Source organism: Podarcis liolepis, assembly GCF_965112155.1.
Source record: "Podarcis liolepis genome assembly, chromosome: 1".
Classification (NCBI taxonomy): domain Eukaryota; kingdom Metazoa; phylum Chordata; class Lepidosauria; order Squamata; family Lacertidae; genus Podarcis; species Podarcis liolepis.
In genome coordinates, this window is record NC_139554.1 from 118,611,198 (window position 1) to 118,683,286 (window position 72,089).

At 44.2% G+C, this 72,089-nt stretch overlaps 1 protein-coding gene across 3 annotated transcripts; it reads right to left on the bottom strand.

The window, feature by feature from the left end:
* Nucleotides 1-2,758: 2,758 nt before the first annotated feature.
* Nucleotides 2,759-46,343, bottom strand: TFPI (tissue factor pathway inhibitor). 3 transcript variants are annotated; one of them, XM_083470248.1, is made up of 9 exons: nt 45,841-46,333; nt 25,605-25,733; nt 17,829-18,029; nt 14,999-15,037; nt 14,508-14,684; nt 12,558-12,635; nt 8,307-8,489; nt 4,902-5,084; nt 2,759-4,107 (listed from the first exon to the last, which is right to left on the bottom strand). In XM_083470248.1, the coding sequence occupies exons 2-9, from the start codon at nt 25,717-25,719 to the stop codon at nt 4,022-4,024; spliced, it is 1,062 nt and encodes a 353-aa protein (XP_083326374.1). In that variant the 5' UTR covers nt 25,720-25,733; nt 45,841-46,333; the 3' UTR covers nt 2,759-4,021. The 3 variants fall into 3 exon arrangements, with proteins under 3 accessions (XP_083326374.1, XP_083326373.1, XP_083326375.1); XM_083470247.1 differs by having other exon boundaries at nt 45,852-46,331; XM_083470249.1 differs by lacking the exon at nt 4,902-5,084 and having other exon boundaries at nt 45,852-46,343.
* Nucleotides 46,344-72,089: the final 25,746 nt, after the last annotated feature.

Sequence of the window (72,089 nt, forward strand, 5' to 3'; positions counted from 1 at the left end):
AACAATAGGATTCAGAATGCAGCAGTCTGATTGGTCCTAGAACAATGCAGCAGTATGATTGGTCCGTAGGAGCCACCCAATCCAGCTCCAGGTGGAAGTGAATCCACAACCTGATTGGCCTACAGGAGAATCCCGGAATTAGCCAATCACGTGCAGCCCATTGTGTGAATAATGTATATAAAGCAGATATTGTGGGGGAACTTCCATTCTTCCTCACCACTATGAACTGAATAGAGAGCATGAAATCCACTCTCAACTCTGAGTATATTTCAGTTGCAAAATGTTACGTTAACACCGTGCCTGGATCCTATCCATACATATCTGGAAATCATGCTTATTGGATTCACTGAGACTTACTGGGAAGGAAAAATGCTTAGAATCAGATTGCCTCTGTGTCTATGCCATCCCAACAGCAAGGTGGGTCTGTAGCTGTGGTTGTGTCTGTGGGCCAGATGATTTTTATATTATAATTATGCCTTGTGCTCAAAACATATGAAAGGGCAGTAGCTCAGTTGGGGAGCATGTGCTTTTCATGCATAAAGTCCCTTGTTCAGTCCTCGAGATCTCCCGATAGGGCTGGGAGAAACTGCTACCAGTCAATGTATACAACATTGAATTAGATGTACCAGGCTCTGACTCAGTAGGAGGCAGATTCCTATATTTTCATATACATGTTTGTCTTGCGCAGAACTGATTACTATCATTAAAATGAGCAAGTATCAGCCTTGAATTCTGATGAGCACAAATGCCCACCAGAGGGCAGCATCACCCTATCAAATAATGTAGAAACAAACTTATTTGGAAAATACAGACAACTTTTCATTTACAGTGGTGCCTCGCAAGACGAAATTAATTCATTCTGCAAGTTTTTTCGTCTAGCGAATTTTTCGTCTTGCGAAGCACGGTGTCGGAAAAGTTTTGGAAAATCTTCAAAAATCACCAAAAACCTCAAAAAAGGCTACCACACCGCGTTCTATGAGTTGCTCCTCGAAGTCAAGTCGCAATTGTATTAACGGTGTTAAGAAAAAGGAAACAAACTTGCAAGACGTTTTTGTCTTGCGAAGCAAGCCCATAGGGAAATTCGTCTTGCAAAGCAGCTCAAAAACTGCAAAACCCTTTCGTCTAGCGAGTTTTTCGTCTTGCGAGGCATTCGTCTTGCGGGGCACCACTGTATGTAGTCTGCATGAAATCTAGATTGAACCTCTCTGTCTAGTCAATCTAATTCAACACCTTAATACAAACAAGTTCTCTTGTGTTTTATAGCCTCTGATTTATTGGATAGTAAGGGAGCAATCGGACGCGGGTGGTGCTGTGGGTTAAACCACAGAGCCTAAGACTTGCCGATCAGAAGGTCGGCGGTTCGAACCCTGCAACGGGGTGAGGTCCCGTTGCTCGGTCCCTGCTCCTGCCAACCTAGCAGTTCGAAAGGACGTCAAAGTGCAAGTAGATAAATAGGTACCACTCCGGCGGGAAGGTAAACAGCATTTCTGTGCGCTGCTCTGGTTCACCAGAAGCAGCTTAGTCATGCTGGCCACATGACGCGGAAGCTGTACGGCGGCTCCCTCAGCTAATAAAGCGAGATGAGCACCACAACTCCAGTCACGACTGGACCTATGGTCAGGGGTCCCTTTACCTTTAAGGGAGCAATTGTTAATTATTCAACATTGGCTGAGATCTATAGGGCCACATGCACCCATAGTTTTTTGCAGTTGCCTCATCAGGAGCTCGTCTTCTCCATCCCTGACTCACTTTGTTCTTTCATACAGCCACATGTTCAACAACTAGGTAAACAAAACAGACCACAGCATCAAATCCGAAAACCCCTGAATGCAGATTGAAGCCTACCCTCACCTTGCAAATGCCTATGTAGAGATATGTCTTGAACTGTTGGTGGAAGGTTATAGAATCATAGGGTTGGAAAAGGGACTGTGAAGGTCGTCTATTCCAAACCCCTGCAATGCAAACCATCTCAACACACGGTCCCCCATCCAATCTGAAACCACACCAGACCCTGCTTAGCTTTGCAAATGTGCTCACAGGTTTATTGCTGCACCACATCAGCCAAAGAAATAGCCATATTTCTATGGCAAGAGAGAGTTATTCGGGAATTGTGTCTAAACAACAGAGCCTCTTGGGCTTGCTGGTCAGAAGGTTGGCGGTTCGAATCGCCGCAACAGAGTGAGCTCCTGTTGCTCTGTCCCAGATCCTGCCAACCTAGCAGTTCGAAAGCACGCCAGTGCAAGTAGATAAATAAGTACTGCTGTGGTGGGAGGGTAAACAGTGTTTCCGTGTGCTCTGGTTTCTGTCACTGTGTCCCGTTGCACCAGAAGCAGTTTAGTCCTGCTGGCTACATGACCCGGAAAGCTGTCTGTACACAAAACGTCAGCTCCCTCGGCCTGAAAGCAAGATGAGCGCAGCAACCACATAGTTGCCTTTGACTGGACCTAACTGTCCAGGGGTCCTTTACCTTTACCTTATTGGGGGACCATTACAGAGAAATGGCTCTCTGCCAGGTCATTGCATATAGGCCAAAACCTTTGGCAGGATCGTGCAAATAACCTCCCCTACAGGCCACAGCTGGCTGTCAGAACCAATACCTTGAATTGGGCCTAGTGGCAAACAGGCAGTCAGGATAGCTTCCGAGGGGTCAGTGTAACTCAAGCCCAACTTGCTGCTCTTCTCAAAGTTCTCGTTCCATGTTTTACACTAGAAGCAATTTCCAAACCATCTTCAAGGGGGATTATACTAAAAGCAGAACTTTGTTATGATGATTTTTTTAATGACTCAGTTTCATAATAAACAGAAATGGAACCAAGTATTTACAAGCAAAAAAAAGGGGGGGGGATATATCGAGTTTTATGAGGTGGGGAGCTCTCACGAATGTTTCTTCTGGCAAACCTCCTTGTTTCGGAGCTTTTTCTGGTTTTGCAGTCAGCCGTTGAAAGGATTCACGAATCACGAGAAAGCTCAGATTCCTGAGTGTCTAGTAAAGCTATTGGCACCAGTTCCCTTTGCTAAATAGCATTCAAATGCTCCAGAACCAAAAGTATATAGAAAAGCGACACTGGATAATAGCAATGCCATTCTTTTATAAAAGCACATGAGGTATAATTTTATACTCCATAACCTAACAAACACCAATCACCCTGCCTGTTGACTTTTTTTCTAAAATAGTGACAGAAAATCTGCTCCAGGTCACACAGTCAATGGCCAATGGCCAGGGATGATGTGAATTCTAGTCTTTGGATCTGTTGACCACAAACTGTCACCACTATAGTGTAAATAATAAGGAGCAAGGCTACAGTCCAATACCGTATATACTTACAGTGGTACCTTGGTCTACGAACAGCCCTGTTATCGAACTATTCGGTGAATGAACTCCGCAAAACCGGAAGTAGGTGTTCAATTTAGTGAAGCTGAACGGAAGTTGAATGGTGGAAGGGCACTGGCGACAGGAGGCCTCACTAGGAAAGGGTGCCTCAGTTTAAGAATGCTTTGGTTTAAGAACGAATTAAGTTTGTAAACCGAGGTACCTCTGTACTTGCAAGCAAGCTTCCTTGAGTCCTCAGTAGGACTTACTTACTTCTGAGTAGACAGGCATAGGTTTACTTTGTACACCTGCAATTTCAAAGCCACTTCTTTATCAAAGCCCATATAATAGAACTTATAGCCTTCACGGCAATTATTATGGTAGATTAGTCATGACTGCAGATTAACATGGGTTATCAAAAGACAAAATTCGGGAATACCAAGGATACAAAAATTCAGGATCAGAGCCTTATAACCATGGAAACCAGACAACATTTAAATGTGGGGTAGGGAGAGTCCCTCTCATTTCTATGCAACCAGAATAGGACAGGCTCACAGCGTTAGTTTTAACAGTGAAAGCTTCAGTTTGTGCCGTCTACAAAATGTACAGGAGAAAGAAGAAACACAAAAGCAGCAGCATAAAATCTCGATAAATAATATGTGTGAATAAGGCAGGAAATGCAAATGATAGGCAGAAATGGTAGAAGGGAAGCTATATCCTTTCAATGACAATTTCCCCATCTATCAGCTTCACTTGTTTCTTTCTCTTCCGGCGAATTTTCATTCTGCCTTGGAAACCTGGAGGGAACAAGAAACATAGATGTGAAAAATTATCAGGGGTCAGCAAACTTTTTCAGCAGGGGGCCAGTCGCCATCCCTCCGACCCTGTGGGGGGCCAGACTATTTTTTTTCGGGGGGGGGGGAATGAACGAATTCCTATGCCCCACAAAAAATAACCCAGAGGTGCATTTTAAATAAAAGCACACATTCTACTCATGTAAAAACACGCTGATTCCCAGACCGCCTGTGGCCCACTTTTAGAAGGTGATTGGGCCAGATCCAGCCCCCAGGCCTTAGTTTGCCTACCCATGGATGTGATGTACTAAACCTGGCTCTGAATTCCCATTTTCTTCTGTTTAATCCTAGGTTGCAACCCCACCTCGGAACAAGGGCCTGTTCTCATGTTGGCTGGTACCCAACTAGCTCGTTCCGTCAGCGCAAGGATTTCGATTTGCACAGAGGAGACCACAGAAGAGAAGAGATTACTTCTTATTTTTTAAATAACTTTTAAAAAATAACTCCCCCCTGGATTCTTTTAAAAAACATCTGGTAAACTTATTACAGAATAATTAGAATATGAAGCAAGAATTGGAATTTGGGGAAAACCACAGAGGGGTGGAGGGATGTCCTAGGTTGGTGAACTGAATTTTAAATTTTAAATGTTGTTGAATTATCATTTATTTTTCAAATTTCTATAAATATTTTCTTTAAAGTCTAAATTTGCTTGACTTGTGTATCAGATAGTTACTTTTTCCCCCCTGTGGAGGAAAATTTTTTATTAACCCTTATACCTCAGACTGTTGTGTTTATACCTTTCTTACACATCTGCAGACAGGACTTTCTAGAGGTAAAGTTGTTTTCGTTCCCGCCGCAGCCACTGTAACTGAATGGATGACATTTTCCGGTAGTGAGATTGTAGAAGAACCTTTTCTCGTTGGCTTTGCAAAGGCCTCTGTCCCTGCGCATCACACAGAGGGAAGGGAGCAGGACTGATTCTAGGCACAGGAGGAAGGAGAAGCTCATTAAGGATCCGCCAAATCGTTAATGCCCCCATTGCATTTGGGCACCTCTTAAAAAGATGTGCTCCTCTGCTTGCTGCATTTAAGTTCTCAAAACACTACCAAACCCTTTGTCACGTAAATTCCAGAACTGATAACAACACAACGACGTAACAGGCTGTATGTAACTATATACATTCTTTTTAAATGCGATTCAACGTATCATATCAAAATATTATGGTTCTATAGACCAACTTATCATATAAACAAAACATATTATGAGAAATTAAAGTCCAGCAGATTGATCAGGAAATACAATCTATTCAGTTCTTATATTGGCAATATCCACGGTGTGGAATTCTTATATCAATCTTGTAGTGTTCCACCTGAAGATGCTTTTCAGAATTCTAGCGTTCCTTGTATGCAGGTGTCAGACGAAAAACTTGGAAGAATGACACATGCAGAAAATAAGAATGACACATGCAGAAAATAAGACAAGGATTCCAGAATAATCCCTTGTTTCGCCCAACCGGGCTTCGTCAGCTGTGCAGCATTTAAGTTCTCAGCAGGTTATTTGGAAAGAAGACGGGTATCTGAAAAAGTATTCTTTTAAAGTGCAGATTAACGTGGACAGAATGAGGGATGGAGGGGAAAAACCAGTGACATCATCTGGAAACAGACAGACTGGTCCACATTCAGAAGAGATGGTCAAATGGCTGATTACTATTCAGTCTTTTCATTTATTTATTTGTGTGAAAAGATTTGTGTTCTGCCAACATTAAGAAAATGTATATTTTATTTAAAAAAGAATGGGGAAAGTTTATAACTCATATACAGGATTGCTGTCAGCGAGTTAAAACATTGGCAGGATTGTAAACACACTTGTAATATAACAGAGTGCATGGATAACTAAGAAAGATAAACATAAATGGAGAAGTATTGATACGCAGTTGAAAACAGGCTCAATGGGACACATGGTAGGGATGGGGGTGGGGAGTCAGAAGATTCCTTGTGACAGCTCCTGTATCTTGTTGGCCTGCCATATCTAAGCTAGAAAGTTTCCCCACAATTGAATGCCTTTGTTTTTATCTATTCAAGGTCACACCTGCGTTTCTTAGTTCAGCCCAGAAGTGAAAGTATTTCCCCACTCCTAAGCTGAACCATAAAAATTTCCCTTTACCCTTAAAGCGTTCCCTCCCTCCCCCAGTCATTGTAAAACAGTAAAAAAAACCAGACAAAAGGAAGAGCATAAAATACCCAATAAAACCTGTAAAAAACAGAAAATGACTGTTATCACTCTCAGGCCCCTTAACCCCCAACCAAATCTTACTTATTCAAAATTGCATGTCATATACAGTGGTGCCTCACAAGACAAAATTAATCCGTTCCGTGAGTCTCTTCGTCTTGCGGTTTTTTCGTCTTGCGAAGCACGGCTATTAACGGCTTAGCGGCTTTAAGAAAAAGGAAACAAACTTGCAAGAACTCGCAAGACGTTTCGTCTTGCGAAGCAAGCCCATAGGGAAATTCGTCTTGCGAAGGGACTCAAAAAACCGAAAACCCTTTCGTCTAGCGAGTTTTTCGTCTTGCAAGGCATTCGTCTTGCGGGGCACCACTGTATCAAACAGGACAATTCTCCCCCAAACTAAAACCAGAAATTAAACAAAAACCGGCACAGACTGTTGATATAAAGTTAATATAAGGTTATGTACTTCTCTTCAATAGTTCTTTTCCTTTTCCAGAAAAGTGGCGGCAAATGAGAGTTAGTCCAGCTTTGTAATTTTAATCCAGAATTAAATCCGAAATTTATCCAAATGTACAGTTCTGCAATATATTGCGATCCAAATCTTCCAATTTTTAGGCTTGAAATATATGCATCCAGGTTGTCCAAAGATATTAATTAATTGCTTATTGTCAGGTAGTATTGCATAAATTTCCCTCGTCTTCAGTAAGCACTAAATATCAAATCCAACTCCAGCTATTCCAGGTTCTCCTTCCTTCTTGGGGAATTTCTCCCCCAATACAAAGGGAACCTCAGGTTACATACACTTCAGGTTACAAACTCCGCTAACCCAGAAATAGTGCTTCAGGTTAATAACTTTGCTTCAGGATGAGAACAGAAATCGTGCTCCGGCAGCGCAGCGGCAGCAGGAGGCCCCATTAGCTAAAGTGGTGCTTCAGGTTAAGAACAGTTTCAGGTTAAGTACGGACCCCCAGAACAAATTAAGTACTTAACCTGAGGTACCCCTGTATGATGGAGAGTTTTCCTGCTTAGCTTCAGTTTTGTGCCACCAAGTTCCAGGGTTTAAAGTTATTTCCACAGTACTTTTATGTAAGTCTTTTTGCTTTCTACTCTGCCAAAGTATCAATCTGTCAAATTCTGCCCAGCTGTCAATTTATATCCTACCTTTATCCAGAGGACAACTTGACACAGCTGTAGCCAATATGTATCCAAGAGAAAGAGAGTCTCTCAAATGTCCAAAGTCAAACTGTTACAAAGTCTCCGTAGCTGCAAGTACTATGCTCTGCTCCCCTTCACAAAAAGTCCCCTTGCAAAGCCTGTCCGCAGAAATCGGAAGCTGACCTCCTTTTTGGCTTCTGTTTCACCAAATCAATCAATTTAAACCTAATTTATTCTCTTAATTCCTTATTTGGTTTTTATCTCTAATTGGAAAATCCACTGCTTATGGTGGCGGTGTGTGGCTTCGGCTGTAGAGCGCGGCGGAGCCGTGAGTGGACTCAAGCCTTTTCCTTTCCCCCGCGCAAAAACGGCAGTCGGGGGATTATGATTGGCGGGTTTGCATGCTCTGCTGGACCCCTAGAGTCCCCACTCTTCAGTGGGGAGTTTTTCGGGGGGCACCTAGCCCTGGGGCACACCCCCAAAGCTCTTTCAGCCTGAACTGTGTCGTCTTTTAGACAGAAGACACAGAGCGCGCCACCATTGCCTCTGCAGCAAACCGGAAGTTCCTATTAAGGAATAATTATAATATGCAGCAAGAATTGGAACTAGGGGAAAACCATGGAGCGGTGGAAGGGAAAGTCCTAGGTTGATGAACGGAATTTTAAATTTTAAATGTTGTTGAATTATCATTTATTTTTCAAATTTCTATAAATATTTTTTAAAGGTCTAAATTTGCTTGAATTGTGTATCAGATAGTTACCTTTTTCGCCCAGTGGAGGAAAAAATATTAACCCTTATACCTCAGACTGTTGTGTTTATACCTTTCTTACACATCTGCAGGCAGGACTTTCTAGAGGTAAAGTTGTTTTCGTTCCCACCACAGCCACTGTAATTGAACGGATGACATTTGCCGGTAGTGAGATTGTAGAAGAACCTTTTCTCGTTGGCTTTGCAAAGGCCTCTGTCCCTGCGCATCACACAGAGGGAAGGGAGCAGGACTGATTCTAGCACAGGAGGAAGGAGAAGCTCATTAAGGATCTGCCAAATCGTTAATGCCCCCATTGCGTTTGGGCACCTCTTAAAAAGATGCGCTCCTCTGCTTGTTCCGTTTAAGTTCTCAGCAGGTTATTTGGAAAGAAGACGCGTATTTGAAAAAGTCTTAATAGGACCATGGAAGGGATGAGGGTGGGGAGTCAGGAGATTCAAAGTGAACTTGATATTTGAATTCAGAATTGGTTTTGTTGTATGTTTATATTCTTGAAAATAAAATAAAATAAAATTAAATTAAATTTATATATACACATAAATTTAAGTTGCCATTCTTCTTTCGTTGTGACCTCACTCGTTTTCCATTCTGGGGCTAACAAAACATGGGCTGCTGCAGTGGCATACATAAATAACATTTTTTTGAAACCTGGGAATTTCCGTCTGAATTATCCCCAACAAAAAGGACTCTGGTTTTTTCTTGGGAAAAGTACTTTTATTATTTTCAATTCATTATGGATTATTTCCTAATACTCTTTTACCCTTTCAAGGGCCCACCACATATGAAAAATCGTTCCCTCAACCTCATTGCACCTCCAGCACTTATCTGATTCAGCCTTATACATCTTGGCAAGCCTACTCGGAGTTAAATACCAGTTGTAAATCATTATCAAGTAGTTCTCCTTCAAAGAATAATATGCTGTGAATTTTTATATCTCATATGATATAAAAGAATTACACGGTCTCGTGTAAAAGAACGGCCTCGGTCCAGTATATCTGAAGGAGCGTCTCCACCCCCATCGTTCTACCCGGACACTGAGGTCCAGCGCCAAGGGCCTTCTGGCGGTTCCCTCACTGCGAGAAGCCAAGTTACAGGGAACCAGGCAGAGGGCCTTCTCGGTAGTGGCACCCGCCCTGTGGAACGCCATCCCATCAGATGTCAAAGAGAGCAACAACTACCAGACTTTTAGAAGACATCTGAAGACATCTGAAGACATCTGAAGGCAGCCCTGTTTAGGGAAGCTTTTAATGTTTGATGTATTACAGTATTTTAATATTTTTTTAGAAGCTGCCCAGAGTGGTTGGGGAAGCCCAGCCAGATGGGTGGGGTACAAATAAATTATTATTATTATTATTATTATTATTATTATTATTATTATTATTATTACCACACACCGGAGGTAGAAATTGCTCCTTTTCTATTTAAAAAAGGAAATAAAAGAATAAAGTACTGATTTGTCATGATGTAGGGTTGCCATACGTCCGGAATACCGCTGTCAGCAGCAGCTCAACAACTTTTCCGTCCAGATTTTCACTGTTTGAAATATGGCAACCCTATCATAATGCTACTCAATTATTTCCAACACAAATGGCTTTCTTCCAGTTATCGGGATGTTTGACTGCAGCTCGAGTGGTTTCCAGAGTTTATGGCAAATGGAGCCACGGTGCAAAATTTTTTTATAAACTAGTGCAACGGTTTCCATGTACACACTCGAAATGTTTCAAGGATATCTTATTGTGTGGCTTGCATGTTCATTCCTTGTTTTCTAACCACTATCCACACATTACACGCCGATCCCCAGAAGTACATGTGAGCGCAAGTGCAGATCGCCAGCAGGAAAACATGGCGAAAGGGATCCGTCTTTCCCCAGCTGTTGCTTTCTGCCTTCTGCACCACTGTGGATCACAAAAATGACAAGCCTCAATCTCCAGTACAGCGAAGACTCACGGAGGAGTACTTGCAGCACCTCCTTAAAATATGGCTTTTAGAAGAGAAACTAGCAAAGGTCTAAGATAAAAAGGAATTGAGCCAAGGTACCGTATTTTTTGCTCTATAAGACTCACTTTTTCCCTCCTAAAAAGTAAGGGGAAATGTGTGTGCGTCTTATGGAGTGAATGCAGGCTGCGGAGCTATCCCAGAAGCCAGAACAGCAAAAGGGATCACTGCTTTCACTGTGCAGCGATCCCTCTTGCTGTTCTGGCTTCTGAGATTCAGAATATTTTTTCCTTGTTTTCCTCCTCCAAAAACTAGGTGCGTCTTGTGGTCTGGTGCGTCTTATAGAGCGAAAAATGCGGTACTTGCTGAGGGAGCAATCCAAACCCAAGATCAGGGGTGGTCTGAGATGTTTCAGTGCTCGAATCAAAATGCTCCCTGCTGCCACTGCTCGGGAGCCAAGTTGCGCTCAACACTGCAGAGCTGTGTGCGCGCATGGCGACTGTTGCATTGGCAGAGGCCAACCAGACACCATGCCATGCTGGTTGGCCCAGGTCAACATCCCGTCGGGCCGCACAGCATTGGGGCAACATCCCACCAGGCCTCCTCTGCCCCCTCATGATTGGGGGGCCTGAACCCCCTTTCAGGGAACATCAGAAGGCTGTAGAGGCCTCAGCCCCATAGACTTGGTGTGTCTGCACTACTGTAATGAGGTGGAGGGGGGTGTCATGAGGCTCCACGAGGGCTTATCCCTAAGCGGGGGAGCTTCGGAAAGCACTTCTTAAGGAGAAGCCCTTTCCAAAGCTTGCCCCCTGCCAACCCAGTGCGGAGATAGGGCTTTGCGAGGACTTGCCAAGCCTTGCCACTGTGCCAGCCTGGGATGGGGGAACTTCCTTCCTGCCTGGCAGCAAAGCAGGGCTTGGCAAGGGGAGAGGCTTTCTGTAGACCTTTGTCACTGGTCCCTCTCTGCCACCGTTGCAGCAAACAGGACCTCAGCACAAGAGCACTCTCCTTGCTTGCAATTCCCAGAGGCAGACAGCACAGATCCACAGCAATCCACAGCAAAATGACAACAACACTAAAAGTAGACTTATATATGTCTACTCCAAATTAAGTCTTACTGAATTTACAGGGGTTACTCCCAGATAACAGGGACGCGGGTGGTGCTGTGGGTTAAATCACAGAGCCTAGGACTTGCCGATCAGAAGGTCAGCGGTTTGAATCCCCAGAACGGGGTGAGCTCCCAGTGTTCAGTCCCAGCTCCTGCCCACCTAGCAGTTCAAAAGCATGTCAAAGTGCAAGTAGATAAATAGGTACCGCTCTGGTGGGAAGGTAAACGGCATTTCCGTGCACTGCTCTGGTTCGCCAGAAGCGGCTTAGTCATGCTGGCCACATGACCCGGAAGCTGTACAGCGGCTCCCTCGGCCAGTAAAACGAGATGAGCGCTGCAACCCCAGAGTCGGCCAAGACTGGACCTAATGGTCAAGGGTCCCTTTACCTTTATGCTACAACAGAGACCAGGATGCTTAACGCTCAGAGATGGAAAGAAGATTGTGTATCAACGAAGGAGGAGTGGCAGTTTAAATTATTGAATTATTCTTAAATTATTGAATTATGCTGAAATGGCAAAGCTTAACAGGAGCTATAAGGAACCAAGAGGAGAAAGACTTTATCAGAGACTGGGGGAAATGTGTGGATTATCTGAAAGGTTATTGTACACATAGAAGTTGATTAGCAGGGTTAACTTAAACCAAACAGTTAAAACGAAATTCAAGGAGAAATCAAGGATTAACTAATAATTATTGTACACATAGAAGTTGATTAGCAGGGTTAACTTAAACCAAACAGTTAAAACGAAATTCAAGGAGAAATCAAGGATTAACTAATAATTGGAATAATGAAGAAAATGCAGTGTCAGAAGCTAAAATATGTAATATAAGAAACCTCAAAAGGAGCAGAAGGAAGTCAAAATATTCATGTTTATTGTAACATTGGATTTGTATTTCTTGAAAAAATATTTTTTTAAAATGCACATGTATTCCTGCACATTGACCATCTTCCACCAAAAAGAATCTTAATGCAACCATATATATTCACATCAAGCCTGAGCTTTTTCGGTATGTTTTACCAAAACATATTTGCATATCAGTGCCATACAGGAGAGAAAGGTATCGTGGAAATAAGTTTCTATTTTAGGTTCATTTACATTTCACTTACACTTGACAAAAGTGGTAGTTTGTTCCCATTTCCATGCTCATAACTGACAAATACAACAATAGACAATTCTTAATGCACTGGTACCTCTTTGAATTTCATCTCACGCTGATGAGAGAACCCTATAATTCGTACTTAATGCTAAATTTTGAATACATACCTTGCTTTACAACTGGAGTAGTATTATTCGTTGTGCTAACCAGCATGTCGGTTATTTGCAATGAATTGGCAGAATGAGCTAAAAGGGATGAAACAATGATAAAAGAAGCTTTTAAGAAGTGTGCATAATTACTAGAGAAAACAATGATTGACATATAACTCATATAATAAGAGTGCATTACCCGGAACCATCTTCTCACTATTTTATTTAAGCACAAGTTGCTCTTTTAGGCTGATTTATGTTTCAGTTACATTTTACAAAAGATTTATTCCCGTTTGAAATCCAGCAGTGCAGAATTCTGATACCTTATAGTTCTTCCCCCAACTTCTTCATTGAGGATTAAATCACTTCCTCTTCCTCTTTGACTTGCCCTGAGACTAAGAGGAAACAATGGGCTGGATCCAGAGTAACAGTGCAATTCTAACCATGTTTATTTGGAAGGTAGTGCCACAGAGTTGAAAGAGCTTACTCTTAGGTAAACGGGGGAAGGATTGCAGCCCCAATTTGTTGAGCTTGTTATTGCTGTTGTTGTTTAGTCATTTAGTCGTGTCCGACTCTTCGTGACCCCATGGACCAGAGCATGCCAGGCACTCCTGTCTTCCACTGCCTCCTGCAGTTTGGTCAAACTCATGTTGCTAGCTTCGAGAACACTGTCCAACCATCTCGTCCTCTGTCGTCCCCTTCTCCTTGTGCCCTCCATCTTTCCCAACACCAGGGTCTTTTCCAGGGAGTCTTCTCTTCTCATGAGGTGGCCAAAGTATTGGAGCCTCAGCTTCAGGATCTGTCCTTCCAGTGAGCACTCAGGGCTGATTCCCTTAAGAATGGATAGGTTTGATCTTCTTGCAGTCCATGGGACTCTCAAGAGTCTCCCCCAGCACCATAATTCAAAAGCGTCAATTCTTCAGTGATCAGCCTTCTTTATGGTCCAGCTCTCACTTCCATACATCACTATTGTTGAACTTAGGTACCATTAAAATCGATTGGCAAAGTTAGTTGTGACTTAAGTCCCACTGATTTGAATGGGAACATGCAGTGTGATCCTATTTATTTATTTACTTACAAAGTACAGTTGTACCTTGGATCTCAAATGCCTTGGCTCCCGAACAAATTGGCCCCCAAACGATCAAAACCCGGAAGTGAGTGTTCCGGTTTTCAAACGATTTTCAGAAGCCAAATGTCCTTTGCGGCTTCCGAATGGCTGCAGGAGCTTCCTGCAGCCAATCAGAAGCCGCGCTTTGGTTTCCAAACGTTTTGGAAGTTGAACAGACTTCTGGAATGGATTCTGTTCAACTTTCAAGGTGCAACTGTATTTGTAAGCCACCCTCTTGCACAACCCTAGTGACATACAAATGTTTTAAAGCAATATAGAGCGATCATTAAAGCCACAGGCTACTCAGAGAGATATTTTAAACAATTGCAAAAGCCTGTTGGCATAAAAGAGATGCCCCAAAAAATGGAAAGCAAAAGAGGTACCTACAAAATAAATATGGCAGAGTAAATTGATAGAATATACAGAACTAGCATCTATGACCATGAAAATAAGAAGTAATAAAGATGAGGCTAAAAGAAGAGTGGAAATGCTTGGGAGAACATTTTAGAAGGTATAATATTCGATCAAATCAAGTGAGAATAAACCTATGAGCAGCAGATAATATCAAATATGGGAAGACTTGAGACAAAATTGGGTAGAAGATCAGGATATGCAACCGATCAGTGTTTGCATAGAATGCCACAGAGAGATGGACTGGGAAGTCTTTAGGAAAAGGATAACTGATGGACAATGTGTGATGTAAGTACAACAAAATCCATCTTCAGGGGAAAAGAGACATGGCAGACATCACGGTTTCAGGTAGAGATTGGACCTTCTTGACATGGTATAACCATCATACCATCTACTATGGGCACCAAGGGATATAATAAGATACAGTACCAGAAGACAAGGCCACTTACGGTTGTCCTCACAGGTATCTTGGCATTCTTTCAAAGTATAAAAGTTGTTTTGGTTTCCTAGGCAACCACCATACTGGAACTTCTCACACTTCATCGATTCTTTGTTGAAGAAATACCGGGTAATTAATCCACGGCAGATACCGGGGTCATTCTCCAGAAGGCAGTAAGGAGGCTTTCCTGCGAATGGAGATTGTTTGAGGGGAGAAAGTGTCAGATAATCCAATATAGCCATTAATGAATGACTTACTGCAGTTTACCAAAAGTGGGCACGATCTAACTCAATTTAAGCATTTTGGCAAGGCATGGGAGACAAATAGGGGCAAAGCAAGCAGGCAAAGTATTTTCTGCTGCAGAGGATCACAAAACTAAAACATCAATTAAAAAAGCAGCTAAGATGTATTTTAAAGTATCAAAAAGATGATTAAAATCAGCAGTAGCTAAAAAGAAACAAAACACAGGTAACACACATAGAACACATTTCTTTCAGTTACCTATCTGAGATTTTGATCTCTTTTTCTTCTCAGGCACATCTGAAATCGAAAGAAAATATTTTAGTGTAGACATGGGGGAAAAAATAGCATTTACTAAAGAAAAGTATATATATATTTGCCCATAATGATATACCCCATAGCACTGAATCATTTCTCATGGTTCCAGAGTGTTTATCTAACCAAAATTCCATATTTTATTTTAGAAATGCTGCACATGATCCCATTCTCTGTCCCAGCTCCTGCCAACCTAGCAGTTCGAAAGCACACCAGTGCAAGTACATAAATAGGTATCGCTGCGGTGGGAAGGAAAATGATGTTTCCATGCGGTCTGGTTTCCATCATAGTATCCCGCTGCACCAGAAGCGGTTTAGTCATGTTGGCCACATGATCTGGAAAGCTGTCTGTGAACAAATGCTGGCTCCCTCGCCTTGAAGCAAGATGAGTGCTGCAACCCCACAATTGCCTTTGACTGGACTTAACCATCCAAGGGTCCTTTACTTTTACAGTGGTGCCCCGCAAGACGAATGCCTCGCAAGACGGAAAACTCGCTAGACGAAAGAGTTTTCCGTTTTGGAGGTGCTTCGCAAAACGAATCTCCTATGGGCTTCCTTCGCAAGACGACAATGTCTTGCGAGTTCCTGCTGGTTTTTTCCCCTTCCCCCCCTTTTTCTAAGCCGCTAAGCCACTTATCAGCTGATCCGATCAGCAGATAAGCCTCTAAAAGCCGCTAATAGCGCTAATCCGCTAATCCGTCAATGGGCTTGCTTTGCAAGATGAAAAAACCGCTAGACGAAGAGAATCACAGAACGGATTCTTTTCGTCTTGCGAGGCACCACTGTACCTTTTTTTAGGCATAGGATTGCAACAACAATCTAACTGATTTAACAGTAGATTCAATCAAATCTGCCCCAGCATGAATATTGTCTTATGTGCAGCCATGTCATCTTAATTTTTTCAGAGGTGACATTTGATCAGGAGTAAGGCTCACGTGAAGTACCAACAGCTGTGGACAACTAGGCATGTTGGGATCAATGCAAGAAGAGGAGTGAATGAGAGCAGTAACGGGATGTGATATTTCAGCTGAAACCTGAATCCAGAGACCAGCTGGAGTGTTCCAACACACAAGCCTAACCCATACACAATGAATTCCTGGCTGATTGTCAAAAGCTAATCTACAATTTGAATTTGCTTGCCTGCAAGTGTTGCCAGTACTGTGTGTGTTTGTGTTTATGTGTGTATTTGCTTTGTTGCAGCTTTCATGAACACATGGATGGCAAAAAGGGCAACCTGCTATAATGGCGCTAGTCAAAGTGGGTGGGATGCTTCACGAACCAAATATGGTACCCATTCCTGGAACATTAGGGGGCAAGTTGTCAGCCCTCCCCATCAGTTTAAGAAGCAGTGTGCTATAATGCTATGTTTTAATGGGCTTTCCTACGTTTTTCTTTATATCCAAGAAATGAGCCAAATGCCTTAAGCAGCTCTTAGCTTTCCGTTGGCCTGATAATAACCACATTTGGCTTTGCTCGTTTCCTCTTTTGCTAAGAGGATGCTCCAAACACAGCTGACGTTTTGCCTATGAAATGATTCACTTGTGTGAGCACTGCAATGTCTGGGTTTGGTTCACACACCACATGCTTGTCACAGTGATGACCAACACATGTGAAATGGTCCCATTCCACACCCGAGTAAGGGCTTCAGGGTAATCTGTTGCCACTTCCAAGGGAACCAATTTCAGTGGGAGCAGTTCACTTTTTCAGTCATCAAGTGATAAGCCTTTGATAAAGTATTAAGTTTAAAAAGTACGCATGTAAGAGTCTAATGAGTGTGCTCATTAGAACTGGTAGGGTGAAAGGCAGGGAGGCCCACAGTAGGTGGCGACAGAGGACATGGCTAGCTATGCCAGAGCCAGCAAGAGGCAGAGTCACTAATTTTGCTTCCCTGTTGAGTTCTAAAGAGGAAGCTGACATCCAGTTGTCACCCTCTAGAGTCTAGACCAATGGTTTTCAACCACTGTGCCATGGAACACTAGCGTGCCTTGAATGATGGTCAGGGATGCCGTGGACGACACTGGCCTCTGTCCCTCTTTCCTTCCCTCCCTCCTCTGATGCCCTCTGATGCAAACAACATGGTAGTCAGTCCTGCCATTTGAAAACCTGCTGCTCCCATTGGCTGCCTCCAATACTAGACATGAAGTGTAAAGGTACCCCTGACCGTTAGGTCCAGTCGCGGACGACTCTGGGGTTGTGGTGCTCATCTCGCGCTATAGGCCGAGGGAGCCGGCGTTTGTCTGCAGACGGCTTCCAGGTCATGTGGCCAGCATGACTAAGCCGCTTCTGGCGAACCAGAGCAGCACACAGAAATGCCGTTTACCTTCCCACCGGAGTGGTACCTATTTATCTACTTGCACCTTGACATGCTTTCGAACTGCTAGGTTGGCAGGAGCAGGGACCGAGCAATGGGAGCTCACCCTGTCACGGGGATTCGAACCGCCAACCTTCTGATCAGCAAGCCCTAGGCTCTGTGGTTTAGACCACAGTGCCACCCGCATCCTAGACATGAAGTGATGTATCAGTTATTTGTTTACTTATATAAAGTATTTGCACTTCAGCAAAAAGGCTCCTGGAAGCACTAACATGCAATCAGTTTAAAAAAGACCGTCTTAAAATCTAGGGGGGGGGGGGAGGAAGAGGGGAGGGAAGAGGGAGAATAGCAAACTCCGGCACCAATTCATAAAGTGAATTAACATTTCCTACAAGGATCCGATGGGAGGAAAATGTGCTGCATTTAACCTAAAGAAAGAGAGAAATGGAGGAAGACATGTACTGACCTGGTACTATGCACTTTAGCTGGCACTCCTCTAGAGTCAGAAAGTTGTTTTCATTGCCTGCGCATCCACCATAGTTAAAGATTTCACACTGGCGGGTTTGGATGTCAAAGTGATACCGGACATGCAATGCTTTGCAGGGCCCGCCATCCGCTTTGAAGGCACAGATGGACATGCCCAGTTTCAGGGGGGGCCAAGCAGGACCTGCAGGAAGGTGAAGGAAAGCTCAGCATATCACAATCCACTTATAAACGCCATTTCCAACTCCTCAAAAGATTCCATCAATGGTGTTTCTGAAACATTTTACACATCACTTGAGAAGACAGGCAAACTAATGCCAGCATACTGGAAGAAGCAAAGATCACCAGTGTCGAAGCAATGATTCTTCAACATCAACTTCGCTGGACTGGTCATGTTGTGCGGATGCCTGATGATCATCTTCCAAAGCAACTACTCTATTAAGAACTTAAAAATGGAAAGCGTAATGCTGGTGGTCAACAAAAGAGGTTTAAAGGCTCTCTCAAGGCAAATCTAAAAAAATGTAGTATAAACACCGACAACTGGGGAACATGTTTTACAGACATGGCTGCAAGTGTTTCCCTGCATCTGGTACCGGTTGGCCATGCCTTTTTATTCATGGCTATCTCTTGAATTGGGATGCGGGTGGCGCTGTGGGTTAAACCACAGAACCTAGGACTTGCCGATCAGAAGGTCGGCGGTTCGAATCCCCGTGTGGGGGTGAGCTCCCGTTGCTTGGTCCCAGCTCCTGCCAACCTAGCAGCTCGAAAGCACGTCAAAGTGCAAGTAGATAAATAGGTACCACTCCAGTGGGAAGGTAAACGGCGTTTCTGTGCACTGCTCTGGTTCGCCAAAAGCAGCTTAGTCATGCTGGCCACATGACCCGGAAGCTGTACGCCGGCTCCCTCGGCCAGTAAAGCGAGATGAGCGCCGCAACCCCAGAGTCGGTCACGGCTAGACCTAATGGTCAGGGGTCCCTTTACCTTTACCTTTTACCACTGATAGGTAAGAGAGAGACCTGGGTGTTCAAGCCATGCTACACAAAACAGTGAAATATAGATCAGCATTTGTGGATTACATTAGATCAGGGGTTGGCAAGGTTTACCTCACCTGGGCTGGTTTACTCCATTGGGGATCCTTCCGTGGGCCAGATCGCACATGCACATGAGCGTGCATGAGCGTGATTTCTGGCGTCTGCGCAGACACGATTTCCGGTACCGTGAAAGCAAGTCCCCAGGCCATGCTGCGCCAGTTTAGTGCAGTGCGCGGGGGCTTGCTGAGTGGGCGGCTTGGTTCGGAGGTGGCTCGTGGGCCAGTTAAATGACTCCCGTGGGCCGTTTGTGGCCCGCGGGCCTTAGGTTGCCAACCCCTGCATTAGACAGTGTGACACCAATTCCAGTATTTTTAACTGTTTTTATATGTGGAATTGTTTTTCAACATTTGCATTGTTTTTATACACTGAATTTTTTAAAAAAACCTAATTGTTTTATATATTGAGCCTGTTTTTACTTGTTTTTACACTTTCCCTGTTGTATAGTTGCAACCGTTTTCTTTGTTTCAAGATTGCCCATTTCATTGACGTAACCTGCCCTGGAGCCTTCTGGTTAAGGGTAGGTAAGAAATCTAACAAATAAAAAATTATACAAATGGCAGCTTGGGCTCTAAATGCATGCCTGTTTTTCTTGCAGGGAGCTACGAATATGTTAAATGTGCCACGTTGTACCTGAATGCCGATGAGCACCAAATGTTCTCCAGAGGGCAGCATCGCCCCCAGAAAATAACACACCAGGGAGTCATAAATTCAATGGACTCACTGGAACATGCAGACCTAAAGCCAACACCCACCCACAGTTTTTGCAGCTTCCTAGTAAGAATAATAATAATAATAATTTATAATAATAATTTATTATTTATACCCCGCCCATCTGGCTGGGTTTCCCCAGCCACTCTGGGTGGCTTCCAAAAGAATATTAAAATACTGTGATACATCAAACATTAAAAGCTTCCCTAAACAGGGCTGCCTTCAGATGTCTTCTAAAAGTCTGGTAGTTGTTGTTCTCTTTGACACCTGGTGGGAGGGCGTTCCACAGGCCACAAATTAATACATACCCAAGTTTTTAAAAAGCCAATTTGGGGATTAAATGTAAAGGGTAAAGGGACCCCTGACCATTAGGTCCAGTCGTGGCCGACTCTGGGGTTGTGGGACTCATCTCGCTTTATTGGCCGAGGGAGCCGGTGTACAGCTTCCGGGTCATGTGGCCAGCATGACTAAGCCGCTTCGGGCGAACCAGAGCAGCGCACGGAAACACCGTTTACCTTCCCGCCGGAGCAGTACCTATTTATTTGCTTGCACTTTGACGTCCTTTCGAACGGCTAGGTTGGCAGGAGCAGGGACCGAACAATGGGAGCTCACCCCGTCACTCGGATTCGAACCGCTGACCTTCTGATCGGCTAGTCCTAGGCTCTGTGGTTTAACCCACAGCGCCACCCGTGAATTTGGGGATTAGGTGCAGTTTCAAAGGAAGCAGCTGCTCTTAGACCTTACAAATTTTCCCCAGGGTGGTGTGTCCCTTTACAGTTTTGTGAAGGCGGAGTTCTGTGAGCGCACCCTTCGAATAAAAGATCTGCAAGAACTTTACAAAACTGCATATTATTATTATTATATTTAATTTTTTATACTGCCCTATACCCGCAGGTCTTATGGCAGTTTGCAAGGTAAGATCACACCATAAAAACACAAAATACTGTACATAACACAAATAAAAACAAGAACAACTTAATAATCCCCCCCTCCCCAGCACATTTTAAAAGGGCCTTGGATGTCAATCAGTCAAAGGCCTGCTTACAAAGGAAAGTTCTTGCCTAGTATCTAAATATCTATAACCATAGCACCAGGCAAACCTCCCTGGGGAGAGTATTCCACAGGCGGGGAGCCACTGCAGAGAAGGCCCTGTTCTTGTGTTGCCACCCTCTGAGCCTCTCGAACCTTTTAATTGTTCTCTAAGATGCAGAGGGAGGAAAAAGCAAAACCGGGACATTCCGGGATCAAATCAGAAACCGCATGCCTTCTGTAATTCCAGGACTGTCCCTGGGAAATAGGGACACATGGAGGGTATGGTACCAGGAGTGGTGGTGGGGAGCTAGTTGAGATGGTGGGGTGTGTTGTGTGGTGCAAACACATACCTGTAGGAGCACTGCATTGGCTCTGCTGGCGTGTCTGTACCACACTGACCAGGCTGCTGTCTTCCCCTTGCATTCCTAGTAAACAACAGTGACACCCTTGCTGGGAGGTCAGGCAAGTGCAGGCACAGGCAAACACTCAGCCCTCCAGATGTTCTGGGACTACAACTCCCATCTTCCCTAGCTAGCAGGACCAGTGGTCAGGGATGATGGGAGTTGTAGTCCCAAAACATCTGGAGGGTTGAGTTTGCCTATGCCTGGTTAAGGGCCTCCACCCAACTAGGTTGTCCACTACTCAGTAAATAGCTTCATGGCCCTATCCCTAAGCCATAGACCCAGCCTCACATACCTTTGAGCTGGTGCTAGATAGGGATGCCAATTTTCTTTCTTTTCTTTTAAAAACTAACACGCCAACCGCAGTTGCATTTGGGCCTGATGCCCAACAATTGCTGTTACTTATTTTAAAAAAGAAGCATTGATTAGAATATTCCACCAAATATAAATACAGTGGTACCTTGGTTCTCAAACAACATGGAACCTAAACACTGCAAACCCGGAAGTAAGTGTTCCGGTTTGTGAACTTTTTTCAGAAGTCGAACGTGCTCCGTTTTGAGTGTTACACTTCCGATTTGAGTACCACACTTCCGATTTAAGTGCCACAATTCTGTTTTGAGTGTTGCGCTAAGATCTGTCTGTTATTCCTATTTATTTTGCGTTTTTGTTTTTGCGGCTCTTTTGTTTTTGTGACTGTGTGGAACCCAATAAATCATCATACTCAACACCATAATTTTATTGTTTATACCCTGCCCATCTGGGCAGCTTCCAGCAAAATATAAAAAATAATAAAATGCCTGACATTAAAAACCTCGCTAAACAGGGCTGCCTTCAGATGTTTTCTAAACGTTGTGTAATTCTTTACAGTGGCGGAGTTTCATGCTCCGGCACCGGGGGGAGGAGAGCAGGTGGGGTCAGGGCTGGCGTGCGTCCCGGGGGTGTGGCACCACGCCGCCCACAGGGGCATGGTGTGTGTCCTGGGGGCGTGGCATGCCGCCTGCAGGGGCGTGGTGCCCAGTGCAGGCAGGGGAACAACCGCTACGGCATCCCACCGGGATCGCGCTGCTGGGGGCAGTGCGCTCCCCCCACATTCCTCTTCCTCCGCCAGTGATTCTTTATCTCCCTGACATCTGATGGGAGGGCACCACTGCCGAGAAGACCCTTTGCCTGGTGTGTGTATATAGCATTTTTGGATTGCTCTTTGGGACGTGACTGTAGACTATCCTTGGCGACGTGTCTGTGGAGGTCGTCACCATGAACTCTTGCACTTTAAAATTGACCGCTGCACCGCCTTGTTTCCAATGAATTGTATAATATTATAGGATAATTGGCAGCTGATGTCATCTACTCTTAAGGCTAAATTACCAATCTACTTCATTTTTAAGTTGTACGCAAGCAATTGTCCAGGCCTTTGTTCCCTGGGGCCGGGGTCACTGTGAGTGAGTCCACAGTGATTCCTGAAATGGCCCATGTTTTGTTCCTCTTTGCAGCTTATTTCTCTGGGAGCTTCCCCATGACTAACAGAAGCAGAATAAGTTCTGCAAACTTATTCCCAGATGACTTCATGAGACAGCATTTTAAGCTCAGTCCTCAGGGGGGCAGGTCAGATTTTTTAAAACAACAACAACATTTAGAGAGCCACCCAGTTTCTTGCCGGTTTCTCATGGCCCCGCGTGGCTTTTATTTCTATGGAAGTGTTGGCTGCTATGCATGTGTGGGTTCAGATTTGTTGGAATCCACAGGGAGAAGTTAGGCAGAAAGTGTGTAAATTTTGAGGAAGGGAAACTGAAAATCAAGCATGTATGTTGGCGGAAATAAGGCAGAGCTAGGAGGCTGGTCCTAATAAGTCCCACAGAGACCATGCCTTACGCCAGGGGTGCAAATTGACGAAGACGAATGTTATAAATAAACTATTCCACCAGCGGTTTAGCCTCCACTGAATTGCAAAAGCAATCTCATACTTTTTTTTGGGGGGGGGGGTTGAGCTATCTTTTCAGCATGCTCGCTGCATCCTAGAATGACACTGAGTACACTGGAAATAATGCAAGCATGGAAGAAATAGCGATTGCTACATAAGGGATGAAGATACGTTGCTGCATCTCAAAACGAGGTCCTCTTGGGCTGCAAGTTCTGGAAGGCTTATAGAGCCCTTTGCTTCTTTTATTTACAGTGGTACCTTGGTCTCAAACTTGCTCCATTCTGGAAGTCCATTTCAAAACCAAAGCTTTCCAAAACCAAGGCACACTTTCCCATAGAAAGTAATGCAAAATGGATTAATCCGTTCCAGTCTTTTAAAAACAACCCCCAAAACAGCAATTTAACATGAATTTTACTATCTAACGAGACCACTGATCCACAAAATGAAAGCAATAAACAATGTACTGCAGTCACACATTCAATCAATCAGTAGCTGAACTGGGTCGGCAGTGGTTTAGACCACAGCGCCACCCGTGTCCACTGACTATACGCAGCACAGTTCATGAAATATAATATAGAGGGTCCATTGTACTGGAGCTTATGACAGAATGCTGAAAAGTAGACTTTGCACGTGGCTATCACAAGAAAAGCAGCCTCGCATCTCCTCTACCCCTCTCTTTTGAGAATGTCTAATAAAGCAAAACTACCCAGCCAAAGCAAATCTCTTTCCAGAATGCGGCAGCAATTTAATTCTGCACATCCATTTGTGTACAACGGGCTTTAGATTGGAACAATTGATTTCAAATGGGTACGAGTCACTACGTCTTTTTGTGGTCTGTTCTTCTGTCGGCGAGCTGCTTCTTTTATAGGAAGGGCTATTCCCATGTATATGCATTCTGCACAGCTGTAATTGCAAGGCTCTTACCAAATACATTTTGCTGATGAACTTTATCAAGGGAAAACAGCTTGTCACACAGAGAGAAGATGACCTTCTTCTTTGTCCCCTCCATCAGCTTGATTTGACAACTTGCCAGCCACCCAGGCATACTCTGCTGAAAGCTTTTCCTGTTAGATGAGCCCAATTGTCAAACTGCGATGCTAATACTTCACAGGCCTTCCCATTTACAAGAAAAAGGCATTTTGACTGCTGTGACTCATTCCCTTTGGGAAATGCAGCCAGGGGTGGGGTGGGATAAAGGTTGCTGGACATGATCTGGCACCTCAGTGCTCTCTTTGTAATACACAAAATAACGTGTGCCCAGGAATTTTTGTAAAAAAACCACATCATGCATATTTTGTGGCTTTGGGCTTTATCCTCAGTGCCGTTCCATAGTAATTGTCTATCTTTTGCTGTTTTTTCGTTTGGTCCAGATTAGGGACAGAGGAATCAACCTATTGCCATTCCATGTCAACTTCACATGTGCTTATTCAAAAATCTGTTCCATCTTATTTTTATGTTAATTTGTGTGTTTTTTTAAAAAAATCTGTAAGAAATTTCACACTTATATATGTTGTTAAATTTTAACAGAAAATATGTGCACACAGGTCTTGCTATCCAAACGCTTGTTGTATGAAAATTCACTTATCCAAACACGAGGAATTAGCACCCAAACCTCGCTACGCACACTGCAGATTCAGATATCCCAACAGCCAGACCTATGCGTAGTACTGTAAACAAATAAGCAGCTTTTAACAAGTCCTACTTTGGGGTGTTTTGCTGGGAAGGTGGAGGGAGGAGGAGAGATCACACAATAAGAGAGCATTTTTTCTTTCCCCGTTTGCCTTTTGCAAATTTCAGAGGGTTTTCCTGAGCTCTTTTGTTTTGGTCATTTTGGGGTCCGAATTCCATGACCAGGAATACATTGGAAATGTTCCCATAGGAATCAATGGAAATCATCAACTCGCTATGTGAATACTTGCCAGAAAAATGATTCTTGGAGAACGCATTGTGTCCGGATAGCAAGATCTGTGTGTATCTCATTTTACATATTTCTAAATATATGTTTAAAGCATTTGGGTGCATTTTTTAACGAGCCAATAGTTCCATCGCAAAATTCAGAGAAGTGCACAATCCAAATGATGTTCTGATCTGTGTATTAGTCCAAGATGTGTGCATTTAGTCAGTTGACTTGAAAATGTGGACCAAGCAAAATTCTCCTCCGTCCCTAGCTCAAATTAACAAGGTTATGGGTTTTTGTACAGTCAAACGTCAGAAGTCAAACAGAATTTGTTCCAGAAGTCTGACTTCCAAAACATTTGGAAACCAAAGCGTGGCTTCCAATTGGCTGCAGGAAGCTCCTGCTGTGTTAGCCCTTTGGGCACCCGGCTTCCAAAAATAGTTCGCAAACCTGAACATTCACTTTCGGGTTTGTGGCATTCGGGAGCCAAAACGTTTGAGAGCTAAGCTGTTCGAAAACCAAGGTACGACTTTATTTCAAGTTATTCACATGCTCACTGGGCAAAGAATTGCTCTTGCAAACAGACTGCTCAAATATGAGGGAAAACGGAAGAAAGCCACAAAGTTTATGTGCAACTTGGACTGACACGATGCCTTGTTATTCAGCTAAACAGGGGCGCTTTGTTTCAATGCCCTGTAGTCAGATCTCTTACCGACAGCCTCTCCATATTCCTCCTCCTCCTCCTCCACTGAAGGTGCAGTCCCATGGCATGGCCCATTGCTGGACAGAAGATACAAGATGGCAGCTAGAAATACATCTGCTCTCATTCTGCTCGCCTCTCCTGAATAAAGCAAAAGAAAACATGACGCCGGAGAACGTGATGCATTTGAAACCCAAATTTGTTTTGAAATACCACATTTTGTTTTAATGGCCTTGGACAAGCCATCGACTTTCAGCTGAGCCAGAGTTATCTCCTAGTACAGTGGTACCTCGGGTTAAGTACTTCATTCATTCCAGAGGTCCGTTCTTAACCGGAAACTGTTCTTAACCTGAAGCACCACTTTAGCTAATGGGGCCTCCTGCTGCTGCCGCACTACCGGAGCACGATTTCTGTTCTCATCCTGAAGCAAAGTTCTTAACCCGAGGTACTATTTCTGGGTTAGCGGAGTCTGTAACCTGAAGCGTCTGTAACCTGAGGTACCACTGTATAGCAATGAGGACAAATTGGGGGTGAGGAACCTGGACCCACCCCCCAGGATGAAGAAGAAGAAGAAGAAGAAGAAGAAGAAGAAGAAGAAGAAGAAGAGGAGGAGGAGGAGGAGGAGGAGGAGGAAGAGTTTGGATTTGATATCCCGCCTTTTACTCCCTTTAAGGAGTCTCAAAGCGGCTAACATTCTCCTTTTCCATCCTCCCCCACAACAAACACTCTGTGAGGTGAGTGGGGCTGAGAGACTTCAGAGCAGTGTGACTAGCCCAAGGTCACCCAGCAGCTGCATGTGGAGGAGCAGAGAAACAAACCCAGTTCCCCAGATTACGAGACTACCGCTCTTAACCACTACACCACACTGGCTCTCATCAAAGAAAGGCGTAAGAGGATAGCTCTATGTCCTCCAAGGAATGAGTGCCTTCTAAGTTTCATCCTTCCTCAAAATGATACTCTCCTTCCCTGAAACCTGCCTTCTCTCTGACACCAGGAGAGTTATCATCGTGGGAATGGGGCACAGCTATAATGTCCCTGAAGGCCTCATCCATCGCTGTCTCTGCCTCCCTTACTTTTTCCATGTCTGCCAACTTAGCCTCAGGGGAACTACAGTGGTACCTCAGGTTAAGTACTTAATTCGTTCCGGAGGTTCGTTCTTAACCTGAAACTGTTCTTAACCTGAAGCACCACTTTAGCTAATGGGGCCTCCTGCTGCTGCTGCGCCTCCGGAGCCCGATTTCTGTTCTCATCCTGAAGCAAAGTTCTTAACCTGAAGCACTATTTCAGGGTTAGCGGAGTCTGTAACCTGAAGCGTATGTAACCTGAAGTGTATGTAACCCGAGGTACCACTGTAACTTGTTCCCAGAGAACCAGGAGCTCGTGGCACCTTCAACACACCCAGGGCTTCTGTCCAACAGGGTGATAGTCGTACATGTGGCCAGAACTTCAGGGCTGTTTCCTTTATCCGCCTTCACCATTCCCAGGAGGAACCCCTGTGAGTAGCAAGGCCTGAGCCTCTGAAATGATGCCAATGCAAAGTCATCGGAATGGCACTTCCCCTGTGTTTATTTTTATCTTAAATAGAGGAAGGGGCAAAAACAATACAGAGGTTATTTCTTGCCCTCCTTTCCAGGTATTGTCACAACACAGTTTGTTGAGAAGCCACGGGGAGTGCTGAAAAAATGCAAACACATCCGGTCCGTTGAGCTCGTGCTACAAAGGTTTAAATTTAAATCTCAAGTGAGGCATGTGTCCTGAGCAACTGCCCTCTCATCCATCCTGAAGTCACGGTTGAAGTGAGTGTAGCTGCCTGCCATCCAATTTCTTAAACTAGGGCACGTGTTGACATTGCCAAGAGTACACACTTCCTTGGCAGGCCTTCCCTCGTTGTTCAGTAAAGGACTCAGACCGCTTCCAGCCAAGAAGTAAAGCATCTATTTCACTCTTTGAATCGAGCCCAAGGCACACACACACAAAAAAACCCAACCTCAGACAGCGAGCCTATTTACTTCAAACAGCAGCCCTGTTCTTGACTTCCAAGAGAAGAGCTATAGATCTGGCTACTTTGGAGATGGCTGGATCAAAGAGCGGATTGGCTGGCCCTAATAATGAGGAGAGCAGGCAGAAGACATGAGGTGTTGGAGGGCAGAACTGTGTGTGATAGCCAGCCTGTCCTAGCCCTCAGGTGGAATGGAGGACCTCCCCCATCACCAACATTGAACTTGTGGGGTATTTACGATGCAGTCAAACCAACAACGCACGTTTGCTAGATAGGCACATGATCGGAGTTGAAGCTCACAGAGTTTTCCTGTAAGTTTGCTAGAGAGAACTCTGACACCCACTCCTCCTGAAATGGGAGGTCATAGCCCTATATAATAAAATGGTTCCTGAAATGACTGGATTTTCACTTTGGGGAACCCTAATATATAATCTCCTCACCTGCCTGGTCTCTTCCTTTTCCCTTTTTGCTCTTTCATCTCATTCCAGCAATGTAGAACATATGCTAAGTCTGAGCCACAGCTCAGACTTCATTTTAAACTAGACAACTATGTCTTTGTAACTGGATTATTACGTTAAGCCTGCCTGAACAAAGCTGCTGTATCCGTTACTCTTCAACAAGTATTCTGAGAGAGCAAATGCTATTTTTGCTTTTTACAAGATGGTTTGTCTCAGGGTTGGACTAGATGATCCTCAGGGCCCCTTCCAATTCTAAGATTCTATTATTATGGGTTTAAGAGTGCCGAATCAGTAAAGTTGCCTTCACTTTTGTGCTCTAACTTTCTTCAGAAATGTCCGCTTAACTTACCTTTTTTATTTTAAGGAAGAATCTGGGGTTCCTGTTGACATGGGGCCTGGCACATGCATGCCCCCAGTACCTCCTTGTGGGAATCCATGAACATGGATATACAATGAATGTCCTAGATCGGTGGCATGGCTAACATGTGGTTCCCCAGATAGTTGAGCACCAACTCGCATCAGCCTGAGCCAACATGGCCAATGGCAGAGGGCCTTCTCGGTAGTGGCGCCTGCCCTGTGGAACGCCCTCCCAGCAGATGTCAAAGCAATAAACAACTATTTTACTTTTAAAAGGCATCTGAAGGCAGCCCTCTTTAGGGAAGTTTTTAATGTTTGAAGCTGTACTGTTTTTAATATTCAGTTGGAAGCCGCCCAGAGTGGTTGGGGAAACCCAGCCAGATGGGCGGGGTATAAATAATAAATTATTATTATTATTATTATTATTATTATTATTATTATTATTATTATTTGATGGGAGAGGAAGTCTGACAGTAAGTCCAACACTAGGCTGCCTTCCTGCAAACCTATGTCTTTTATTGCATACTTTCATTTGCTCACAATTTCTCCAAAGAGGTTTTAGTCATAAAATAAATGACTTGATCACAAAGTAAATGACTTTATCAAATATCTAGACCACATTGCTACAGTCGAAGCATTTGACACCAATCATACTGAGCTCCTAGAATGTAACATTATCTTCTATTATTCTACAGTTTCAGGATCTCACTAAGTCAGCTCTGGTTTCAAAAGAAATATTCTGGGAGCAAGTATTCCTAAGTATCTAATTAGCAGCAGAATTAAACTCTCCACTAATGGAACACCGTATTGCCTTAATGTTAACAACTCTTTAATATTAGCAGTGCATATGTTAAACCCAAACTGCTCCCTAGGAGATTTCGGATAATAACCAGCAGAATAATTGAAGAGAGCATTACTCGTACAGCTTAAGAAACAGAAACGTATAATGAAATAACATTTGCAAGCAGCAACAATTTTTTTAAAAAGTGAATGACTTGTGCAATATTAATGGAATAGATCCAACACTAATTACAGGGAACAGGATTTCACAGAGAAATTGCCCAATATTTTTGTTCCCTTGAAAGCATGCCTTGAAGGGAGGTGAGTGGGAGAAGGAAGTGTTTCCACTGAAATTACTGTCTATAACTCCTCACATTACACAAGTTGGTACAGAACTTCCATTTCCCCCTCCTTCTGTATCTCAGATTCCTAAACTGTTACATCACAGGGGCAGAGAGATGAGGATGCCAGAGACACATTGCTCTCACTTTTCTTCTTCCCTTATGCAATACAGGACTGCTCGGGCTACAATCTGCGTTCAATACATCACAAAACTTGGGTTTAAAAGCAGAGCTTGCCCTTGCTGTAGCTCTGAATCTGGTAGAGCCAAAGGTGGAGAACATTTTTTTCAGGCTCTCGTGGACAACCTTCCTTTGGTGGGTGGGCTCAGAGGGGAAAGTAGAAGGAGCAATGGCTATGAATGTTACCTTTGAAGACTGAAGTACATCCCAGCCACACAAAAGTGAGAAGTTTCCAGACACAGAGACCCAACCCCAGACCTCTCCTGTAAAACTGGCTAAAATTTATAAACTAACATCGAATTTGTGTTGGAGATGTAAGTTATCAGAGGGATTCTTATATCATGTCTGGTGGGGATGTGATAAAATTATTAATTTTTTTGTAAATATACATGAAGGACTGAAAAAAATGTTTAAAACAACAATTGGTGAGAAGCCAGAAACATTCCTTTTAGGAATTATAACAAATGACATCCCCCAAAGACATGAAGAGAATCTTTTTATATGCAACAGCCGCCACAAGGTTACTGATTGCAAAAAAATGGAAATCAGAAGAAGTACCAACATTGAAAGACTGGCAACATAATTTTTTTGAAATGATTGAATTAGCAAAAATGACAACAACAATTAGAATGCAATCTAATCAAAATCTCAAACAGGAATGGAAATGTGTAGAAGAATACAGTGGTACCTCGGGTTACATACACTTCAGATTACGTACGCTTCAGGTTACAGACTCCGCTAACCCAGAAATATTACCTTGGGTTAAGAACTTTGCTTCAGGATGGGAACAGAAATCGTGCAGCTGTGGCACAGCAGCAGCAGGAGGCCCCATTAGCTAAAGTGGTGCTTTAGGTTAAGAACAGTTTCAGGTTAAGAACGAACGTCCAGAACGAATTAAGTATGTAATCAGAGGTAACACTGTATAAGATAATCAACAGATAAAGTAAAGGTAAAGGGACCCCTGACCATTAGGTCCAGTCGTGACCGACTCTGGGGTTGCAGTGCTCATCTCGCTTTATTGGCCAAGGGAGCCGGCATACAGCTTCTGGGTCATGTGGCCAGCATGACTAAGCCGCTTCCGGTGAACCAGAGCAGCGCACAGAAACGCCATTTACCTTCCTGCTGGAGCAGTATCTATTTATCTACTTGCACTTTGATGTGCTTTCAAACTGCTAGGTTGGCAGGAGCAGGGACCAAGCAACGGGAGCTCACCCCGTCATGGGGATTCGAACCGCCGACCTTCTGATCGGCAAGTCCTAGGCTCTGTGTTTTAACCCACAGCGCCACCCGCGTCCCAACAGATAAAGTACAGAGAGACTAATTGGAAGTCATTTTTAATTTCTTGTTTTACAATCGTTCACATCATTGGGAGTACAAAAGATGTTAGTTATACAAATTGTGTTGTTTCATATATTGCTACGGTCTGTTTGTCGATTTATAGTTGGTTTATTTGATTGTATGTTTGCCTGTTGGTTGGTTTGCCTTCGGGGCACGAATGTATCTATTTTAAAACAATAAAGATATACACAATGGAAAGGGCTCACGGGGTGCACTGAGGGGGGCAAGGGAGGGAGCCATGGGGGTGGTGAGGGGGCAGATCCGGCACATTTATTTCTAGAAATGCCCCCCCCCCCCCAGCTGGATTTGATACTGTCAAATGTCCAAAAAGTAGAAAGGAATCGAACTGTCTGTCTTGAGGCAGAATAGTTGTCATTTGTGAAGCAGCTGCAGTCTCTTTCTGGAATATTTAGTGTGTTGACTGATCCGTCATAAACTTTAATCCCAAACACCTCTTCCCAGAAGCATACCCTATTGCAATTTGCAAACAAACATGCTTAGTAATGGAGCGTTGAGATGTTCTCATGTCCCCTTTAAAAAACATGGCTGCCAGGAACTGCCAGACAGTCTGAGTAGGTAATATTGAGCGAGATGGCCTGATGGCTTGACTCAGTATAAAGCAGCTCCCTATAGTATTTCACTATAATTGCTGCTTACCTAGGTAAATTCTAGGTTGGCCAAATGTCAATCCCAGCTATCATTCATTCCCATTTGGGGTGATATGCTGAGGAAATGTTGCCATACGTTGGAAATGTAAAGAAAAAGAAGGTACCTTTTATCATATGTGGTGGACGTATAAAGTACAGTGATACCTCGGGTTACATATGCTTCAGGTTACATACGTGTCAGGTTACACACTCCGCTAACCCAGAAATAGTGCTTCAGGTTAAGAACTTTGCTTCAGGATAAGAACAGAAATTGGGGGGTGGCAGCAGGAGGCCCCATTAGCTAAAGTGGTGATTCAGGTTAAGAACAGTTTCAGGTTAAGAACGGACCTCTGGAACGAATTAAGTTCTTAACCCAAGGTACCACTGTAGTTAAAAAATTCTGGGAGATGATATATAATGAAATAAAAAAGTGTTTAAAATAACTTTTGTTTAAAAACCAGTCGAATCACCTACCCACCCTCCCTTGGTTCATCGCTTGGTTCTTAACATTGCTATGGACCTGTGGTTGGTCGCCTTGGTTGGCCAAGGGGCCTGGTAGGAATTTTTATCCAATTGGCAAATTGGCACCGGCCACTTGGTTTTTTGCCTACAAATCGTCACAACTTTTGGGTATTGGCAGTTAGGCATTGGAATATGGTTGTGTGTTGGAGGGCAGGGTGTGGCCATCGCCTACCCCTCCATTTTATGGGTATTCCGGTAAAGGAATCCGGCGGTCGTGGATCCTGTCCGACGCCCTTGCTGGTGGCTAGGGCCATGGCACGACCCCCGGTGACATCAGGGGGAGCTTTCAGTTGTATTTGCATCAGCAGGCTCCTCCCACTGGTGGTTAACCCTTTATAGACTCACCTCTCCCCAAGGGGGTGGAGTCACGCTCTGTTGTTTTATCCAGTGCCTAAGCCAATACCTCTCACATGCTGTAATCAATAAAGTTGTGGCCTTTTTTAGCCCATTAATCTAATATACCGTGTCCATGTGTCTTTCTTATCCTCAAGCGGGTGGTGGGTCCTTGAATCGCAACCAGAAGCTTTCTTATTGGGAATTACAGGTACCGAGATCCCAAAGGACCAGGAAAGACTGTTTATGTAGGCGACAACAGCAGCACGGATACTATTAGCCCAAAGATGGAAGGAAGAATCAACTCCGACCACAGAAGTATGGCAAACCCAGATGACGGACTATGCCGAAATGCCAAAACTAACTGGGAAGCTCAGAAATCAAGAAGGAAAGAACAAATGGGAAAGGTTTATAATTTATTTACGAGACCACTGCAAGCAGGTCAAAACATTGGCAGGATTTTAACCACACTTGTAAAGTAACGGAAATTATAGATAATTGTGAAGGATAAAAATTCGGATAAATATTGATATGCAGTTGTAAATATTATCATTACGACCCATGGAAGTGATGGGGGGGGGGGAGTCAGGAGATTCAGAGTAATCTCAACATCTGGATGTGGAATTGTTATTTGTTGTTATATAAAAAAGGAAATGTTGCCATATGGGATTCAGCTGCTGGAAACTTTGCAAAAACAAAACAAAACAAAAAACTTAACAAATTTTGTGTTTGGTGTTGCACTCTTATATCATCTCTGCTTGTAGAAAAGGTGTACAAAAAAATAAACACAGGAGCGTTTTCTTTAAAAAAGAAGACATAACAGCACCTAGATACAATGGTGCCCCGCAAGATGAATGCCTCGCAAGACGGAAAACTCGCTAGACGAAAGGGTTTTCCATTTTTGAGCTGCTTCGGAAGATGAATTTCCCTATGGGCTTGCTTCGCAAGACGAAAACGTCTTGCAAGTTTGTTTCCTTTTTCTTAACACCGTTAATACAGTTGCGACTTGACTTTGAGGAGCAACTCATAGAACGCAGTGTACATAGTAGCCTTTTTTGAGGTTTTTAAAGACTTTGGTGATTTTTGAAGGTTTTCCAAAACTTTTGCAGCCATTTGGTAAGTTAAGCTTTTAAAACTTTTTTTTGGGGGGGAGGTGGATTTTGGGTTGGGGTGTTTGGAATTCAAGGACTTGGTGTTGGGAAGGGGTTTGCAAGAATCTGGAAGCTTGTGGTGTTTTTCCTGCATTTTTATGATTTTCTGTGACCATTGGGACACTGCTGTTTTTTTAAAAAAATTCTGGATTTGAATTTCTGTGTGCTGGGTGGCTGGGGGAACAGTTGGGGAGGGGGTTTGCAAGAATCTGGAAGCTTGTGGTTTTTTTTCTGCATTTTTATGATTTTCTGTGACCATTGGGCCACTTTGCTGTTTTTTTAAAAAAATTCTGGGTTTGAATTTTGAAATGCTCTTTACAGTATGTGTGACTTTAAAGAGCACTTAATAAACTCTTGTTGTACCAAATTTGGCTTTGTTTGGACTTTTTTTGATCATATGAACGCATTAATTGATTTTCAATGCATTCCTATGGGAAACCGTGCTTCGCAAGACGAAAAATTCGCTAGACGAAAAAATTCGTGGAACGAATTAATTTCGTCTTGCGAGGCACCACTGTATCTCCTTGGCTACATGCAATGGGAGCGTTCCTCTGGTGTGCTGCACTTTTTCCTTTCAGACAACTTTGTTTGCGTCTGATTTCCATAGTAATTAGACTTTTAACGCCTATTCTTAACCCCCTCTTTAGCTTTTTGTGGGCATCCTATTGGGCAGAATGGCAAGCAAAAGAGAAGGCAGCCTGTGGATTATGAGCCAACCACGGACAGCCTTAGCAAATGTCACAGGGTGATACTGAGTCGGGCTCTCCCAAACCCTCTCTGCTCCATTTCCTGCGCTGTCACTTTGAGTGAGTCACTTCTGCGGCTGCGGCACAAAGGATACGGGGAAAGGGCAAACAGAAAGGAGATAATGGGTGAAATTGCACATGCAAAGGTTGAAGCTACTGCAAACACAGCTTACTTTAAAGGTTTTTTAGAGAGCCTTGCTAGACCTGTTCTGCCTTCACACCTCTTTTGAAAAAAAGCAATAAAAACATAGCTTGGGTAGTCATTGTGTATCATCCTAAAAAATGTCATTACTGTGCTTTTGCAAAGTTTACGTAGGAGAACCTGTGTCCATAATCACAAGAAAAGTTAAGCCTGGCTGAAACAACCTAAGTATGATGAATGAATGCATATTTCGAATGGGGAGGGGGCTTCTTTGTACCTATAGGCCCTGTGCATGAACATCCCTCCAATCCTCTAATATAAACTACCTACATTGGCCTTACCTTCATATAAGCACCTTTGACTCTTTGGGGACTCAATTATTTTATTTATTTATTTATTTATTATGCCCCACCCAACTGGCTGGGTTTCCCCAGCCACTCTGGGCGGCTCCCAACAGAATATTAAAAACACGATAAAGCATCAAACATTAAAAACTTCCCTAAACAGGGCTGCCTTCAGATGTTTTCTAACAGCCAGATTGTTGTTTATTTCCTTGACATCTGACAGGAGAGCATTCCACAGGGCAGGTGCCACTACCGAGAAGGCTCTCTGCATGGTTCCCTGTAACCTCACTTCTCACAGTGAGGGAACTGCCAGAAGGCCCTCAGTGCTGGATCTCAGTGTCCGGGCAGAACGATGGGGTGGAAACGCTCCTTCAGGTATACTGGGCCAAGGCCATTTAGGGCTTTAAAGGTCAGCACCAACACTTTGAATTGTGCTTGGAAACGTACTGGGAGCCAATGTAGGTCTTTCAGGACCGGTGTTATGTGGTCTCGACGGCCACTCCCAGTCACCAGTCTAGCCGCCACATTCTGAACTAGTTGAAGAGGAGAGGAGGCATCTTTGGCTGATTCCGTCTCCTCCTGTAGCTCCAGGACTCACCTCCAAAAACAAAAATACCACCTCCAGAAAGTGGGGAAATACTTCAGAACAAGGTAGAACGTGGCATGGAAGTAGGTCGATGCAGGGAGACTCCTATTTGATCCTATCCATGCCTCAAGATATTTCGAGAAAGCTCTCCTCAGCGTACTGCTGTTGAATAGGGCTGCCATACGTTCAGATTTTCCTGGGATTTCAAAGGCAGAATTGACATCCTTGGGGAATTTCTGAAAGGTGGCACTTTGGGGGTTTTCTGAAAAAAAAGCTCAACAACAACGGGATGTCCTGGTTTTTACTTTTTGAAATACGGCAACCCTACTGTTGAGGAAGTGTATTATGTGGTTGTCCAAGACAGAGTTGCCTCTGTAATGGCACCCCATATGTGGAATGCCCTCCTCTTCAAAGCACACTCGGCCCTCCTGCAATTGACCTAAGTGAAGACTTACTCATTTCCCCCCACAGATTTTGAGGGGTTTATTAGTCAGCTTACCAAAGGTGTCATGGGCTGTGAAGATGCTTGAACCTAGGATGAAAGGGAGAAGCATGCTAAGAGGAAGGCACACTTGGCAAACCTTCACCAAGACCAAACCTATGTCCCCACTGTGGAAGGATGTGTGGATCCAGAATTGGCCTCCACAGTCACTTACGGATCTACTGCTAAAACTGTTTTACTTGGCTCCGAGTGATCACCAAAGAAGAAGGAGAAGATTAGTCAGTTGCTGGCAGAGAGCCTGCATTGTGGTTTTAGTTGCTTCTACTGTTTAAAGGGGTTTTAGGTTTTTTTTTACTGTGTTTTATGTGTTGTGGGGCTTTTTTTTTTTTTTTTTTGGTCTCCAACCCTGGAATCCTTTGAGATGAAGGGTAAGCTGTAAAATGCCTCAATAAGCATAGCAAATATCAGAATAAAAGCCATCAGTACAATGAGTTCCTTCAGGAAGAACTTTTCGCTGGACAGCTATACACCGCACAGACGCCGAAAGTGTTCTTCTGCTTTTAGTTCAGATTTATTTATTTTATTTCATTTTTTGAGTCAGTGGACACAAATTGCAGCTCAGAATGCTGAGCTGAGACATTACCAGCTGGCATCGTGAACAGTGTGATCCCTACCAAGCCTGTTTTGTAATGTTGTTGTTTAGTCGTTTAGTCGTGTCCGACTCTTCATGACCCCATGGACCAGAGCATGCCAGGCACTCCTGTCTTCCACTGCCTCCCGCAGTTTGGTTAAACTCATGCTGGTAGCTTCAAGAACGCTATCCAACCATCTCGTTTTCTGTTGTCCCCTTCTCCTTGTGCCCTCCATCTTTCCCAACATCAGGGCCTTTTCCAGGGAGTCTTCTCTTCTCATGAGGTGGCCAAAGTATTGGAGCCTCAGCTTCACGATCTGTCCTTCCAGTGAGCACTCAGGGCTGATTTCCTGAAAAATGGATAGGTTTGATCTTCTTGCAGTCCGTGGGACTCTCCAAAGTCTCCTCCAGCACCAGAATTCAAAGCATCAATTCTTCGGCGATCAGCCTTCTTTATGGTCCAGCTCTCACTTCCCTACATCACTACTGGGAAAACCATAGCTTTAACTATACGGACCTTTGTTGGCAAGGTGATGTCTCTGCTTTTTAAGACGCTGTCTAGGTTTGTCATTGCTTTTCTCCCAATGTTTTGTAATAGGGTGGGATAATAGCTCTTAAAAGAACAGCTGATCATCTTCTTCTCGAATCAGAGCACAAAGGATGCACTTTTGACCACTCCTTTGCACATACTTCAGTTCTGTAACGTACAATGGGGAAGTCTTGAATAACAGCGTTTGTGTTTCAAGGTAGCATCTGTATTGCTGTGATTGTTGCCTAGGGATGTAGGAAGGCAGCTTTTCACACTTTATTCATCGCACGCGGTGCCGTTTCCGCTCCTCTGCAGTTCAACCAGGACGGAAGAACGTTTTTAACTACAGTCATACCTCGGGTTGAAGTTGCTTCAGGTTGAGCGTTTTCGGGTTGTGCTCCACGGCGACCCGGAAGTAACGGAATGTGTTACTTCCGGGTTTCGCTGCTCGTGCATGCACAGACGGTCAAAATGACATCACGCACACACGCAGACGCAGGTTGCATTCACTTCAGGATGTGAACGGGGCTTCGGAACGGATCCCTTTAGTATCCAGAGGTACCACTGTATAACTGTTTTTCCTTTTCTTTTTTTAGAATAATTTTTATTAAGTTTCCCATTTTAACCATCCAATCAAATCACATTAAATATTCCAAATTATACAAATACATATCATAAAGTCCAAATATTTTGCCAAATTATAATTTTTTGTTGGGGCTTCCCATGCTTCAAGTTCAGTAGGGTCCAATCATCTTATGGTTCTACTGCCTTGAGTTTCCAATAGTTTCTTCTTTAAATCTTCCTGCTGTTATCCTTCTGTTTTTCCATTGTTATTGGTTTTAGAATATTTTAGCTGCTTTAGAATGTGTTTGCATGCTTCTTGTTTTTAAATCGTGTATCTGTTTGTTGCTCTGGACTCCTTAGGACGGGAGGGCAGGCTATAAATTCAAGAAAATAATGAAAAACCAATACTCTCATGGGCATAGCCAAGGGGGGGGCAGGGGGGGCAGCATCCCCCCCATCATAAAAATCAATAAAAACACATAGCAAACTGCCCCCCAACAAAGACCTGCCTCCCAACAAAAATCCTGGCTACGCCCATGAATACTGTTCTGTTGAAAGCTACATTATGTGCCTCGCTGTCTGGTACAGTGAAATTATGTACCCTACATAATTTACATATTATCTAAATTGTGTAAGTCATGTTGTCATTGTGCTATTCCACTCCATTCGTTTCAATGCAAAGGAAACACAACGCAAATGGGAGTATAAAAATAATGAGTTGCATATTGCGGGAGGACTGAAAGCAACAATAACAGTGAATACTAATCTTATTCCCCAGAATGATTTGCATTCCAGACGTGGCCTGGAGAAGCAAACACCTGCAATTCCAACTTCTACTTCTTTTTTTGTTGGGGTTTTTCAGAGAACTCTCTTGCTGCTTCTCCATTTCCAGTTTCCCTAGTGGGAGAGATACCCGTTTCCAGCTCTGTGGAAGATGCGTTAAGAAGCAGGGACGGATGAACTTTCCCCGTGAGAAATCGTAATTGCCTTGCTATTTACGGAAACCCACAGTATCCTCTTGGCCGAAGAGTCGCCATTTCCCCAACATCCCCGAACTACAGTGGTACCTCGGGTTACAGATGCTTCAGGTTACAGACTCCACTAACCCAGAAATAGTACCCTGGGTTAAGAACTTTGCTTCAGGATGAGAACAGAAATCTCACAGCGGTGGCGAGGTGGCAGCGGGAGGCCCCATTAGCTAAAGTGGTACCTCGGGTTAAGAACAGTTTCAGGTTAATAACGGACCTCCAGAACGAATTAAGTTCTTAACCCGAGGTACCACTGTATATTTGAGTTCTGTGCATGTACATTAAAAAGTGCAACTTCAGAGCATGCCATCAGTATCCTGCCACTGTGTCACATGTCAGAGTGTCATGCATCTCTGTGCTCCTTTCTTTGATTGGCTGGCTTCACATTTACCTGTGTTTATATTCTGAAATCATTTTATTTTATTTTAACTGTGATGGAAAGGAGCCAAAGGGAACAGCTGTGACTGCTGGCAGCAGCAACAGGCAATGCAATAAATGAACCACTTGTGCACTTAAGTGTTGCAGATTGGGCACTGAAATTGGGATGGTGACTGTACCTTCAGCAAGGAAAGGGTTATGGAAATCAGCATCTGAGTATATGCAGCGATGTCAGTGGTTTCCACATCGTCATGCACATGCCCACAAATGAAAACATAATCAATCTTGCTTTGAATTAGGAGATTATGGCAGTTTGTTAAAGAGGGATCAATGCTTGGTACACATCCAGTTGTTTGTTAACCAAGCAAATTTGACCTTTTGAACTGATCACTTATGACAGCAGTGTCCAAACTTTTTTCAAAGAGGGCCAGGTGTGATGAAGTGAAGGGCCGTGAGGGCTGACTAAAGGGCTGACCAAAGTTGTTGAGCTTTTTATTAGGGTTGAAGTTGTTGAGGTTTTTTTTTTAGGATTTTACCTCAGGAAAGGATTAGGCCTTGGATTGGGCCCCCAAAACGGACTTTGGACATGCCTGACTTATGACTTTTGGTAGTATCACGACGAGTGACCAGCAGCATTCAGGGCACAATGTTGAGTCTTAAATTCACAGGTGGCGAAGTTTCACTCATGCATTTACATTGCTTCATTTCTCTACATCTGAGTAAAGGTAAAGGACCCCTGGATAGTTGAGTCCAGTCAAAGGCAACTATGGGGTTGTGGCACTCATCTCGCTTTCAGGCCGAGGGAGCTGGAGTTTGACCACAGATAGCTTTTCGGGTCATGTGGCCACAGCATGGCTAAACAGCTTCTGGCACCGTGGCGGAAACCAGAGTGCACGGAAACGCTGTTTGCCTTCCTGCCACAGCGGTACCTATTGATCTACTTGCACTGGCGTGCTTTCGAACGGCTATGTTGGCAGGAGCTGGGACAGAGCAACGGGAGTTCACCCCATCACGGGGATTCGAACCACCAACCTTCTGATTGGCAAGCCCAAGAGGCTTGGTGGTTTATACCACAGCATCCTACTCTACATCTGAGTACAATACGCTTGACAAATGATGGGGCTGAAGGTGTGTGAACTGATTTGAGCAAACAGCGATCATGTTTGATGTGGTTTAAAGGGACTGTTAATCTGTGGGGCTTTTCCGTAATAACCCAGACAAGTCTCCCTTCATCTTGAGGTCTGAAACAGTCATGAGCGAGTAACCAAGGGGAGAATAAGGCCTTTGTTTTGAGAATGACCACATTGTTCATCCCTGGTTAAATATTATACTGAACTTAGATTGACTTTAAAAGTTTAGCAGCATCCTGGAAGGGGGGGGGGATTTCCGCTTCTACTTAGAATTAATATCTGAATTCTGAAAACAAGTGTTGGCGCATTTCTTTGCTCTCCAGAGATTAATTTTTATACAAACAAGGCCAGTCTAAAGGAGTTAGGGAAAACACATACAGATGGTGTAATAATAAATACTTGGCAGGAGGATACTGCTGGCAATTACATCAGGGAGCGTTGTTCCAACTTAACAGAGAAAACCCTGGAGCTGGAAGTGGCTTCAGATATTGCTGCCCTAAAGCTCCATATACTCTCTAGAAATGCCCGTGTCTTAGGAACATGTGAAGCTGTCTTACACCGATTTAGTCCACTCTTCCATCTAGTTCAATATTGCCAACACTGACTGGCAGTAGCACTCCACTGTGGTTTAAGCTCTTGAATTTCTTCCTCACAGAAGTGAATCCAGCACCCTCCTTGTATAGTTTTCATCAAATGCAGAAGATATATATATCTATATATCCTACCCTACTCTTCCGACGGAAAGTTGTTCTAACTGATTCAGACCCTCCAAGTGTCCCTATTTTCCAGGGACAGTCCCAGATTTGCAAAAACCATCCCAGTTTCTGATCTGAACTCAGAATGTCCCACTTACGACGCCCTAATTTGTTGGAGGGTATCGAGTTATTTGACATACACATACACACCGAAGCCAAGGAGATAAGTAACTTTAGAAGACAGCCCTGTACAAGGAAGTTTTTTTTTTAAAGTCTTATTATGTTTTCATATATGTTGGAAGCTACCCAGAGTGGCTGGGGCAAACCAGTCAGATGTGCAGGGTGTAAATAAGAAAATCATTAATCTTATTATTATTATGGAATAGGACGTCCCTATTTTAATCAGAGAGATGTTGGAGGGTATGCTGAATTTAATATTTTATTATTATATGGTTTATTGTTGTGAAAAAAGGGTAAAGGACCCCTGGATGGTTAAGTCCAGTCAAAGGTGACTATGGGGTTGCGGTGCTCATCTTGCTTCAGGTCGAGTGAGCTGGCGTTTCTCTGCAGACAGCTTTCTGGGTCTAAACCGCTTTTGGCACAACCGAACACAGTGACAGAAACCAGAGCGCACGGAAATGCTGTTTACCTTCCCACTGCAGTGGTACTGATTTATCTACTTGCACTGGCGTGCTTTCGAACTGCTAGGTTGCCAGGAGCTGGGACAGAGCAACGGGAGCTCACCCCGTTGCAGGGATTCGAACCACCGACCTTCTGATCGGCAAGCCCAAGAGGCTCAGTGGTTTAGACCGCAACACCACCCATGTCCCTCACCCTGGGACCTTGTGGTGAAAGGCAGGTAAAAACAACAATCCATAAATTAGCATAGTCACCATCACCTTTGTAGTACAGGATCTGGCCACAAGGAATATGTGGCAATCACATTATGGATAAGCTGTAGGTTGATATGAAGGTATACAAAGATTCTGGGAAAAAGAGAGAGTTGTTTTTGACTGTGAAGGCTGCTACAGTCAGCCTTATGTCCTGAAGACCCAGAGATTACCTACTTGAACTTTGAATGCAACTGCCAGAAGGGTCATGGCATCTAGGACCAGCTACGAAACCAGTCACTCAAACTACATTCTCAGCCTGGCAGGATTGGGAAGTACCCAAGTTACCTTCTCCTTTCTGTCCCATGGTTTCTCCTTTTCAGAGCTTTTGGATCACAATTAAGCTGTGCGTTTCAAGGGTTTGTAAGCAAGCCAAACCTTATCTGGATTCGAGTCCCTGATTCTAAAAAACAGAACTGGTTTGCAAGGGATATGGGAGAGCCTCTGTCTCCCATTGCGTACGCACGTTAAAACGAACGTCTCGCATATTCATAGCTGGGGAAAATAGTTGGGGAAAGAGCTCCTATCTTCACCTTTTTGCTCTGTTTTAGGTTTATGACCAGTTTCCAGAGCACTGAATCATATTGTGTGACCGCTCCTTATGGCTTATTTCCTTTTCGTAATCCCTGGTCTGTCATGCTTATTGGCATTGTTATTGTCGAATTTCTGGTTTATAGTCTCTCCCAGCTTTGGAGACACCAATGCACCTCCTTGGCCAAGGGTTCAAGGGAATCCAGGTACACATCTGCACCGTAGACAGCATTCAGCTAGTTGGACCAACAGTCTGACTCAAACTAAGGCAGCTTCCTTTGTTCCAAAATTTAGAGATGGGAAATCTGATTACAGACCTCCACCGTCTCGTCTAGGTTTGCCCTAAGATAACACTGAGAAGAACATGTCACATGGTGGTATTTTTATGCTCAGCTACACAAAGTCATCCTGGGTTTGCTATTTCTCTGCATGCGCATTTTAGTGTGATGTATTTAGTTGCATGAAAGTTCTCAATAGGCGCAACTTGCAGATTGAACATATAGAATAAGAGAACAAGAAGAATGTGCGTTTAAAGAAGACTGGAAAATATTTACTGAATATACGGGTGAAAATTGTGTACAGTTAAAAACACTGGTAACATTAAGATAAATTCAGCAGTGTGAATAGGTTTTGATGGAAGTAACAACGGAATACTGAATCGTTTAGTTCATGTAAAATATGCAGGGATGTATTGTATGCAACGGACCATAAAGAAGACTGATCACCAAAGAATTGATGCTTTTGAATTATGGTGCTGGAGGAGACTCTTGAGAGTCCCATGGACTGCAAGAAGATCAAACCTAGCCATTCTGAAGGAAATCAGCCCTGAGTGCTCACTGGAAGGACAGATTGTGAAGCTCAGGCTCCAATACTTTGGCCACCTCATGAGAAGAGAAGACTCCCTGGAAAAGACCCTGATGTTGGGAAAGATGGAGGGCACAAGGAGAAGGGGACGACAGAAAACGAGATGGTTGGACAGTGTTCTCGAAGCTACCAGCATGAGTTTGACCAAACTGTGGGAGGCAGTGGAAGACAGGGGTGCCTGGCATGTTCTGGTCCATGGGGTCATGAAGAGTTGGACATGACTAAACGACTAAACAACAACATGGTGTGCAAAATGAACCACAGAAAGAGAGGAAGGGAAGTCATTGATTTAAGGTTATCTAAATGAATATTTTGAAATGTAAAACAGAAAAATTTACACACACACACACACACACACACACACACACACAGCTTTCCCCCCTAAAAAAAATGTTTAGGGGTACTCTCATTTTGACTCAAGAAAATCACCTTTGTATAGTTCAAATCAGGAAAAATAAATACAGTAAATGGACAAAAGTACAAAGATTCGCAAAATGTTTAAGGGTATGTGTACCCCTGCATCCCCCCAGAAAAAAAGTTCTCTCTCTCTCTCTCTCTCTCTCTCTCTCTGTGTGTGTGTGTGTATGAGAGAGAGAAAATTCTCTGGCATGTCCGATTGAAACATATTGAAGGGTGAATCACAATCTAATTTCCCAGGGCAAGGTGTTTTCAGATTTTAACCTTTGCCTGTATTTGCGAGAGTGGTTCTGTACATTAAATTCCCTCCCGAGAAATAAGGCAGTTCAAGGCCACTTTGTGGCTTTCAGATAATGAAGGGGGGGAAATGCATCTTGTTTCCTGAGTTGTAGCATTCAGAGATCAGGCACCGTCTGTTTCTTTGCTAACTAAACTTACAGCATTATAAGAAAGACGTTGGTTGTATAAATCGAATAGACATTGATAGATGACTGTACTAACAGTACAATCGTGTATGTGCACGTCTGCTCAGAAGAAAGCTTCCCAGAGTTCAATGTGATTTACTCCCAAGTAAGCACATATAAGCTTACAGGCTAAAATGCACTAATGCCTCTCCAGCTAAGGCTACAAACCTATGGAAAGTTTACATGGGAGTAAGTCCCATTGAACTCAGTGGGACTTACTTCTCCGTCGACCTACATAGGCATATATTGGGCATGTCAAGCAATTCTCATTGCTCTCTAAATCAGGGGTGCGGACCGTGTGGCTATTCAGGCATTGTGGGACTACAGATGCCATCATCCCTGATTTCTGACTACGTTGACTGGGATTGATGGGACAAGTACATCTGCAGAGCCAGAGGTTCCCATTCTTGCTCTAAAACAGTGTTTCCCAAGCTTGGGTCTCCAGCTGTTGTTGTACTACAATTCCCATCATCCCTGACCATTGGTCTTGCTAGCAAGGGATGATGATGGGAGTTGTAGTCCCAAAACAGCTGGAGATCTAAGGTTGGGAAACACTGCTCTAAAAGTTTGCCTTTATAAAGTTGTCCATAAAAGGTATTATAATACATGGCTGCTCCCTCTCTTGAAGCCCAGCCAAGTCCTTTCTGGTACATATTGCTTTAAAGTACAAGTAGTCAATGTGTTGTAGTTTAACTACAACTTCCATCAGCTCCAGCCAGAATGGTCAGGAAAATTTGGAGGTGCAGTCCAGGATCAATTAGAGCAGGGTTTCCCAGACTTGGGACTCCAGCTGCTTTTGGACTACAATTCCCATCATCCCTCACAACTGGTCCTGCTAACTTGGGATGACGGGAGTTGTAGTCCAAAAAACGGCTAAGTTTGGGAAACACTTATCTAGAGGACCCCACATTGGCTGCCCCTGTTTTAAAGTGTGCAAGTAGTTGCAGAGTAACTCCCCTGATTATTTATGTTTCAGCTGCTTTTCCTGGGGTTCATAATAGCGCTGGGTTTTTATTAAGGCTGGAATCTGATGAACACTTACATGAATCAGAAAGCCTTGTTTCCAAGTAGAATATGCTTTGGATTGTGCCAAGCCAAGGAAATGAAGAGCCCAAGTATAAATCATGGGAAAATTTCTTTTCCTCAAGTGCTAAGTCTGTCTTTTTGTTGTGGTGTACATGCACAACGGGATGAGGGTGGCGCTGTGGGTTAAACCACAGAGCCTAGGACTTGCCGATCAGAAGGTCGTCGGTTCGAATCCCCGTGACGGGGTGAGCTCCCATTGCTCAGTCCCACCTCCTGCCAACCTAGCAGTTCGAAAGCACCTCAAAGTGCAAGTAGATAAATAGGTACTGCTTAGGCAGGAAGGTAAACGGCGTTTCCGTGCGCTGCTCTGGTTCGCCAGAAGCGGCTTAGTCATGCTGGCCACGTGACCCGGAAGCTGTCTGCGGACAAACGCCGGCTCCCTCGGCCAGTAAAGCGAGATGAGCGCCGCAACCCCAGAGTCGGCCACGACTAGACCTAATGGTCAGGGGTCCCTTTACCCTTTACCTTTTACATGCACGACAAAGCTGCAGATGTCTACTTAGAAGTAAGTCCCACTGAGTTCAATGGACATAAGTAAACACAAATAGGCTGTCAGTCTTCAATTTCCATACCCGATACATGCCTCACAACAACACCCAGCTATGTGAAACCCACCTGGGAGGGTGGCGGTCTTTATCTAGCAAAATAAACAGCTTCAAATAGAGAGAATCTCACCAGCTACTCACCAAGCAGCTCACAATGCCAAACGCTTCCTCAGAGGGAGAATTCCTGAGTGAGTTTTGCAGCCTGCTCCTTCCCCTTCCCGCTTCAGAAGGTAAGGCCTTGGGGGCAGAGGGGAAGCAAGAAAGAGAAAGAGAGAGACAAGGGGAGAAATGTAATCTGATCTCGCTGCTGGAGCTGTTAGCACAGCTGCAACAGCCTGATGTGACTGCTGTGCTCTGAGGTTGCCCCTCTTGACTCCAGAGGAGGCGTTGGGATTCCAGAGGATCAGCTGCAATGAAGCAATAGCAGAGCTTCCTGTTCAGAGCACAGTGACCCCCGGCTGCGTTTAGGATAACCCTCCCCCGCAAATACGCTATCTCTACAAGACGCTTCCCAACGTATGAGAAACAGACTGAACGCAGACTGTCTGACAAAGTTCAGGCTCCGTTCGCAGATGCCCTCTTTGGTTCCCCAAAGAGTTAATGGCTCTCGGTCCAACCCCACATGAAACACGGTGTCTGCAGACATGTTCAGACTTGGGCTGCTTGCCGCTACCAGATTCCCCGAATTCCGGCTGCCCCTGTTCACCAGAGACAGTTTGTGTTTGCCTGGAGTTTTCAGTGGTAAAACAGTGTCTCTGTTTTAGGCTTTTGGAAGGATGCTGGAGATGTCTTTGAAAACAAAGGCAACAACAACAATCTTTATTACGGTCCAGAGACCCAACAAATCGTTACAAAAGCAATGCACAATTCATACAGCCTACCTCCAGGTTAAACAAGCATTTTGTTCAGAATATAGGGATCATTGGTTCTTGCAACCACCGATAAACACTTTGCCACTGCTAATGTTCTAGCATTTGTCCGGTCTTCCAATAGGAACCTGACATAGTTCCAGTTACAGATAGGTAGCCGTGTTGGTCTGCCATAGTCAAAATAAAAAAATTCCTTCTAGTAGCACCTTAAGGACCAACTAAGTTAGTTCTTGGTATGAGCTTTCGTGTGCTTTCACACTTCTTCAGATACACACTGAAGAAGTATCTGAAGAAGTGTGCATGCACACGAAAGCTCATACCAAGAACTAACTTAGTTGGTCTTTAAGGTGCTACTAGAAGGAATTTTTTTATTTTGAACCTGACATAGTGAGCCTCTGATTTTTCCCGGGAAAGGTATCAGCAAGGGTAGTATCAGTTCAGCCCTGGCTTGCTCATATTTTGCACAGTGCAACAAAATATGTTTTATGGAATCAATGTCTTGAGCACACGACAAAAGTCTGTCCTGGTAGGGAACTCCTCTCAACCTGCCATCCAACACTGCAGAAGGAAAGACGTTTAGTCTGGCTTTGGTGAAAACAAAGGCAAAGCACACACACACGGACCCAGCTGGGGTTATTCTGGTTCTGTCCCTTTGCTCCTTATGTGGATTTCCCTAAGATAAATGATGTAACTTGGGGCATCCAGCTGCATAAACCTGCAGTGCCACTGAAGCACTGGATGGCTGTGGTGACACAGAGGTGACACAGCAGGGCCATGGTGTTTTAGAACCAAACAGGCAAGTTGAAAAGTAACAAGTCATTTGTGCTGAATGTCCTTCCCCCAAGAAACTGATATTTGGATTTTCCTAAGATAGGTAGCATCATTTTGGTGCGAGGTGGGGATATATATATATATATCAAGAGTAATAATTAAAAAAAAAGTTATTTAGGGGAATTGAATTGAATTCTGAATTATATACCGGAAATGTGGGAGATTACAAGGGTTCAAAAAAATGAATGTACCGTGCCATATTGGAAGCAAAAAAACTTGTTTTGATGAATTGGAAGAGCCGCAAAAAGATTCCACTGAGCACATGGATTGACAATATGGACAGACCAGCTACATACGAACGAATTGCATGTCAACGCAAATTAAGAATGGATAAATAGGAAGAATTCTGGAGAGAATACTTAAGCGATAAGGCGGACAGTGGTGGGAAGCAGGGGGAGGAGAGGTGGGGAAATATTGTTAAAAAGGTGTAGTTATAGGTATATCAGTACTCAAATCTGAATTGTTAAATTGTGTTATTAGTGTTATTGTGGTTTTTGTTGTATGTGTTTTTTGTGGTGGTTGTTTGTATTGAAAAAATTAAATACATTTTTTAAAAAGAACAAAAGATATGTAGCATCACTTTTAGTGGAATCCTCAACATGTCTATTTGGACATAAATCCTCCTGAGCTCCATGGGACCTGTTGTTGTTGTTGTTTAGTCGTTCAGTTGTGTCCGACTCTTCGTGACCCCATGGACCAGAGCACGCCAGGCACTCCTGTCTTCTACTGCCTCCCGCAGTTTGGTCAAACCCATGCTGGTAGCTTTGAGAACACTATCCAACCATCTCATCCTCTGTCGTCCCCTTCTCCTTGTGCCCTCCATCTTTCCCAACATCAGGGTCTTTTCCAGGGAGATTTCTCTTCTCATGAGCTGGCCAAAGTATTGGAGCCTCAGCTTCAGGATCTGTCCTTCCAGTGAGCACTCGGGGCTGATTTCCTTCAGAATGGATAGGTTTGATCTTCTTGCAGTCCATGGGACTCTCAAGAATCTCCTCCAGCACCAGAATTCAAAAGCATCAATTCTTCAGCAATCAGCCTTCTTTATGGTCCAGCCCTCACTTCCATACATCACTACTGGGACAACCATAGCTTTAACTATGGGACCTACTGCTAGGTATATGTAGGGTTGCAGTGCAAATGAGTCTCCTTATTACAGGACTAGGGGACACGGGTGGTGCTGTGGTCTAAACTACCAGGTGCTTTGCCATTGCGCCACTTCCCTTCTTCTCTGAAAGAAGGATGTCTTCCACTCCAGTGGAGCTCCTTAAATGGCCTGTATGCTAGAGATGCGTGACAAACGCAGCTACTCCTTCGCTTTAAAAAGGGCAGTGCGCATGTGGCCTTTTGACCTGTGCATTAGCTTTGTTAACAAATGCTTCTAAAAAGCAGTCCTTCCTTTGAAAAGAAATAGAATCTGGAACTGTATCCAACAGCAAACCATTGACTCTCGTCCAACCCTGCTGAGATCTGAAATGGTACTTTTGCCCTTCACTCTGCCCAGCACGTTCACGCAAAGGAATTTACCCGATACTTTTCTTTCATCTCTCAGGAATGCACGGCCGCTGGAGATCAGAATATATATCATCAAAATAAACATTTTACTCTCTGTGTATGTTTGTGTGTAAGATCCAGATGCCTGGCTGAAATGACGAGAGCCTGAAAATATCTCAAGATCACAGGGCTTTTCTGCTTGTTCAGGTTTTGTCCATTTAAAATGTATTTCTTGCAGTTTTCCTGTTTCATTCCTCAGCTGAATGCACACAATTCCACCACCTTTTTTTGGGTGGGGGTGGGGAGGGTGTTTGCAAGGCACTCGTGGAAGAGTTCCTTGTGCAAATGTTCTTGAATACAATAACTTGCGTTGTGTACAATGTTAGTCCTACACAGAATAAAGCCATTGATGTTATGAAAATGTTATATAGATGGTATGTAACACCAGTAAAACTTGGAAAGATGTATAAAGTTAGTAATAAATGTTGGAAATGTCACGAGAAATAAGGAACATTCTCCTTGTGCCCTCCATCTTTCCCAACATCAGGGTCTTTTCCAGGGAGTCTTCTCTTCTCATAAGGTGGCCAAAGTATTGGAGCCTCAGCTTCAGGATCTGTCCTTCCAGTGAGCACTCGGGGCTGATTTCCTTAAGAATGGATAGGTTTGATCTTCTTGCAGTCCATGGGACTCTCAAGAATCTCCTCCAGCACCATAATTCAAAAGCATCAATTCTTCAGCAATCAATTTATTGCTATATTTGAATTTTTTTATAAATAAAAATAAATAAGAGAAGCTAAAAAAAAAGAAAAAAAGAAAAAAAGAATAAAGCCATTGAAATGGGTAAAGGTAAAGGGACCCCTGACCATTAGGTCCAGTCATGGCCGACTCTGGGGTTGCGGCGCTCATCTCACTTTATTGGCCAAGGGAGCCTGCGTACAGCTTCCGGGTCACGTGGCCAGCATGACTAAGCCGCTTCTGGCGAACCAGAGCAGCGCACGAAAACGCCGTTTACCTTCCCGCCGGAGGGGTACCTATTTATCTACTTGCACTCTGACGTTCCTTTGAACTGCTAGGTTGGCAGGAGCAGGGACCGAGCAACGGGAGCTCACCCCGTCGCGGGGATTCGAACCACCGACCTTCAGATCGGCAAGTCCTAGGCTCTGTGGTCCTAGGCCACCTGCATCCCTTATTGAAATGGATAGATTTCAATTAATTTGATCTAATTTAGAGCCCCTAATTTCAATGGGTCTACTCTGAGGAGGCCTTGGTTGGTCACAACCCCTAACCTTGCTCATTCATGCTGACATTTTGTACTTCTACTGTTGATAAATGGGAGTGAAGAGGAAAGTAATATTACTGAAAATGTGACCTTTCCTTTGACATTTGTTCAATTGCCAGCATATCACAGCGCTAACCAAAAACTCAGCTATACAGCTGCAAATAAAACGTTTTTTTGTTTTCAATTTATAAACTGTCTTATACCGGGAGGTCACAGAACAAAATATGTTGTAAAGTGCAATATACAAATGTGACACTAGAGGGCAACAGTGAGCTACGCAAAATTCAATGTATTTTTCAAAACATTTTTTTAAAAAGCATTTTTCACGGCGTTTCTTATATGTGTGCAGATTCCACCCTAGTAAGGAGTAACTGCATTTGCTCGCATTTAGGCCTTGCTATCCTTGCATCACACTTCTTCCTCCTCGTCCATTGTCTTCCCTTTTATCAGTTGCAGACTGTAGGCTGCTTGGGGCCAGAGCCCTCTCTACAGTTTGCTTATGTAGAAGCACAGGGAGGAATCCAGTGTCTCCGTTCCTCCTCTGAGGGACAGTTGTTGATTCAGCAAGATGCCTCTGCTACTGTAAGGGAGAGGAAGGATATTGTCACCACTCCCTGCTTCTCTCAGCATCCCCCTGCTGTAAAGGAGGGTCCCCAAAACTCTGGAACAAATTTCCAGGGGCCGGCAAGGTGCCTTTAGCACATAGAAGGAATTAGCAAAGCTCAGCCTCTCCTTCCCTTAGCAGAGGCATCTAGCTTAGGGTTGCCATATTTCAAAAAGTGAAAACCAGGACACCCCAAAAGAAAGTTGTCGAGCTTCATTTAGGAACGCCTGAAAATGGTTGAGCATCTTTTAGGAAACCCCCAAAATTGATGCACTTTTAAAAACAAACAAACCCCAAAGTTGTTCACCTTAAAAAAAAAAAAAACAACGCCAAAAAAACACCCTTCCCAATAATTCTGATTTTTCGATTGACTTGCCTAAGATCCAGGACAAAGTGTCGCCTTTCTAAAATTCCCCCTGGACTTCCACCTTTGAAATCCCAGTAATGTCTGGGGAAAGCCGGATGTGTGGCAGTCCTAATCTGCCAAAATCAAAAGCTAATAATGTGTTCCTTCTTCTGTTAAATAGGTTGCTGCCATCATCCCTGACCACTGAGTGAGCTGGCTTGACCTTCTGAGAAAAGGTCTCCTCGGCCAAAGGCCAGCATATAGATAACCTTTTACGGGGACGCGGGTGGTGCTGTGCGTTAAACCACAGAGCCTAGGACTTGCCGATCAGAAGGTCGGTGGTTCGAATCCCCGCGACGGAGTGAGCTCCCATTGCTTGGTCCCCACTCCTGCCAACCTAGCAGTTCGAAAGCACGTCAAAGTGCAAGTAGATAAGTAGGTACCGCTTCGGCGGGAAGGTAAACGGCGTTTCCGTGCGCTGCTCTGGTTCTCCAGAAGCGGCTTAGTCATGCTGGCCACATGACCTGGAAGCTGTACGCCGGCTCCCTCGGCCAATAAAGCGAGATGAGCGCCGCAACCCCAGAGTCGGCCATGACTGGACCTAATGGTCAGGGGTCCCTTTACCTTTTACCTTTGCCAGCTTACTATCACAGACTGTCAACTGATCCTAATGAAATGGGTATGATGGTTACTTAGCTGCATGCTAAAATACCAACCTCGAAAATGCTGTTTTATTTTCACAAGCAAACACCTCAAAACCACAAACTGCTGCAGAAATGTGGGGGCCTGAATTTAAGATTGTAAAAATAAGAGACTGAGAGAAACCAGGACGGACAAGCTTGCCCATTCCTTGCAGGGGTCAATTACCCCCTTCCCTCTTGTGCCATTAAGGTTTTGTTAAATATAATTGTGCTATACAGAATAGTTTGCTTCTAACTTCCAGCATGGTTCTGTGGCTTAATAGGCAATGACATTATTTATCTTATATGGCCCTCTGCTGCCAGCTTTCAAAATTACAAGGGCTTAAAAAAAAGTTCATTTAAAGATATTTCAGATTCTCCCCTTTTCTGCTGCTGAGTGATACTGGTGATTCTATGCCTGTCAGGGTGCAAAGAGTCACCTTATAAGGACTCAGCTACACAGCTGCAAATAAAAGAGGTTTTTGGTTTTTTAACTGAGAATAAGGCTTTATTTATTTCTAAGACTTTTCCATCCTGCCTTAGCTCTTTGAAGAGCCTCCAAGACAATTCGCAGCAATAGAATAATTTCTTAAATCTACAGCTTCCCCTTCCTTGTGTCCCTGGTTAGAAAAGCTAATCATGGCTTTTTCCCCCTTTGGTAATTTAATCAGGGGATGCAACTCTTTAAATGGTCTAATAGATTTGCTGAATCATGAACTCTGTACATGCACAGAGGCTAGAGCCCTTGAATGCAATTTCTCTCCCGGGAGTGTCACCACCTAGCTCCATGGGATATTGCTTATGGTCAATGAAAGCCCAAGCAGGGATTCGTGGAGGGGAATGTTGCTGTGGGGCAGAGCTAGGAGGCTAACTTTGACACCTGAGAACACAAAAAGCAGCAGTAAAACTACCTATTCCATTTTAAATGGACCTTCATGCTGAGTGTAAAGCACAGAACCTCATTTTAAAAGGGAAAAGGGAGAGGAGGCTTCACCGGAAGTGTTAGAATGCCACAAGTAATGTAACGACAGAACGAAACAAGATGCATTATTTCGTATGATACAGAATCCTATGTGCAATTCTGGTAGATTGTTGTTGTTGTTTAGTCGTTTAGTCGTGTCCAACTCTTCGTGACCCCATGGACCAGAGCACGCCAGGCACTCCTGTCTTCCACTGCCTCCCGCAGTTTGGTCAAACTCATGCTGGTAGCTTCGAGAACACTGTCCAACCATCTCGTCCTCTGTCGTCCCCTTCTCGGCATTACTCACGGGTCACGTTTTTCGCCAAAATTCCGACGTTGTCAAAGTCACTTGAAAACAGCGCCAAACACCTGCAAATTGCATGGTGTGATGTTTTGCGCTGCATACGCCCTGTTTCCAGGTAGGCCACAAACTGAGCCCTTGGTGCCCTTACCCGCGGTTTTTGCCCAAATTCTGACATCCTCCGATTCACTCAAAAATTGTGCCAAACACCTGCAAAATGCCCCCTGCCACTTTAGGCTGTGAACACAGTAGGCGGTCAAACACCGGCAACACAGGTCTCTTTCCGTCTTTCTTTCCTTCCCTCCCTCCTCTGATGCTTTCTTGCATCTCTGCCTCTCAGAGGCTTGTTTTTTCTTTGGTGCCTCTGGGACTGGCCAGGGCATGCTGGTTTCTAGGGGCTGAGGTGGCCTTGGAGGAAGCAAGCAAGTGGCTGTGGGAGCCCAGCCAGCCAGTCCGCCAGCCCTTGCTGTTGGGAATGGACAGACAAATGGGAGACCAGGCAGGCAGGCACTGCCCTGGCCTTTCTTGTGCATGCTGTGTGCAAGGCCCATCTGGGAGCTGAGTGCCTGGTGGTGAAGGGGAGCCTTTCCCCATGCAGGCATGGCAAATTATCAAACCATATAATCACATACATTCTCCCCCCTTTCTCCCCCTCTTCATCCCTCCCTCCCCCACCAAGGACTTCCCTCAGCTCCTCTCTCTGATTTCTCTGCACATATTGTTCTCTGCAAGTTATAAAATTATACATATCCTTACCTTATCTATCAAATAATCAACAAATAAATTTGTGTATGTTTATTCAAAACCTGCCGAGGAGTCCAATTCATTTTGTTGTCCTTTTAAATAATTTGTAAAAAGTTCCCATTCTTCCTTAAAGCCACATTTATCCTTATCCCACAGTTTATATGTCTATTTAGCCAACTCTGCATAACTCATCAATTTTTCTTGCCACTGTTCTTTTGTTGGGATTTCCTCATTCTTCCATCCTTGTGCTAGCAAGACTCTTGCCGCTGTTGTAGCATACATGAATAAATTCTTTATTTTTCTTGGCAGGTCTTGTCCTACAATCCCTAACAAAAATGCTTTTGGTTTTGTTTTTTTACAAATGTGATTTTAAACATTCTTTTCAATTCATTATATATCATTACCTTTTTAAAAAATAAATAAATAAATTCTCTACATTCCCACCACATATGGTAAAAAGTCCCTTCTTTTTCTTTACATTTCCAACATATGTTTGTCTCATGTTCACCTTTGGCCAGTTTCCATTGGGCCGCTAAGCTGGGGGCAGCTTCCTTCCAGGCCCCTATGGGACAGTGTCTCTTTGGCACCTCTCTTTGGGGCAGGGGCAGGGCAGCTCAGAGACCAGGGGCACAGCAGCAGCTGCCCAGAGGACTCCCAAGGAGAGGGGGGGAGGAGAAGCGACTGAGGGAACATCCCACAAGGGACGGTGTTTGAAAAAGGGTGAGGCTGCCAGTTCGATAGGCGAAGCTTATCAAAGGGTGACAGAACTGGGCTCCACAGGGGTGTCGCAGAAAGAATATACAGTGGTACCTCTGGTTACAAACTTAATTCGTTCCAGAGGCCTGTTCTTAACCTGAAACTGTTCTTAACCTGAAGCACCACTTTAGCTAATGGGGCCTTCTGCTGCCGCTGTACTGCCACCGTGCGATTTCTGTTCTTATCCTGAGGTAAAGTTCTTAACCTGAGGTAGAAGAAGAAGAAGAAGAGTTTGGATTTGATACCCCACTTTATCACTACCCGAAGGAGTCTCAAAGCGGCTAACATTCTCCTTTCCCTTCCTCCCCCACAACAAGTGGGGCTGAGAGACTTCAGAGAAATGTGACTAGCCCGAGGTCACCCAGCAGCTGCATGTGGAAGAGCGGAGACGCGAACCTGGTTCACCAGATTACAAGTCTACCGCTCTTAACCACTACACCACACTGGCTCTCTACTACTTCCGGGTTAGTGGGGTCTGTAACCCGGTGTTTGTAACCTGAGGTATCACTGTAGTTGGTCAAGGGAGCCATGGACTCTAAAAGGTTAAAAACCTCTGCTGTAAAGGAAGAATGTTGTAAGTCAGTTGGGTAAAAGGAGGAGGAGGAGGAGGAATACTTTGGAGTCTGAGGGGAATTGATCCCAGAGAAGGCCAACTGAAAAAAATTGAGGATTCTTTTTTTGGTAATATATAAATGTGAGAAGGTTATCAAAGCAGAAAGAAAGGGTGGAGGCCTACACATATGAAAGTGATGCCACAGATAACCAAAATCTCTCCAGGAGATGGCAACCAGGAGGAACATATTAATATTAAAGGCAACAGGGCTTTGGCCACGAGATAAAAACTGTTCAGAATACAGGCTTATTAAACCTGAAGATAGGATATCTGGATGAAATTGGAGGACATCTGCAGCCTAGCTATTGACTGATGCTTATAGATAGTTCAGTCAGACAGGAAATTATAGGAACGTAACAGTAATTACATTGCAGACTCAAAAATGCTCACTGCTTAATCTATAGTCGAGATGTTTATCACATCAAAGCAGATCCTGAATTGGTTGGATGGCGATACGGTGCTGGAAGAATTAAGTGTAAACATATTTCAGATTAAAGAATTGTAGCAGTTTATGCTAATTTCTCAAACTTTTTAATTACCCTGTAGTAAGTTATAAATTGAAACTGGTGAAACATATGGTAAAATGTTGGGTGAAAGTCCATAAGAAGCATGCATATAAACGATCAGTGGCCAAGCAAATTTGATTTGTAGGAATATTTTTTTAAGCTGTTAATAATACACTATATTGATAAGAGTCAAATTGGGAAGAGAGCTGAATATTTTTCTCTCTCTAATCCAATGCTGTACTGGGTTTATTTCATTTATTCATTCACTAAATTTATATACAGCGCTTCGTCGAAAGACAACGGGGCAGTTTATAACTTTGTTGGCATCTGTCTGTCTTGAGAGACAATGGAGTGCACCTCCAGGGGTGAAGTCAAACTGCTGCGTTAGCAACATCAACGTGACCTCCCCGAGGTGCAAGCCTGGGTAGCATGTATGGAGGTCATCTGGAGGCCCAGATGAACCCCCCCCCCCAGCTCTCAGCCTCGTTGATGTGGCCTAAAGAAAGCGGAGCAATATGTTTGGCACCAGCTTGGCTGCAGGTGTTGCCAGAAGGAGATGTACAAAGGCACCATCTAACCGTCTTAGGGGACTTGTGTACTCCTTAGCCTTTTCTTCTCATGAAGATATCCCACAAGGCAGCGCAAGGTTAGGATCTGTTAGGATTCTTGCTCCGTGTTTGCAGTCATGAGATTGTTGTCTATCTCATGACGGTGTATGTTTTCATTCCACAGTGTGGGAAGTGACGGAGACAAGATGTTTTGTGTTACTGTGTTCTGGAATATAGGACTATTGTCCTTTCTCCTTTCTCTCTTTGCTGTCTGATGAGAAAGAGGAAGGAGCTAAGACAGAATGCTCCGAGTGTATTATATGTAAATAAAAGTAGATTAGCCAAAATGCTGTACTACTGGTTCTGTTACACAAACCGTGAATACTCTGCAGGAGCGTGCTGATGCTTCTTGGTATCAGTCGCTGTAATGTTAGGACTGAAGAAAGGTTTTGAAGCTCCCGAACGACAGGCCAGGAGGGAAAGAACATGGCAGTAGGGGATGTGTCTCTGCCAGGGTCCTACACGAGAGTAGGATGCTCCTAACAGGACCCGTGTTTTTCTTCTCCCAGATGAGCTACCTTCCCAGGTTGACAAGCCCCATATGCCCCTCACTTCCCTCTACGGTATGAGAAGAAACTGCCTTCTTGACCATTGGGCCCACTATTGGTCTCATCCACTCAATCTGCCAGAGCCTGTCTTCGCACGCAGGGGAAGTCCTTAACTCACTGAGGGTTTGAGACCCACCTGGTTTAGCTGGCCAATCTATGCCGTTGCCAAGGGGGTGGCAGCTGTCTCATGCTGACAGCTTCTAGAGGCCACAGGCGAAAGCTGAGTGCAGGGTGGGAACAAAAAGTGGACAAACTACCTCAGAAGGAGCATGACACATAGGGTTGCCATACGTCTGGGATCGGACAGCATTTTGGCGTCCGGGCAGGATTTTTGCCAAATTGGCAAAATGTCTGGGAAAACCCAGACATATGGCAAGGGGGTATTTTTTTTAAAGAAACAAATTTAAAAATCCCCCAAAGTCTGCAAACTTATTTGTGGGGAGGGGAGATGTTCCCCTAAAGAGCTCAACAGCTTTGTCTGGATTTTCAGTTTGGGGAATATGGCAACCCTAAGGACACGTCCCCCACAGAGATACTACCAGACCTGAACAGGAAAAATAGAGGATTGTAGAATGTAAACTAGGACCCATGATCACCCTTAATCATGGAAGGGGTCTCCCTCAGGACATCTTACCCTCAGGCTCTTTATAACTGATGTATTCAGGGAAAGGGCTGCACCTCACTGACAGAACATCTGCTTTTCACGCACGAGGTCCTAGTTTTCAACCTGTGCCATCTCCTGCCAGGGCTTGGAGAGACTGGAGAGACCCTGGTGAGCTACTGTCAGTTACTGCAGACAATATTGAGCTAGATGGAGCAATGGTCTGACTCAGTACAGTCGTACCTTGGAAGTCGAGCAGAATCCATTCTGGAAGTCCATTCGACTTCTGAAATGTTCGGAAACCAAAACACGGAAACCAAAACACGGCTTCTGATTGGCTGCAGGAAGCCGCAGAAGCCCCGTCGGACGTTTGGCTTCCAAAGTACGTTCGAAAACCAGAACACTCACTTCTGGTTTTCAGTTGTTTGGCAGCCAGAATGTTTGACTCCCAAGGCGTTCGAGAGCTGAGGTACGACTGTACAGTCATACCTTGGGTTGAAGTTGCTTCAGATTGAGCACTTTCAGGTTGCACTCTGTGGCGACCCGGAAGTAACGCAACACGATACTTCCGGGTTTCACCGCTCACGCATGCGCGGACGGTCAAAATGACATCACACGCATGCGCAGAAGCGGCAAATTGCGACCCGCGCTTGCACAGATGCAGGTTGCGTTCGCTTCAGGACAGTGGCGTAGTGTGGGGGTGCAGGGGGGGCCGGCCACACCGGGTGCAACATCTGGGGGTTAGGGTTAGGGGGCACAAATCCATGGGTTACGGTGCGCAAATTACTTGCCTTGCCCCGGGTGCTGACAACCCATGCTACGCCACTGCTTCAGGATGCGAACAGGGTTCCGGAACAGATCCCATTCGTATCCAGAGGTACCACTTTATATGGCAGCTTCCCAGGTTCCTAAAATGTATTTATGACACTTGTTTACACCCCACTTTTGAGGAGACAAATTTCTCCAAAGTGGATTACCAAAAAAAAAAAAAAAAGCAGACTCACGAACTACCCTCAGAAGTAGACTCACTAAGCCGAAGGCTAATTTAGTATGTTCTTTCTCTCCCCTCCCTCCCATCTTCTCTGTTGATTCAGCTCTCTTTTTGAAAACTAGGGGGATGAGGTGTTGCATATGGGCTTTTCTGGCTGAGCTGGTATTCTAAGTTGCAGCAAAGATATGAGGAAAGACACTCTTTGCTGAGTGTAAATAGCAGTGGATTCAACAGCAGTGGGTTCAAGTGTTGCAATGCAACCAGAACTTCAAACAGATTTTGCAAAGCCCATTAGATAATTAAAATAGCTCATCTGGAGTTAACCAAACAGGTCAGGGAATGTGCCGTGGCATCTTATCTGTGCCCCCCCCCCATCCATTAACAAAAGGTCTGGTGAAGTAAACCTGAGATGTCATTGTAACAGACAAAACAAATGAGAATGGATTTGTTGCTCTTTCGGTTGCATACAAAACAACTTGCGTTTCTCGCTGGTGAAGAATAAGGGATGGAGAGTAGGTGATTTGGTTAAGATAAATGTTCCATTTTTAAAAAACCCTATAAGGAGCAATTTATAGCCCAAATCAATGTGCTGACAGCAACCAGCTCTGTTTTTTTATTTCCATCAAATCCAGAGGCATCTACTCAATCCCTAAATGAACAATTGAGCACAGATACGATATGGGCTGGATGAGGGCCAACAAACTGAGCAAAAACATGGCCCGCAGCTCATTTTGTCCAAGGTGGGTGGGTACAGCATTTCATCCTAAATGTGTGATTAAAAATAATTAGGCAGTGCTATTATTGGGAAGCCTTCTGCTTACTCTGTTTTCTTGGTTTCTGGCAGCTGTTCTCCTCACAAACAAGTCGTCGTCCCCCCATGAGTTTATGCCTCTCTTCAAAATTAAATTCTACCCACCGTACAAAACCAATTTTGATCTCTTTTCCTGCCTCCTTAGGTGGGAAGCAAGTATTGATCTGCCCTGCAAGGATCTCACCCCAACTCTTCTTTGCTTTCAGCCATTTCCTCACCTGTTCCACTAGCTAGAAAAACCCAAAACACTAAAAAAAAAAAACCTTGAACAACATCCTTGGTGGGGGTGCAAGTAGTTTCAAGAATGCAGAAACTGCCAAAGGGATTCTTTTATGCCGAATTGCCTTCAGATGTTCAGAAAATTGTAGACAATGCGAGGCCTTCTAGATGTTGAACTCCAACTTTCTCCATCTGTGTCCACTGTAGAGCGCCTCTATGAATGGACCTTGTGTCTTTCTTTCAGTGACATAGGGCTGCCATTCGTCCATCACCAGGATTTCAAAGGCAGAAGTGACATGGTCATGAAAGGTGGATCATAGAGAAGTCAACCAAAAAACTGTGTTTCTTTGGCATTTTCGTTAAAAAAAAGGCGCTTTGTCTAAAAAGGGGGTTTGTCTAAACAAAGCTCAACAGTTTGGGTGGTCTCCAATTTTTTTCTCAAGGTGTTCTGGTTTTTATACGGCAACCCTAAGAGAACGTCACTTTTTCCCCCTTTTAGAATAGCAGTCCTATTACAAAAAGACACCTTTCTATGCAAAACAGCCGTTTCCTAATTCAAAAATTTTGGTGTCTTCTCAAGAAAAGCTCAACAACTTTCGGGGTGCCCTGGTTTTTACTAATTGAAATAAGGCAACCCTAAGCCACATATAATTATAACTCAGTACCACATAAGTAGTTCCATGTTCACCAACACCAGTAAACAAGTGCTCTTGAATTTCCCTTTCCTCTTCTTTACTATTGAGCAGGGTTTGCCAACTCCTAATATACAAACCCTGAGATGGAAAGTCACCTGGTGGTTCAGTGCGGAAGTCCTTTGCATTTGACCTGGGGGGAAGAGGAGGACCGTGGTTGGCATCAGATCCCACAGTCTTGTTTTAACACCATACTTCATGCCAGTTTTCACTTCCTTTCATTTGGTGCTTCACAAGAGGATAAATACCCCCAGGTGACCTTCATTTTCTGCTATTAGTTATTTCATATACTGTACCTCTGTCAGGTTATCTCTTATTCATCGCCTCTCTTGGCTAAGCAGTCATATCATTTTAATTTCACCTTAGATGGAAGAATTTCTTCCATGTGCCTCGTTGCATCGGCTGTGCCTGCCTGTTTTATCGGGACTGTATCCTTCTGCAAAGAGATGACACGGAGCCTGCAGTCAATGTAAAAGCATGTCATTGGCTGGCAGGAAGGCTTTACAATCCCCTTCTCTCCCTCATTTTGGCCAAAATCTTTCTTCCTTTTAATGAAGGCTTGGTTAATAATATAAGCAAAGATTCCAACGTTTGTATTAGGGCAGTGCCTTTAGGTCACCCAGCTAGATGGAAGCAGAAGACAGTAACATTGTCCTATTTGCTAAGGGTATGCAACAACTCAAGACACTGAATAAATTGGGGTGATTTGGTGTAGTATTTCGCATTACTGAGTCAGCCTATGCTAATAACAAGATGGGAGGGACGTGGGTGGCGCTGTGGTCTAAACCACTGAGCCTCTTGGGCTTGTCGATCAGAAGGTCGGAGGTTCGAATCCCTGTGACGGAGTGAACTCCCGTTGCTCTGTCCCAGCTCCTGCCAACCTAGCAGTTCAAAAGCACGCCAGTGCAAGTAGATAAATAGGTACGGCTGCAAAGGGAAGGTAAATGGTGTTTCTGTGCGCTCTTGTTTCCGTCATGGTGTTCCATTGCACCAGAAGCGGTTTAGTCATGCTGGCCACATGACCCAGAAAGCTGTCTGTGGTCAAACGCTGGCTCCCTTGGCCTGAAAGCAAGATGAGCACTGCAACCCCATAGTCACCTTTGACTGGACTTAACTGTCTAGGAGTCCTTTATCTTTTTTTTTTACCTTAATAATAAGATACGCTGAGGTGCATCAGAGAGTGCCCAACTTTTTGCCTTGTTTCCTCTCCATAATGTTCATAAAGATATCACCCTAATATGGATTTGGGATTTTTTCTTATGTGCCAGCACAGCTCCCTTTTTTCATTCATATAAAGTCCACTGACTTCACCAAATCACCTTGAAAGAACGGCGGGTGATGGAACCAAGTGATAACACCATCCTAAATCTGCGCTGTGGCATGTTTTGCAAAATGTGCGCCAACCTTCTCATTGTCCAAAACTTTGAACAACAAAGACCTCTCAATTAAACTTCACCACCCTGATCTTATTCTCAGGAGCTTGAAAGGGCAGGCAAAATGCTAATCAGAAGTCAATTACAGTCTGATGTGATGAAGAAGTGACCTGGCTGAACTTCGTTTCATGAGCCCTCAAATGACATTAAGAACTTGTAACACTTGCTGAATGGGTAAAAATAGATTTCATTTGTAATGCAGAAGGAAGCACAGGTTACAAAAGCTGTTATTACTACTTCCACCAGTGCCTGCTAATTAAATGTTGTGACTCTTACACTTATGGGAACTGTGCTGTGCTGATTTTGAAAATCTGGTTGGGTGAAGAGGGCACTGGAATGGCTGCACATGTGGGACGAAGGAACCATGTACTTGTAGCTTTGTGAGATTTTTAAGAAAGTACAAAACATGCACGACTTTGACCATTTCTCCCCAAGATACCCTTAAATGGCCGCTGGGACCATATAACACAGCTCCTAAAGGATCTTCACTGGTTACTCGTACATTTCCGAGCACAATTCAGAGTGTTGGTGCTGACCTTTAAAGCCCTAAACGGCCTTGGCCCAGTATACGTGAAGGTTTGCTGTATCTGAATATTTTAGCCACCCGCCAGGCAGGCTTGGCTTGGCTTGGAACAGCTAGCAGAGGCCTCTGCTGTCCTGCTTAAAGAGAACTCGGAAGCTCTCTCAAGTCAGTATAATTGTATTAAGCGTATGACGCAAATTGCTCTAGACAGGCATTGTGGACGTTTTCAGGGATCAATATATGAAACAGTAAAAATCTGACAGAAGGGAGGAAAAAAGGCATGCTAAGTGTACAGTCGTATCTGTTTATATGAGATGTGTTCAGCTTCTTCAAGCTGCCAAGACAAAATGAGATGGAAGAATTTCACAGCATGTTTTCACCTCTAGCAAAAGAAACCTTTTTGGTTATTATTATTTTTTGCATCCCTTGCGATGGAATTTGCAGTGGGGATGTGGCAGGGGGCAGTGTTGGAAAGGAAAAGGAATGTATACCCACTTCTGAAGCAACTGGACTTAAATTCCCTATCTGATCCAGTTGTTTATTCATTTCTTTATAATTTTTATTAAATTTTCATATTTTACGTTACAGGTGAAACCTCTTGCATTATACCATACACCATGGGTGTCCAGCCCGCCAGACCTCGACATGTGGCCCGTGTAGCCGCCGCCGGCCGCCAGCCCTCACCTTTTATTCTCGCTTTTTTTTTTTTGGACACAAGAAAGCCGCCTCTTCAGCACAAGCCAGAGAACGTCTGCCCTCTAGTGGCGCTGGCCGTTCTACACAGGAAACCTCCACTTTACATGCATTCAGGAAACCTCCACTTGTTTTTATATTGAGCGCATATTGAGTCCTATAGATACAACCGGCCCTTTGAGGGTAACCAAACTGCTGATGTGGCCCCCGATGAATTTGAGTTTGACACCCCTGCCATACACTTATTAAATTTCCCCTCCCCTTCCAAGGTTCATTGGACTTTTCCAACCATTCCTGCATATTTTGATATATGCACCTAATTCTATTCTCCTATCTTACATCACTTTGGTATTTATTATACTGTTGAATTCACTTTAATACTGCCAGAGTTTTCAACTGCACACAATTGTTTTTGATAAGCACAACCACAAAAATCCCACTCCTCCTTAAATACCTGTTCTTCTTGCTCCCTTATTCTACTTGTGAGACCCGCTAATTCTGCATATTCTAACATCTCAAGTTGCTGATCCTCCTCGCTAGGGACCTCCCTCACTTTCCATTTTCAGGGCTAGCAAAATCCAGTTGTATGCAGTTGATGAGTTGAGTCAGAACGTCGAGGTACATCCAGCATGACCTTCACATCTGGATATGTGACAGTAGGCACGCCCATGCTCATTGCATTGCTTTCAAATGAGATGCATACTCAAAAGCAGGGGAGACCTCCAGCCTACAGGCCAATAATGGTCCTCTGGGCAAGCTTAGCTCACCAAGGAGTCCAAGTTAGTTTACTAGGCTGTTTTCCCCAAACCTTGCCCATGTCAAGTGATGGGCGGGATCCAATTCTGCTGGGGTCTGCTTCATTCGTGCGTCCCCCATCTGGGATGAAGCAGAGCTTGTTAGCCTGCAGGACTGAACTCTCCACTCATCAGCTGGTGGATTAAATCTTGCTGGGTGCTGCTTTGGCAATGTCTTCCCTATGGGTTCAGTCCTGCTGGGTGCTAATTTATCAGTGTGTTCCCTGCAGGGGATACAGGGCAGAGCAGAAAGCAATGCTTTCCTTAACCCCTAGCCAGAGACTCATTATGTTTTGGATAGCATACCCTCCAACATTTCTCTGATGAAAACAGGAACGGCTTATTCAATAGAATATGATACAATACAATACAATACAATACAATACAATACAATACAATACAATACCCCAGCCATCCAGGGGTGAACGAAGGCATTATGACACCCGGGGTGGGGCGTCGCTACGTAGGGCGCATGCGACACCGCACACACGCTGTACATAGCGGGTTGCCGGCGGCGCTGCTGCAGCGCCGTACGGACGGTTCTGGGATCCTCTGCTTGCGGCTGCTGGGTGACCTTGGGCTAGTCACACTTCTCTGAAGTCTCTCAGCCTCACTCACCTCACAGAGTGTTTGTTGTGGGGGAGGAAGGGAAAGGAGATTGTTAGCTGCTTTGAGACTCCTTCGGGGTAGTGATAAAGTGGGATATCAAATCCAAACAACTCTTCTTCTTCTTCTCAAAAATTGTTACAAAAATGTGATTTTTTTTTGGTTGACTTGCCTTGTCTGGGAAAATCCGGACATATGGCTGCTCTAGATGCTGGGGAAACTAGATTCCTATGAGGATTTCATACTTGGTATGCTGCTGCATTGGCTGAAATCTAAAGCATAATGAAAAGACCATCTCCATTTCTCCTGCTGTAATATTGAGTTTTGTCCTCAGGCAGGCAGGCAGGCAGGCAGGCAGGCAGGCAGGCAGGCAGGCATACAGCTTGACACATGCTGGCCAATGATGAGAACCATTGGTCTTAGAAAAATCCCATGTTGAAGGCCCTATACAGACAAAATGGTCACACTCAACTCACATGCAGATTTGATGTATGAGTGCTTACATCCATATAGGGCTGAAGAATTGATGCTTTTGAATTATGGTGCTGGAGGACACTCTTGAGAGTCCCATGGACTGCAAGAAGATCAAACCTCTCCATTCTTAAGGAAATCAACCCTGAGTGCTCACTGGAAGGACAGATCCTGAAGCTGAGGCTCCAATACTTTGGCCACCTTATGAGAAGAGAAGACTCCCTGGAAAAGACCCTGATGTTGGGAAAGATGGAGGGCACAAGGAGAAGGGGACGACAGAGGACGAGATGGTTGGACAGTGTTCTTGGAGCTACCAGCATGGGTTTGACCAAACTGCGGGAGGCAGTGGAAGACAGGAGTGGTCCATGGGGTCACGAAGAGTCGGACACGACTAAACGATTAAGCAACAACAACAAAATTATCTGAAGTTGCTGCCAGATGCCAGATGCAGTTTCTGCTTTCATCTAAAGAATTCTGAGGGAACGCTAAAAGAGTTTTGAGAAAAGCTAGCAAAATTTCTTAAAGTTGTGGAGGAATGGCAGCAAAGTGAAATTCTATGCATATACAGGTATTCTTCCTCAGGCAAATGACTTGATCATTTCTTTGGTGGGGGCAGATTTTCGCTTCTCCAGGTGTTGCCTCTTATCTGAACCAATATAATTTCAAGTTTCAATATTTTACATGGCTCTTTGGAAACGGCAGTTCGTGTCAACAATGGAGTTTGGAAACACTTTTCAATCACTCTCAGCAAAAAAAGCATTCCTGCAAATTATTTTTTCCCTCACTTTAACAGAAAGTGTTCTTTAGGCAGTGAACTCATTATCTCTCAAAGACTGTAGCAGCTAGAAGTCGAGACTGTAGCAGTTGGAAATCTCATATTTTTTGCTGGAAAAAATGATACAGCAGTAATTGCTTTTGGGGTTTCTCAATACATAGACCACTCCAATCTTCACCGGAAACTCTAAATGAAAAGTGCATATATGTCTGTCTGTCTGTCTGTCTGTCTGTCTGTCTCTCTCTCTCTCTCTCTGTGTGTGTGTGTGTGTGCGTGAGAGAGAGAGAGAGAGAGAGAGAGAGAGAGAGAGAGAGAGAGAGAATGAATTTGATTTAGAGTTTCATATTCATTCAGGAACAGCAGGGGCATATCTGCAGAATGATTTCTGTATGCCAGTGGTATTTTACAACCAAACCATTAAGATTTTAGAAATACATTAGCCAGCCTTTAAAGCCATTTAGAAACTGCATTTCAATGGGTTCCTATCACAACTGGTGTGTAGCCCAGTCTGCCTTATGGCAAGTCTATGTAGAGGAAGATTGGATTATTTCTGTGGTAAACAGCCAGGTTATCCAAACAGGTAAATGAGAATTGGAACCAGAGGCTCAAAGTTCCATTAAAATGCCCTTGTTTTAATCAAACATTAGGTAAATGGTTGACTGACTCTCTCTCTCAAATGTCCTAAAGGTGGAGCTCAAGTACAAGTTTGCAGCTGAACAGATTTTACAATAAAACCAATAAAACTTTTCTAGTAAGTACTATAACTGAAATCCAAAGATCTATGGAACTAGTTCTGCATTCTTGTGGGGGACTATGAGAATGTGATTCTCAAACAGCAGCCCCTTACTAATATCCCATGGGAAGCCACCATTATAGAATCATAGAATCATAGAGTTGGAAGAGACCACAAGGGCCATCGAGTCCAACCCCCTGCGAAGCAGGAAACACCATCAGAGCACTCCTGACATATGGTTGTCAAGCCTCTGCTTAAAGACCTCCAAAGTAGGAGACTCCACCACACTCCTTGGCAGCAAATTCCACTGTCGAACAGCTCTTACTGTCAGGAAGTTCTTCCTAATGTTTAGGTGGAATCTTCTTTCTTGTAGTTTGGATCCATTGCTCCGTGTCCGCTTCTCTGGAGCAGCAGAAAACAACCTTTCTCCCTCCTCTATATGACATCCTTTTATATATTTGAACATGGCTATCATATCACCCCTTAACCTCCTCTTCTCCAGGCTAAACATGCCCAGCTCCCTTAGCCGTTCCTCATAAGGCATCGTTTCCAGGCCTCTGACCATTAAAAGCGAGAATATGTTGTGCTATTCACACAGCAAAAGACCAAAGATTTGCTGGGCATGCCCAAATCCTTGTGCAGTCTTAAAGTAGCCCTGCGGATCCCGGCATGTGTTCGTTTTTATAAACCAGTGCAAAACCAGATTGATCCATTCATAGCCTTCTATTTAAAACAAAACAGGGTGGCATTGGCCCCACCTCAAGCTGCAGTTTGACCCACTAAGGCTTCTCCCACTTTCTCCCCTAGAACAGAGGTTTCCAACTTTTTTGAGTCCATGGCTTCCTTGACCAACTGCATTCTTTCTGCAGCACCTCTGTGGGGCTCAGGAGCCTAGTTATGTTGTCCCATGCCTGCAGAGCTGGCAGCCCCTCACCCCTTTTTGAACAACCTCCCTTGTTGTGGGTTCCCTCAGCCTCCTTTCTGCTCCCCTCTCCTTGAGAGCCCTTTGGGCAGCTGTAGCTGCCACCCCTGGTCTCTGAGTTGCCCCCCTGCCCCAAAGAGAGGTGCCCCATACTGCCCCATGGGAGCCTGGGAAGCACCTCCTTGTCAACCCCAGAGACACCGTTCACCTATGGAGCTTATAGCCAGGCCTGCTGCAATAAACAGCTGTGCAAGTCTTTGGGAGGCAGTGGTGCAAGAGGGCATCAGAGGAAGGAGGGAAAGAAAGAGGGACAGAGGCCAGGGTTGCCCACGGCACCCCTGACTATCATTCAAGGCACCCCAGGCTGCCAAGGCACACTGTTTGAAACCCACTGCCCTAGAATGTCTAGTCCTTGAAGGCATCACACTAAACAGCAGATATGGCCTATCCTCTTTTGTTGACTACAGTGGTTACATACGCTTCAGGTTACATACGGTTCAGGTTACAGACTCCACTAACCCAGAAATAGTTTAAGAACTCTGCTTCAGGATGAGAACAGAAATCGTGCAGCGGCAGTGCAGCGGCAGCAGGAGGCCCCATTAGCTAAAGTGGTGCTTCAGGTTAAGAACAGTTTCAGGTTAAGAACAGACTTCCAGAATGAATTACCGTATTTTTTGCTCTATAACACGCACCTGACCATAACACGCACATAGTTTTTAGAGGAGGAAAATCCGTAGGCATGCCACCCGTAGGCATTTCCTCCATAACACGCACAGACATTTCCCCTTACTTTCTAGGAGGAAAAAAGTGAGTGTTATGGTGCAAAAAATACGGTAAGTTCTTAACCCGAGGTACCACTGTACCTTCATGAAAAAGGTTTACTTCCAACAGTAAAACCACTCTCCATATCGGAAACCACCACTGACTTCAGCAGGATAAAAAGTGCATAAGATTGCAGCCTTGATCATCTAGACCAGGGTCCCCCAAACGTGGGTCTCTAGTTGTCTTGGGACTACTACTGCAAGCTAGCAGGACCAGTGGTCAGGGAGGATGGGAATCGTAGTTCAAAAACAGCTGGGGACCCAGGTTTGGGAAACCCAGAGCTAGATGGCTGTGGGTTTCATGCTGACATTGCCGGGAAACTGCATGACTAGCTGTTATCGATATTTTGCAACGTTTTCCTCCGACAATTCTCAGAGAGTCCAAGACTCTTCTTGAATCAAGATCGGCAGGTTTTACCAGTTTCCACTAGTCTACAAATAATTTAGCAAAGTGGTTTATGTGTAGCGAATTTTGCCTAAGTGCAATGGGAGGGCAGAAACAATGGAGGTGGCTGAAACAATCGTAGAGGTCCCATTCAGGTTTATGTTTCTGGATAAGCAAGGCAAACAAGTTCTAAACCAGCCCTTCAGTCTTATATCCACCCCTCAAGATTCTTCCCATGGCTACATCCCTCACTCCCTTGCTTTGCATCCTCCAGGAGCCCCCCCCCCCGGACTACATCCTTGAACTCTTGCTTGCATAGGAGATATAAGGTATCCTACTGTTCAAAGGTAAATTTCACATTTGTTCCACTGTCCAATTTTACCTCTGGCAAGTGACCCACAGATGTCCAGTGGCATCTCAGGCTGAAAAAGTTTCTCCACCCTGCTATGAAAGCACAGTATTTTTCGCTCTATAAGACGCACTTTCCCCCTCCTGAAAAGTAAGAAGAAATGTGTGTGCGTCTTATGGAGCGAATGCAGGTGGGAGGCTCTGCTCAGTGCTCCCTTTTACCTCCTCGGGGTAAAGCCCCCAAGAACCACACACACGCTCCACGTGCTCTTTAAAGGGAGCAAAGCTCTTGGGGGAGCCTTCCTACCGCTGCCCGGGAGAGGCTGCGCGTGGCTATCCCATAAGCCAGGACAGCAAGAGGGATCACCGCGCAGAGATCCCGCTTGCTGTCCTGGCTTCTGCCTTAGCCGCATGCAGCCCCTTCCTGCTCAGGAGAGGCTGCTCGCAGCTATCCCATAAGCCAGGACAGCAAGAAGCTATCCCAGAAGCCAGATCTCTCTTGCTGTTCTGGCTTCTGGGATTCAGAATATTTTTTTTCTTGTTTTCCTCCTCCAAAAACTCTTATGTTCTGGTGTTTCTTATAGAGCGAAAAATATGGTATAGCACGATTCCCCCCTGCAACATATTGTTGCACTGCAACGATATTTTCAAGAGGAAAAAAGAATTCACTCAGAGGAAACTTTCTTCTTCAGAAAGGCTCTTGAGAACTTTTGCCAGCAAAGTACATTTCTAGAAGGTTGGTTCTGGTCTCGGGACAGCTAACGAAATGTGGCAAGGTCGCCACATTAAGTGAAAAGTGATTTGAGCGGAAATGAAGTTCTGATCACATCCCGCTCTTCCTCATTCGGCGCTCCTCGTTTTGCTCGCTCTCCTGATTTATCTCTCTTGAAAAGAGAGAGGGGAACTGTTTACAAGTCACCTATTTCCCGAGGGGAGTGTGAATCAACAGCACCTTGTTGTGGGGGTCTCTCTGTGTGGCGTACAGAAAGCATCCTACCTTTGTGGCTTTTATTACAACTGACTCTTCTGTCAAAGCTCCCCACCCTTTCTGCTATCACAGGCCGTAGTGAGTAAAGACAGAAAGATGAATTGCAGTAATGGAATGACCCTGCTTCCTCGGAATATAACCCAGAGGTAAAGAACGTCAGGCCAATTCCCTCGTCAACAAAGCTTCTGAAGGAAAGATAAGGGCTGCGAGAAAGTGAACAGCCAGGGAGAAAAAGGGATCTGATCACACAACTATGTTATAAAAGAAGAACTGGGGAAGGGCTGTGGCTCCGTAGTAGGAGTGCATGCTTTTCAGGAAAAAGGAGCCAGGTACAATCCTAGGCATCTTCTGAAACCTTGGAGAGCCATTGATGGTCAGGGTTAACAGCTGAGAGCTAAAAGGATCAATAGTAAGACTTGTACCTTTAGACACCACCCATGACCTCTGCCCAACAGGAAGACAGTAATATATACGGCAGGAAGTAGAAAACACTGGTGGCAAGTATTGCATACAAAAATGCACACACTAGGGTAAAGTGTGTCTAGAAAAGCACATTTTAGTGAAAATAACCCACAAAAATGCGTTACATCTGGAGAAACTGCTTTGTAAAAAAAAAAAGTATACAGTGGAACCTCGGTTTTTGAACGTAATCCATTCCAGAAGTCTGATCAACTTCCAAAAAGTTCAAAAACCGAGGATCAAAGGGTTGTCCGCAAGTTCAGTGGGGAAAATTGAGAAACACGCCTCGGAAGCCATTCGACTTCCAAGGCATGTTAAAAAATGGAAGCATTCACTTCCGGGGTTTCGGCGTTCGGCTTCTGAAACATTCAGCACCTGAGACGTTCGGAAACCAAGGTTTGACTATATTAGGCAAGATTGCATACAAAATTGCAATTGCATACAAAACTGCATACGAAAAGGCATATGTCTTTTGGGAGAAATTAGCATTAAAACACTCATGAAAAACCATGGGTACTAGAAAAAAAACCTGCAAAAAATTGTGGAAATGTGGAGAACTGAATTTAAGATTTTTTTATTAAAAACAAAACAAAACTGAGAGAACCAAAAGTGATCTATTTGCCCATCCCTATAAGATGACACAAAGTATCTCAAGTCTTGAGCTCAAAGGCAAGTCCATCTGTATTGCATTACCGTAATCAAAACATGAAACTAAACTCAGTTGGGGCAAAAGATGTTCCCAACTGTGTTGAAGGCAAGAGGAGGATACTAAGAGCCTAAATTGAATGAGAGGGAAAAGTGAAGATTAAACAAAGAAACAAACACACAAACATATGTGGAAATGTAGACAATGAATTTAAGATTGGGAAAATGAGAAACTGAGATAAACGGTAATTGACAGATTCATTCATCCCTAATGGCGAGTCCTTGGGTGGGATTCACCTAAGGAATATTGTCAGTGAAAGCCCTGCACAAGAATGTGCCCAATATTTTGTCAGTTCAGATATTTAGAAGATGTTGGGCAACTGTTCCAATTAACATTTTATCACGAGGAAAGCTGCATGCTGTACGAAAGCTCTGCCACTTCAGAAAGAAAACATTATGAAACTTAACCTTTGCTTCCTCCTCGTTTCCAACTCCATGATATTCTTAATACAAACAGGCAGTACATATAAAATTTAATAGTTTATGAGAGTGCTAAAGAATGATTTAGTCAGTGTGACTGTTGGTCATGTTCATACCAAGATGGAATAATGGATACTACCTTCCCAATACCGTTTCAAAGAGCTTGGTTCGTTAAAATGGCTGCAGGAATATCTTTGTTATGTATCAAATCACAAGTGTCAAAGCAAGGAAAGAGATGGATGGCATAAGTCTGAAAGCAAATGAGGCAGATTGAATAAAATGACCTTCCTGGTGGTGGCTTCAGATATTTGGAGACAAGGAGGTGGAGACAGGAAGCCCAACTGCCTCATACTTCCTGTTTCCACCTTTGACACCCTCACTTAGGAAGGATGCCGAGTAATATGGCCGCTATTTAGGGGGGTGTTATTTATTAATTCTGTCCCATTATCCCAACAGAGGTCTTGTATTAACTGCTTGTGGTAGCATTTTTGTTTACCAGCAGCAAGAGGCGAAGGGGAACCTGCGACAACTCTGTGCTCATCCAGAGGATCTCAGTAAGGTTGAGGTACTTTTGAAATGAAATTTTATTTTGTTACAGGGCACAATACTTTTGCGAGCCTAGGCGTTGATCCTGCATTAAATGGTTCTCCCCACGACACAGAGCAAATGGGGTGAACCTACCAGGCTTAGATAGCCAGAGACCCCTTCTGCTCACCCAGACAGAAAATACTTAACTTTAAACTCAGGTCCCTACCTAACGCACAGAACAACATGAACCCACGAAAGCACACACATCAATATGGCTAACTTAACCCAACACTTGACCCCATGCAACAACTACCACTGCAGTCA

Excerpts from the sequence above, each read along its gene's own strand:
- TFPI (XM_083470248.1), bottom strand. The coding sequence starts at position 25,719 with ATGAGAGCAGATGTATTTCTAGCTGCCATCTTGTATCTTCTGTCCAGC. Across the intron at positions 14,685-14,998 it reads GAGATCAAAATCTCAGATAG|GAAAGCCTCCTTACTGCCTT; the intron begins GTAACTGAAAGA and ends CTCCATTCGCAG. Across the intron at positions 12,636-14,507 it reads AGATACCTGTGAGGACAACC|CTCATTCTGCCAATTCATTG; the intron begins GTAAGTGGCCTT and ends CATCCCTTTTAG.